This window comes from Lampetra fluviatilis, chromosome 25, assembly GCF_964198595.1.
Source record: "Lampetra fluviatilis chromosome 25, kcLamFluv1.1, whole genome shotgun sequence".
Classification (NCBI taxonomy): domain Eukaryota; kingdom Metazoa; phylum Chordata; class Hyperoartia; order Petromyzontiformes; family Petromyzontidae; genus Lampetra; species Lampetra fluviatilis.
Window position 1 is genome coordinate 7,822,582 of NC_136299.1, and position 72,089 is coordinate 7,894,670.

At 53.9% G+C, this 72,089-nt stretch overlaps 1 protein-coding gene across 2 annotated transcripts; it reads right to left on the bottom strand.

Moving 5' to 3' along the window:
- Window positions 1–12,736: 12,736 nt before the first annotated feature.
- LOC144941758 (mRNA decay activator protein ZFP36L1-like) lies at window positions 12,737–24,965 on the bottom strand. Of its 2 annotated transcripts, none has more exons than XM_078868174.1 (2): window positions 24,562–24,965; window positions 12,737–20,553 (listed from the first exon to the last, which is right to left on the bottom strand). In XM_078868174.1, the coding sequence occupies exons 1-2, from the start codon at window positions 24,613–24,615 to the stop codon at window positions 19,213–19,215; spliced, it is 1,395 nt and encodes a 464-aa protein (XP_078724300.1). In that variant the 5' UTR covers window positions 24,616–24,965; the 3' UTR covers window positions 12,737–19,212. The 2 variants fall into 2 exon arrangements, with proteins under 2 accessions (XP_078724300.1, XP_078724301.1); XM_078868175.1 differs by lacking the exon at window positions 24,562–24,965 and adding an exon at window positions 21,055–22,780.
- Between the last annotated feature and the right edge of the window lie 47,124 nt (window positions 24,966–72,089).

Genomic DNA, 72,089 nt, shown 5'->3' on the forward strand with positions numbered 1-72,089 from the left:
CAACAGTCTCTTACAGGCTATGCTGGGGGGATCTACGTCTTTGTGTGTCACTGTGCATGCCCGTGCGTTTCGTGGCCTCTCCAAATCACAATGCGTTCCCTTCATCCCCGCTCCGTTCCCTTGCATCTCCATGTGTATGGGCTCTTACAGCAGGGGGGGGGTGGGGAGTTTTGTGGGGGAGGAGGAGGGGTGGGGGCTAGGAACATGACAGGAATTGTGAGTTTGAGAAGTTGGGTCACGCTTCGCAGCGTCCGCGCAACTTCACAACCCGAGCCACGAATTCTAAACACTTTCATCATCATCATCAGCAGCAGAACCACGAGTGGAATGCCATCGCAGCATCGTTCATCATCAGCAGTATCAACAACATCATCGTCGTCATCAGCAGAAGCAGCGTGAATAGTAACAGCACCAACAAAATGATAAACATCAGCAGCAGCAACAGCCGCAATAGCATCAAGTGCATTGACATCATCAGCAGCAGCAGCAGTAGTTGCATCAGCAGTAACAGTGGCATGGTAGCACAGGCATCATCACCATCATCAACATCACCATTAACAACAGTAGCAGTAAGTGACATCATCATCAGAAGCAGATTCGGCATGGTGTTAATGAACCGCTCGATACATCAACACCATCATCACCGCCAGCTTCATCGTCATAGTCATCTTTTTTTCCAATGATAACAGCAATCATAAACAATTAATTGCACAAATCTCAACGCAATATTCCACTTCCAAAACTCATTTGCCGGGCGTGTTACGCGATGTATACGAGCGTGGTGAAGTATGGTCAAATGACCCCCCCCGCCACATCCCGCCCCAGCGGATCAGCAATGCATGTGTGGTAGAGCCCCCCCCCCCGCTCCTCATCCAGCAGTGGATCAACAGAGGCGCCTGCTACGCGTCCGTGGACATTCTCGACACGGGCCGACGGCGCCGATACTCGACACCGACCTCCCACGGATCATCTCGAACTGAGCACGTGGCTGGAGCAATGAGGACCCCGGCGGGCAGAGAGAGAGAGAGATATCCGAAGGAGCTGTCGTGTAAAAAAGAATTAAATACAATTATTAATAAATATATATTGATAAATAAAGGCTCAACATCCACTGTGCTCCCTCGCCTGACTCCTGACCTAGTGAGTGGATGGTGATGGTGATGAGAGGATGGTGATGGTGATGAGTGGATGGTGATGGTGATGATGATGAGTGGATGGTGATGATGCTGATGATGAGTGAATGGTGATGATGGTGATGAGTCGATGGTGATGATGAGTGGATGGTGATGGTGATGAGTGGATGGTGATGGTGATGGTGATGATGATGAGTGGATGGTGATGATGATGAGTGGATAGTGATGATGGCGATGATGAGTGGATGGTGATGATGGTGATGAGTGGATGGTGATGATGAGTGGATGGTGTTGGTGATGAGTGGATGGTGATGATGATGAGTGGATGGTGATGATGAGCGGATGGTGATGGTGATGAGTGGATGGTGATGAGTGGTGGTGGTGATTGTGATGAGTGGTGATGAGTGGATGGTGATGATGATGAGCGGATGGTGATGATGATGAGTGGATGATGAGTGGTGGTGAGTGGTGGTGATGGTGATGAGTGGATGGTGATGATGATGAGTGGATGGTGATGATGATGGGTGGTGGTGGTGGTGAGTGGTGGTGGTGGTGATTGAGCGGGTGGTAGCTAAACCGACTCGACCTCAAATGAGTGCCTTTGGTGCGGTGTGTAAAACATCTCCGCTTAGGGAGACAAAGGCGGCCGGGTGTTCGTGTGGTGCTTAGCCACCCACGTCCTCGCGTGCCGTGCCGGCCTTCGTCGGTGGCTGCAACCCAACGGCCAGTTGAGTTGCGACACGTGGGGGCCTTCGTGTTTGGTGAGCGATTGTGGCGACGAGCGAGTGGTGAGCGAGAGCTCGTGAGCTCGTGATCGATCGGCGGTGAGTAAGGGACACGAGGTGGTGAGCGAGTGGTGAGCGAGAGGCGAGAGGTCGTCTTGGATAGTGGTGAGCGCGCGGCGGTGAGCGCGCGGCGGTGAGCGCGCGGCGGTGAGCGCGCGGCGGTGAGCGCGCGGCGGTGAGCGCGCGGCGGTGAGCGCGCGGCGGTGAGCGCGCGGCGGTGAGCGCGCGGCGGTGAGCGCGCGGCGGTGAGCGCGCGGCGGTGAGCGCGCGGCGGTGAGCGCGCGGCGGTGAGCGCGCGGCGGTGAGCGCGCGGCGGTGAGCGCGCGGCGGTGAGCGCGCGGCGGTGAGCGCGCGGCGGTGAGCGCGCGGCGGTGAGCGCGCGGCGGTGAGCGCGCGGCGGTGAGCGCGCGGCGGTGAGCGCGCGGCGGTGAGCGCGCGGCGGTGAGCGCGCGGCGGTGAGCGCGCGGCGGTGAGCGCGCGGCGGTGAGCGCGCGGCGGTGAGCAGGAGTGCCCTACCTCAAACTCGAACACAGCGACCGGCTGCCGCTAAGGGAGTGTAAATGAAACCTCGCCGTTCATTAGAGTCGCCCCCCGTAGCTCGCCTCGCATTCCCTCTCTGCGGGGGGGAGGGGGGTGGAGGGGGGGGGGTTGAGGGGTGGGGCTGTGGAGGGTGAATATTGCCCGTCTCCCCGTGGGTGATTCCGCGCGTGAATGCCCCCCCCTCCCCACTCCAAACCCCGCTCACAGCCCTGACCCCCTAAAACCTGACCCCTAAAACTAACCTCTAACCCCCCCACCCACCCATCACCCCGGCCTCTAACCCCCAGACTCTAACCCCTAATTTGAACCACGGGTATAGACACTGAGCCCAGTTCTAACCCATGGTTCTGGCTCTAACCTCTCACGCTTTCTCTAACTTCTAAGCCCGAACACGGCTCTCTAAGCTCAAGCCCTGGCCCTAAGCCAGCCTCGAACCTTCGACCGTTGACCCCAATCCCAGCCATACTCCTAACTCTTTACCTTAAACATAGCCCTAACTCCTAACCCTAGCTGTAACCCCTAACCTGAACGCAACTCTTAAACCTAGCCTAACCCCTAACCCCACTCACTCTCACTGCAGAACAGGAATAGATCATCCACACATTCACCCACACTCTGTACAGCACGGGGAGATCATGCAAATTCCACTCACTCACTCTGACTGCAGAACAGAGGGAGATCATACAAACTCCACTCACTCACACTCACTCTGCAGAACAGAGGGAGATCATACAAACTCCACTCACTCACACTCACTCTGCAGAACAGAGGGAGATCATACAAACTCCACTCACTCACACTCACTCTGCAGAACAGAGGGAGATCATACAAATTCCACTCACTCACTCTCACTGTAAAATAGAGGGAGATCATACAAACTCCACTCACTCACTCTTACTCTACAGAATAGAGGGAGATCATACAAACTCCACTCACGCACTCTCACGGCAGAACATAGGGAGATCATACAAACTTCACTCACTCATTCTCCCTCCACAAAACAGAGGGAAATCATGCAAACTACACTCATTCTACAGAACAGAGGGAGCTCATACAAACTCCACTCACTCACTCTCACTCCACAAAACAGAGGGAAATCATGCAAACTCCACTCATTCTACAGAACAGAGGGAGCTCATACAAACTCCACTCACTCTCACACTGCAGAACAGAGAGAACACATACAAATATCCCTGCTCACAGAAGCGTGCCCTGGGCTGAAATCAAACCCGGACCCTTCAATCTGCCCGACACACGTGCTACCAATACGCGACTCCTCGTTCGTTGTGCAATCATCCTTCAAGGCCCTCCCTGCTCTACTCGTTCTGTGCAATTTGAACGATTTCTTTTTGTTTTTGTTTTGCTGCTGATGCTACTGCTGAGCTAACGCAGCACCACGGATTTCCCGTGCAAAATAGCCGGGCAACCGGCTAAACGGGACCACCACCATCATCGTCATCGTCGTCGTACGTGCAACGCAAAAAAAAAGATAAACGGAATAACAATTGATATTGTTGTCATTGTCAGCATCAGTTGTTGAAGTTGTTTTTTCTATGGATGATGTTGTTGATGCGTTCTACGCCTCTCCGCGCCCCCCCCCCACCACGCCTACTCCCCCCCCCCCATGCCCCCACACTGCTCGCCCCAATTAGTCCGATATGACCCCTCCAGCAGTGGGTGACCCCCGCGGAGTACGAGGTGGGGTTCACACCCCGTCAATGGGGACCCCTGTTTAGCGAGGAGGACAGCGGGGTTGTGGATAAAGGGTGGTTGGTGGTTGGTGGGGGGGGGGTCCGTGTCCGTGTGTGTCTGCGTGCGAGTCCACGTGTCCCCGTGTGTGTGGGGGGAGCGGTGGCGCGCACTGCCACCCGAGTTCGATTCCCGACCACGGCCAACATCGGCGAGGATGATCTGAATCGGTCCCGGGGCTCTCTCCCGAGAATGGTTTTGCGTGACGCGAAGACGAAGAGACGCCGTGCAGCTTTGAGCAAACTTGTGGGGCAAGTGCGGTTAGCGAGTAGCACCTATGAAAGCGAGTAGTACGGCACGCTCGATTAGGGGGTGGCTAACACCACGCCCGGCCGCCTTTGTCTCCCCAGTGGCGATTTATTTTTGTTGACACACTGCACCAGCTACTCTGAACCCCGGGGTTCAGACAATCGTCACTGGTGTTGGCCGTGAGCGGGAATCGAACTTGGGACGCCCGGGTTACGCAGCGCGGCGCGCTAACCGCCGCGCCACCGCTCGCCCTGACAAAAAAAATACAAAGATCCCCCGTATAGCCTGAACGGACTGTAGGGGCAAGTGCTGTTAGCGAGCACCTATTAAGGCCGCCACGGCACACGAGGGGGTGGGTGGGCCAACACCACGCCCGGCCGGCTTTGTCTCCCCAGTGGTGATGTTTACACATCGCATCAGGTACTCATTTTAGGCTGAGTCGACCTAGGGGAGGCCCAGGACCGGTTCAGATAATCGTCACTGGGGGTTGGCCGTGAGCGAAGATCGAACCCGGGTCGCCAGGTTCGTAGCGCAGCGCGCTAACCACTACACCACCGCTCCCCACGTACTACACACACTCTCACACACGTGTTACACACACACACTCACACACGTGTTACACACACACTCACACACGTGTTACACACACACTCACACACGTGTTACACACACACTCACACACGTGTTACACACACACTCACACACGTACTACACTCACACACGTACTACACTCACACACACACGTGTTACACACACACTCACACACGTGTTACACACACTCACACACACACGTGTTACACGCACACTCACACACGTACTACACTCACACACGTGTCACACACACACGTGTTACACGCACACTCACACACGTACTACACTCACACACGTGTTACACACTCACACACGTGTTACACACTCACACACACACGTGTTACACACTCACACGTGTTACACACACACTCACACACGTGTTACACACACACACACACACACGTGTTACACACACTCACACACACACGTGTTACACACACACTCACACACGTGTTACACACACTCACACACGTGTTACACACACACTCACACACGTGTTACACGCACACTCACACACGTGTTACACACACACACACACACGTGTTACACACACACACGTGTTACACACACACGCTCACACACACTCAGTTAGGCCCATCCATGCGGGCAGGACCCCTGCAGACCCCATTGTGTTCTAAACCTCGCGCACAGAGACGCGGACTTCTGAGCTGCGATTGAAGAGGGGGGAGGGGTGGCGGGTGAGGGGGGGGGCTGTTCGGGGGAGGGGGGTGGGGTCCATGCGATGTGAATGCTATGGTTAGAGATCCATGGTTATGTTAAGTTTAGGGCTCGGGTTATGGGTAAAGTTAGAATTAGAATAGTGTTACGGCTGTAGGGTTTTGGGTTATGGTTATGAGTTATGCTTATGGACTCGGGTTATTGCCAGGGCAGTGATTATGGGTTAGGGTTATGGCTAGGGGTTATGGGCTACGGTTATGGATAGGGCTTACGTAATGTTCATGGGTTAGCGTTATGAATATGGTTAACGTACTAGTTATAGTTTCGGGTTAGGGTTTGAATGAGTTAGGGAATACTTTAAGTTTATGTCCAGTGGTCGAGTGAATATTGCGGTGAGGCTTTTGGACAGAGTTAGTAGGACCGCCTAGGCGTTTGGACAGGATTAGCAGTTCTGCATATAGGGCTTTCGGGTTATGTTCTGCGTGTGATTATGGTTTAGTTCATGGTTCGGCTTCGATTTAGGATTACGTGTAGACTGAAGGTTATTTCTATGGTGAAGGTTATGGTTAGGATTAGAGTTATGAGTGCTTGGGGTTAGAGTTAGGGTGACGATTATGTGCATTAAGATCAGGAATTCGCCAATATTACTAAATACACAAAGTTAAACACACAGACTTACATCCGAATACACATTTAGATCATCACATATCCTCTTAGAAACCATTTCTCCATCCTTGAGCGTGTCAACTCTTATCAATTACAACTTCGATGAGTGCTGTTTGTTGCTGGCCTGTGTTCAGCAAAGTGTGTTGACACATACAATCTACACGCGTATACAGGATGCGCGCATGCACACACAGATACAAACTCACGCCGTCACGTACACATAGCCTCACACACAAAAGGCCCATACATGCACACATCTGCAAAGACAATGACCCCCTGTATAGCCCTGAACAGACTGTTGTGCCTCCCCTAGGTCGACTCAGCCTCAAATTAGTACCTATTGCGGTGTGTAACGCTACTGGGGAGACAAAGGCGGGCGGGCGTGGTGTTGGTCACCCACCCCTCATGTACCGTGCCGGCCTTCAACAGGGTGCTGCACGCTAACAGCACTTGCCCCAACGGTCCGTTACAGGCGATACGGAGGATATTTGTCTTTTTGGACCAGGTCCCACTTACAGCAGAGTTCTCACATGTGTCAGGCAAGCTCCTATTTCGTTTCACCCAGCCGAGAACTCACGGTACCCAGGATGAGTCTCATTCGCGACGGTGACCGCGGTCATGCGTCCGCCAGGAGGGGGCGATGGTTGCTGTGTGGAATCCCAATTGAGTAACGGGGCAGCTCCTTGAGATCCACTTCCGCGGACCGTACTCTCTTAACATTCAGGGGTGGCGCTGCACTGCGGGAGCGTCACACCTCATCGGATCCCTCCAGGATAGATGAAGATTCCGATCGCGACTCTAAAGATCCCCACATTGCGTGTAGAACGTGACGCCGATGGCATTTGCGATGCCCTTGCTCGCGATTTTGAGCGGTGGTGGAGATTCCACATTGCTGTGGCGGGTGCGGGTCCGTCCATCAGACATCGAAGGGGAGGGGTGGGTGGGAGGGGGAGTGGGGTGGGGGGGAGGGGGGCTGACTCGGCATCACGGGATCTTCCTCCAAGATCTGTCTCTTGTATTCTGCACTCAGGTGCACGAAGAACATTCTTGGGATCATCTTCTTAGGTTTTTTCGGTAAAGTCACGTAGAAAGTAAAATAAAATAAAAACAAAAATCACGACGTCTACGTGACTTTACCGAAAAAACCTAAGAAGATGATTCCTTGCAGTCACGAAAGCTTCAAATCTAGAATTAACATTCTTGGGTTGATCGCCCGTGGTGATGATGATGATGGTGATGATGATGATGATGAAGATGATGATGGTGATGATGATGATGGTGATGATGATGATGATGGTGATGATGGTGATGATGATGATGGTGATGATGATGATGATGGTGATGATGATGATGGTGATGATGATGATGATGGTGATGATGATGATGGTGATGATGATGATGGTGATGATGATGATGGTGATGATGATGACGATGATGGTGATGATGATGATGGTGATGATGATGATGGTGATGATGATGATGGTGATGATGATGATGACGATGATGGTGATGATGATGATGATGGTGATGATGGTGATGATGATGGTGATGATGATGATGATGATGGTGATGATGATGATGATGATGGTGATGATGATGGTAATGATGATGATGATGATGGTGATGATGATGATGATGGTGATGATGATGATGGTGATGATGATGATGATGGTGATGATGATGATGATGGTGATGATGATGATGATGATGTGATGATGATGATGATGGTGATGATGATGATGGTGATGATGATGGTGATGATGATGATGGTGATGATGATGATGATGACGACAATCTCGTTGACAATTACCACAGGAACGAAAAGAAAAGCCACAGAATCGGCAGAATATGACCGCGCGAACCGCGCCTTATGTTTTATTTTATAAATATTTATTTTTGCTTTTGCTTTGTTACAAATAAAAAAGAGCCGTGACTGCTCGAGTGAAGCGACGCGTGAACTTCATGGGTGAGGAGACAATGGCGCATTGAGACACGCGCGTGTGTGTAGCGTGTGGTGGTGTGTGGTGTGTAGCGTGTGTGTGTAGCGTGTGGTGGTGTGTGTGGTGTGTGTGTAGCGTGTGTGTGGTGTGTGTGTAGCGTGTGTGTGGTGTGTGTGTGTAGCGTGTGTGTGGCGTGAGTGTGTGTAGCGTGTGTGTGGTGTGTGTGGTGTGTGTGTAGTGTGTGGTGTGTGTGTAGCGTGTGTGTGGTGTGAGTGTATGTAGCGTGTGTGTGGTGTGTGTGTGTGGTGTGTGGTGTGTGTGTAGCGTGTGTGTGGTGTGAGTGTGTGTGTGGTGTGTGATGTGTGTGGTGTGTGTGGTGTGTGTGTGGTGTGAGTGTGTGTAGCGTGTGTGTGGTGTGTGGTGTGTGTGGTGTGTGTGTAGCGTGTGTTTGGTGTGAGTGTGTGTAGCGTGTGTGTGGTTTGTGGTGTGTGTGGTGTGTGTAGCGTGTGTGTGGTGTGTGTGTGTGTGTGGTATGTGTGTGTGTGTCTGCTATGTGTGTGTGTCTGCTATGTGTGTGTGTCTGCTATGTGTGTGTGTCTGGCTGCTATGCGTGTGCGTCTGGCTGCTAGGTAGACTCAGCCTCAAACAATTACGTACATCAGCGAAGGGGAGACAAAGGCGGTCGCGTGTAGTTGGGGTGAGAGGGGTGATCGGGTGAATTGTTCAAAGGGCACCAACATGGGGGGGGGGGGGGGGCTTCGGGGGGGTGAGTGGAGGGGGGTCCCTGATCATAGAGGGATTTGAAACCTCCGTTGCCTGGCAACTGCCCCCCACTCCCTCCCCCCCTCGCGTGCCGGGATTAGCGAGGGAAGTTGACGACACGTGGAGAGAGAAGAAAGAGACGCGAGTTGGGGGAGAGTGCGAGGGAGAGCCGGGGAGTGTGTAGGCGCGAGGGCGGGGGGGGCAAGGAGAGGGGGCAATAGTGAGGAGATAGATGGGGAGAGTGTAGAGAGAGTGGCGGTGGAGTGGGGGGGATAGAGGGAGAAGGGAGAGGCAGGGAGAGGAGGGAGAGAATGAGCAAGCTCCCAGCACGTGGAGCGAAACGTCGGACATTGTGTAGAGAATGAGGAGGGAGGAGGATGAGGGAGGAGGAGAGAGACGAGGGGGCAGCTGGGTTCACTGTTAACTATTTCATTAACTTTGCCAACGTGTTGGGGTGCCGATGATGATCTCTGTTCGCTCATCTTTGCTCACCTGCACGCGCTCACCTGCACGCGCTCACCTGCACGCGCTCACCTGCACGCGCTCACCTGCACGCGCTCACCTGCACGCGCTCACCTGCACGCGCTCACCTGTACGCGCTCACCTGCACGCGCTCACCTGCACGCGCTCACCTGCACGCGCTCACCTGCACGCGCTCACCTGCACGCGCTCACCTGTACGTGCTCACCGGTTCACGCCTGCGTGTGCTCACCTGTTGTTTACCAATGCTCACCTGTGCTCACTGGCTAATCCCCTAAACCACTTGACCCTAACGCGCACTAAATGGCCGTGCAGGAGTAAACCACGCACCTGAGGTCCTCGCCCAATGAAAACGTCAATTCGAGTCATTTACCAGGCGACTAGATCAGTGGCGAGTGATATGTCCGAACCGTTCCTCGGCTCACCCACCACCCCATCCGACACGACCCGCCACCCCAGCCGTCCCTTCGCCAACCGGCACACTGATGAGCCTGGCGAAGTGTGGTCGCGGTCGTTTGCTCGCATCCCATTCGCGATGAAGCTGCCGGCATGTGGAGCGAAAGCCGTTGTGCGGATTCAAGCGAGCCACGTTCTGTTTTAGCCGTGGCCGCGGTGGTCCCGTCAGGGTCGGGATATCCTGTATACCAGGCGAGGTAGTTGACATCTCGCCACCACAGGCACGCTGTTCCATGTGTAGTGACATAGAATTATCTATGTAGCAGCTTAGCGCTGGCTGCTGGCGGGGAAGGGGATCTGCAGCTAGAGCAGCCCTCACGTCAGCAGGCCACGTGATAGACCAGAGCGGGATCTAGGGGAAAGGTCACGGAAGGGGCACATCGAGGAACCCGCGGGTAGGTTCTAGAAAGGGGGCGTGGCCGGGGGCGGAGCCAGGCCACGCTGAGAGTAAAAGAGGGGCCCCTGGAGGGGACCTCGGGGCTGTCGTGTGGAGTGGGGGGATCCCGTTGTGCTGCTGAAGTCTTCACCGTCCTTCTCGTCGTCGTCTTCACCATCTCGAGCGTCACCAGTCAGGCAGGCTAGCAGCTGTCCTGACTGGGCAACGCCGTCGACCATAGCCGGATTTATTTGACGCTTGCCGTCGAACAAAGGCGGCGGTCACCGCATTGCGCGGCGCTTTTGGATGCGCTTCTGCGGCCGTCTGGAACGCTCTCTTAGAAAGCTATCGGAGTTATGTGCACTTTTAGATTATCTCGATTGAATTTATTTTTTTATAACTGCTTGTTGTGTTCAGTCTGTCGTCCTTCCCCCACACCTCCGATTAGCGCGGTTGGCTAGGTACGGTGCAAAAGAAGTTCAACATACACACATACAGCACCTACACTGCGCATTATGCGTTTTTTTTGTGCACAACTCAGAATCAAAATCTCTATTTACCTCGGAGAAATCCGATGAGCTATGAAGCTCTTTTTTTACAGACATTCATACGTATGCTGCTGCCGCTGCACGGAGGAGCGGCGTCTGTTTTCACAGGGGGGCGGGGCGAGGGGGGGTGGCCGGGCACAGGTCACGTGGTTTACGAGAGGCTCGAGCTGATTTTGATTATTATAATTATTATTATTATTCAATTACGGTCTGAGACCTTGGCTGTCAATTTTTACAATGATTTTCATCTCCCTTCCTTTCTTTCTTGGCCGAGTTCATGACCCCTCGTGATCAAAACCTGGAAATGGGGTTTTTTGATTTCCAGCTGGCGTCACTTGGATTAAGTGCGCTGTGCGTGGGGCGATTTGGGGGGGGGAGGGGGGCTAGCACGATTGGGGGGGGGGGGCGGTGGCAGTTGTAGGTTGGGGGCGTAGGGGGGGGGGGGCTTTGTCAATCACGCAACGGGAAACTCCAATAAATATTCTCTCTTGTTGGCTCGTCTCTTTTTCTCTCTCTCGTTCTCTCTCCCTCCCTCTGCTCTCTAATCCTGCCCTGGTATTTATTCGGTTTCAAATAAAATAGCTGAAGGATGTGGCACAGCGGTGGCTGGGTCTGGTGCGTGGTGCCCGGTTAGTGGAGGGGATATGGTGGGATTATAATTTGGTGGGGGGGGGGGGGGTTGGGGGGGCTTTAGGGGGGGGGGCTGTTTAGTTGAGATCGGGTTCCCATGCATTCGCTCACCACGAGTCGACACCGATCACTCAACAAACTTCGCTCACCACTCTCACTCATCCCGCGCACACCACTACCCACAATGCCTTGCTCACCACGACTCACTCACTCGTGAGCCCTCGCTCACGCACCGCACTCTGATCATCGCTCGTTCGCCGTTTAATCGCCGCTATCACTCACCACCGCCGCTCACCTATCGCTTCCTCACCACTCGCTCGCTCACCACTCTCACTCGCCCATAAACACTCGCTCACCACTCGCGCCTTCCCTTGTTGCTCCACTGCTGCAAACAGACGCAGAACAACACTCACCATTGCCAAAGACAAAAATCCCCCGTATAGCCCTAACAGACTGTTGGGGCAAGTGCTGTTAGCGAGTAGCACCTATGAAGGCCGGCACGGCACACGATGGGGTGGGTGACCAGCACCACGCCCGGCCGCCTTTGTGATGATATTTTCCCAAAGCGCCAGGTACTCATTTTAGGCTGAGTTGACTTAGGGGGGGGGCACAGGGACGTTTCGAATAATTTTACCTGATTTTGGCCGTGAGCGGGAATATAACTCGGGTCGCCGGATTCGTAGCGCCGTGTACGAATTGCGATGTCACCACCACCATTACACCACCACCACCACCACCACTCACACCCAGAGAGCCAAATACCAGAGGTGGGACAAAGTCATTGTTATGCAAGTCCAAGTCGAGTCGCAAGTCTTCAAATTCATGACTCGAGTCTGACTCGAGTCCAAGTCACATGACTCGAGTCCACATCTCATAGGTGGGACAAAGTCATTGTTATGCAAGTCCAAGTCGAGTCGCAAGTCATCAAATTCATGACTCGAGTCTGACTCGAGTCCAAGTCACATGACTCGAGTCCACACCTCTGCCAAATACCACCACCATTGACACCATCACCACCACTTACACCCAGAGAGCCAAATACCACCATTGACACCACCACCATTCACCACCAGCAGTCCAAGCAGCACCATCGCGTTAACAAGACCGTGCAAACAAACAACAATAAGAAATGACACAAATACACACGTCACTATTCGTTTGTTTACCTTTGAATTTTTATTGTGTTTTTTTTTGTTATTTTAAATTAAGCCGCGTCTTTTGTTTGTCTGTTCCATTTTAATCGTGTGTGTTGTAAAACATCACCATCATCGTCATTTTACATGAGCCACGTTGTAGCAGTTGTGTTCCAAGGAAAAAAATTCCACGCATCAACCCCCCTCCTCCTCCTCCTCCTCCCCCGTTGGGGTCACGGGGGGTCAAACATCGATGCGAAATACGATCTCCCCCCACCGCAAGCGTGCGCAGCCTATCACAAGATAGAACCTCCCCCATGCGCATCCTATAACGTTAACAACCGCAATCACATAACTTAACACGCTAATCACAATTAATAATAATGAGAGCATAGACAATCTATCGTTTCAACATCACCCCGATAAATATGAACGCAGTTTTTTTTGTTTTGCTGAAACGACCAACAACAATAATAAACGACAACAAGAGAAAAAAATTTTTTGTTTGTAATAAATAATTTAAATAGCGGTTGTGCATTCCATAATAATGATAGTAATAAAACATAATAACGAAGAGTACGAGTTGAGCTCAAATTTCTGATAGAGATGTGACCGATGTGAGTTTCTCTCTCTCTCCTCTGTCTCTTAGCGAAGTCGGCTGTTTACAATTCGATCAGTAGGCCGGTGGAATGAGTAAAATAATAATAAGTCCACTGATTGATTAAAGTATCATGATCAACTTTTTGCGTCGTTAATTATTCTGACCAACATCCTGTTGTCCGCACCCACCCCGATGAAGGTGGGAAACCCCCCGCCACCTCCCCTCCCGTGACGCGGCTGATGATGCCTGTCACCTCCCGTCCAGCGGCACACCACGCACACACGCACGTAGGGAAGAGGCGATACTGTGTTTTCTGACGACTGTTATATTCGTGTAAATACGATTGCGTCTAGTTGATCGTAAATCGTGAATCGATGACTTCAGTGGGTAGCCACAAGATGAGTAACGAGAAGTAATCGGACTACGGCCCCCAGTTCCACGAACGAATGACTGACACGCAGAGGTCGCAAACGGGTTTTGAATCCTTACCCGTACCCGGCCGCACCAGGGTCGCAAACGGGTACCCGTACCCGTACCCGGCCGTACCCGTACCCTACCCGTACCCGGCCGGGTAGGGTACGGGTATCGGGTACCTGATTGCGACCTCTGGGATGAAGCCATGTTGCAGGCGCGGGTGGGTTGATTCTAGGAACTTGAATTGTGAGAAGAGACAAGACGTTGGGAAATGAGTGACAAACGGTTACTCACCAGTGACTCACGGCCTACCCGTACCCGGCCGCACCAGGGTCGCAAACGGGTACCCGTACCCGGCTGGGTACGGGTAGCAGGGTATTGGGTAGGGTACGGGTATCGGGTACCCGGTTACGACCTCTGCTGATACGTTGTGACGCTGGCGGCTGCCGCCTTGAGTTGCCAACTTATTGTCGTCTCCCGCAACTAAGTAACCCGCCAGTTGCGGCCACGTGTTTCCGCAAACCGGGAGCCGAGAAAGAGAAACCACAATCGATAACAAGAGCGATAATAATAATATTATAAATCACAACAGAGGCCCTAATCGAATGAGACAGGACCAAGAACGGAAACGTCACGTGTTGAGGCTGTGTGGAATAATAGCGAGTAAAAAAAAAGACAATAATTAACGGCAGAAAATAATTGTACTCTTATGTGAACCCATACATCATCGTCGTCATCGAATGACAAAACAGTGGAATGAAGATGACGGATTCCGTTTGTCAATGAGTGTAGTTAATGTATTTTAAGGCTCTGTCATTTATAACCGACGGAAGGCATTTGACGGTGTAAGTAGTTCATTAGAAAAACAAAAACGTAAGACAGCACGGAACAGCTCTTTCATGTATGTTGAACTTCTTTTGCACCGTACGTAGCCAACCAATCTTGCAGTTTTGTGTCTTGTGGCCACGTGCTCTTATCATCGTCGCTAATCCCGTCCATCGCCTGACAGCTATTGCCCCCTGACAACGCACCTCGGATCTTGCATCGACAGCTCTCATCTTGTAGCTACGTACAATGCAACTTGTACTCTTACCAAACGAGAAGAACGAAGACGCGTCGCCACTGCGACGAATCACGATTCAAATCCGCGGCGTGACGCCAAGACCACAGCGGCGCTTGAAAGAAAGTCATTTGAAAAAGACCGCCCCCCTATCCCCGCACCCTCCCCGCTCCCCCCGTCCTTCCTTAACCATACTTCACCACGCCGGTAGGTGCGGGTGGTGGCGAGGACGTGGGGAATGAGAGTTACGGTACAACAACGCCACCCCACCACGTTGTCACGCGGCAAAGCCTGTGACACCCATTACGCACTGCGGTTACCAATCAATCAACCAACCAACCAACCACCCCCCCCAAGTATATTTTTTTATCAGCTTTGTAAAAATTCCGCTACTAAAGATGTGCCCTTTATTTTAGTTAAACCCTGTGCGCGAACGTCATTGAGAGGCTCACTCAACCACACGCAACTCATTGAACGAACACAAACTGGGAGTGGGGGAATTTCAACTTGTGGTGTAGGAGGGAGGCAATGCCCCCCCCTGCCCCCCCCCCCCAAGAGGGAAGGGGAGGGAGGGGGGTTCAAGCATCTTTAGGGAATCCGCAGGTGTTATCGGCTCTGGGGGAGCGGTGGGCGATGTCTGCTGCTCATAGCTCAGTGCACATAACCACGCTCGCGACGCCACCGTCATTGTTTCTTTGCCAAGGCACAGCCAATTGTAATGAAATTGCTTTTTTTTCGCAACAACAACAACAATAATAAAGGTTGACCCACGGGCAGTATTATTGAGTTTACAGAGCCCTCTCACCAATCCACTGCTGCATGATAAGGCCTGCTCGCCCCCCGCAACGGGGTTCGTTAGACCATACTTCACCACGCCGGTCATCACTGCTGATGTCGGTCGCGGGGTCGTGAACTGAACTCAGGTTTAGGCGGAGTTCAAAGCGCAGCGCCACCGCTCCCCGCTCAACGACAACCACTTGCACACCCGTGAAATTACGACGCTGTCTACATTGGCCGGATTGTAAGACGCACTTATCCTCCAAACACCGCGGCCCACCCCACACTCCACCCGCACCGCCCCCCCACCTCCCGGTATTTTTAAGCAAAAATTTGTTGGGTGCGTGTTTACTTTCCGGAGCGTCTTATAATCCGGATAATTGTGGCAATTATCGCGATGTTCAAGAAGAGACTCGCATGCTGAGTTAAATAGGAAGGCACTGCAGGTTAATAGTTAATACATTACTAATATCATCACCATCATGATTATAATTACAATCACCCTTATCATCATCATCATCATCACGATTATCAACTGGCAAAATGTAATACAAAAATCACGTTACTATCTCCCATCCAAAGGCAGTTGGAAGTGTGCAATTGGTAAGGCGCGTGGTGATTCTGCGTAAGGCACCGCGTGGGTAAACGTCACGGGCTTACTAATCAAGCCATCAAGACATTTGCTTACAGCATCAATTACAAAACAAAGTTTTCATTACGTGTCTCTCATCTTCGCCCCCTAAATTGTTTTATCCCGATCGTTGCTAGCGGCGGCGTCGCGAGATGACAAGAAAAAAAATCCATTCGGAAATCGAGCGGAGCAGTGAGACGCCCCCCCTCCGTGTGAAGTGAACGGTCCACGGACGCGGATATCACAGAGCCACATCTGAGATTCCTTCTTTTATCGAGTGTCACGCTGTCTGGTCCACACACAAAACGGCCCACGTAAGCGGACATCACAGAACTACCTCTGATATTCCATATTTTATCGAGTGTCACGCTGTCTGGTCCACACACAAAACGGCCCACGTAAGCGGACATCACAGAACTACCTCTGATATTCCATATTTTATCGAGTGTCACGCTGTCTGGTCCACACACAAAACGGCCCACGTAAGCGGATATCACAGAACTACCTCTGAGATTCCATATTTTATCGAGTGTCACGCTGTCTGGTCCACACACAAAACGGCCCACGGAAGCGGACATCACAGAACTACCTCTGATATTCCATCTTTTATCAAGTGTCACGCTGTCTGGTCCACACACAAAACGGCCCACGGAAGCGGACATAACAGAACTACCTCTGAGATCCCTTTTTATTCAAGTGTCAACTCTGTTCTACGCACACAGTAGAGGGCAACACGTCCCCACCCGCTCTGCTACACGAGAACACTGCTGTTCGTCGCACGACAGTCAACCGGATGATTTTAATTCTAAGAGCTGCAACTGAGCCAGATTTAGCGAGATTCAGTGTGCATTGTTTCTTTTTAAAATAAGGCCACCCTATCTGTATAAGTACGATAACAATGATGACCATTAGTGATTGATTCAGAGCCCGTCAGTTATTTTTTTAGTTGAGTGTAAAGTTCCAAAATGGGTTCAAGGTGCAGCGCTGCAAGTGCTCGCTAACGCCACTGCTCATAGAAGGGGTCTCCACTCCTGAAGGCCATTTGGCCCCGCTGAGTATAAAGTGAACGTGGCCCATTCTTCGTGATCAGCTCCGGAGGAAGCCCCAGACTGTGAACCTAAAAACACACGGCCACCTTTGTCTTCCCTACGGCCGAAGGCACCTTTACGTGACGAGAGACGAGAAGACGTTTCAGCACGTGGGCCCTTTTTCAGAGCTGGCAGAGAGATCCACGGAGTCATTTCACAGTGTGTGGGGGGGGGGGTGATTAATTGTTTTTTTGAGACGTTACATTCCCAAATAAATGCAGCCCCTGAAATAATTTGAACAAGTCACAGTCTCCCTGCCTGTCGATTCTCTCTCCGCCCTAAAGAAGGCCCATTGCCCGAAATGTTAGTGTGTATTACAGGACCTATGCAGCTGGTACATTAATCGTTAATGAGCAGAGCCCCGTACGATTAAGTCAATTCTGAGAATTAATCTACGAACGATTAAAAGTGAATGTTTTTTGGCGGTTGGTTAGTCGCGCTGGTGACCAACCCCCAAATCATGTCTTGTGAAGGCTGGAAACCCCCACTTATATGCATGTCATCCGAATAGTCGATTAATGGAACCGATGATCGGTAGAGCAATCGATCGCTTTGGCTATCGGTTGACAGCCCGGCTCTAAACGATGACTTGAATCAGATCTGGGTGGCTCGTAAAACTCGTTCAGACATCGGCCAAACATCCCAGTGCAGGGTCCTCTTTACTACGCGCCATAGGACTCATCGGATAAATAAATGCATATCATTATTATAATAATTATTAAAACGAATATCATCAACATGTATTTGTAATATCAACACCGTCACGATCAGCATTATAGTTATTGTACATGTTTAATGTAAGGCGGTGTAGTTTTTGTTCCGCTATAAGTCAGAGGGCTTCCAGTTCAGAGTAAGATACATTTACTCTCTCCAATAAAGAATCTCCATCATCAGTCATGCTCTACCCACTGCTGGATGAAGGCCTCATGCGACAGAAGAACGTTGCACCCGGTCAATCCGGACATGCCTTTTATCTCTTTCTCTCATTCATCATAACGGGTGGCAGTACAGCAAGTGGGTGGGTTTTGCGAACCCGCATGCAAAGGGGAGTGTTAAGTGGCGTCACATCCTCGTGCACACACACACACGCAGCGTGGTCGTGGGGTTTCTCCGGTGTTGTTTTGGTTGTCTCTCCAAAAAAGCAACACCAGACGCACACGAAAAGCCAAACTCTCGATCATTATTTGAAGAAAATAAAAAAAAGTTGGAATTCATGGCCAAACGTAGCAGGACCCTCCTGAAAGAGAGTCTTGAGGCTTGAATGAGGCTTTCCTGAACAATGAATTACGATTTTTTGTTTACGATTTGTTCCCATCATCATCAATTAATAATATTAATATTTAAAATAATAATAGAATTACTTTTTTAAAGTCAACTCTGAAACCCCAATGGATGTGGAATGCGAGTTGGAGGTTCGGTTGCAAATTAAAGCCACGTGGAGATCGCTCGGATCAATCAATTAATTACTCGATCAATGTATTTATTTATGAATAGAAACCCTCATTAATCGATCAATGAATCGATAGAGACCCATCGACTCACATCGATCACCGGCACAAATGCGACGATCAAAACGGCGAGGCGAAAATGAAATTTCATTGATCCTTGAATCTTCCTGCGATCCGCCAACCCGTGAAAATCCCTAGAATTAATCACTGATGGGCGGTGGGTGGTTTGGGGGGGCTTGTTGTCGGGGGGAAGGTGGGGGGCTTTGAGGTGAGAAGAGGTGAGGGTGAAAGTCACGGTGGGGGGGGGGGCGGTCGGATTATTTTCATCCCGATTGCTGAGCACAGTCCCAAGCCCCCAAAGCCAACCCCCCCACCTACCCCCACCTACCCCCACCTACCCAAACAACACAAAAAAACCGCCGAGCGTCCAGAAACAAACGGCACACCTCCCCTTCTCCGCGGCGGCGGCGGCGGCCCTCAGTCGTCGGTGATGGAGAGGCGGCTGAATATTGGCAGCCGCCGATTGGGGTCCATGACGGGCGACTCGGAGCCGCTGAGGCTGCCCGAGGAGCTCATGGACGACGAGCAGCTGTCGTGGTCCGAGAAGGAGGAGCCCTGGGGGCTCGGAGGCGGCTCCGACACGGGGGACGGCGCGGAGCCCCCGGGGCGCCTCTGCTCGCAGCCCGCGGGGCAAGTCGGCGGAGAGGCGCCACCTACCGGAGCTGGCTGCTGATGATTCTGCTGATGATTCTGCTGCAACTGATGCTGCAGCAGCTGTTGCTGATGCTGCTGCTGTTGGATTGGACGTGGAATGGCAAAGGGTGCGAACATGTTGGCGAGCTCTTGGTGAGAGAAGGTGAATGCGTTGTTGGCGTAGCCCCCCGCCGAGTAGCCCGACGAGGAGGACGACGAGGGCGGTGGCGTCGACGACGACGCCGACGAGGAGACGGAGGAGGACGACGAGGAGGCAGCGGCCGCCGCAGCGGAGCCGACGGGGGCCAGGAGGGCCGCGTCGATCTCCGCGTAGAGGCCCGGGGGCGGCGGCGGCGGTGGCGGGGTGAGCGACAGGGGGCTGTGTAGGCGCGGCGGCGAGTCCAAGCCGAGCATCGCGGGCGTGGAGAAGCCGGAGAAGCTCAAGCTGTGCTGGAGCCTGGGGCGGTGGTCTCCGCCGCCACCGCCGCCGCCTCGGCCACCGTGGGCGGACCTCTTCTCCTCGGCGTTGTGGATGAAGTGGCAGCGCGGGCCATAGGGGCAGAAGCCGATGGTGTGGAAGGTGCGGCACAGCTCGGTCTTGTACTTGGGGTGGCGCACCAGCGTGCGCAGCTCGTAGGCTCCGTGCGCGAACTGGCACTTGTCGCCGTACTTGCACGCGCCGCTCTCCTCGAAGGGGCGGCACAGCTCCGTCTTGTAGCGGCTCGAGCTGCTGCTCTGGGCGCCGAGGCCGCCGCACGGGATGGTGGCGCTGCCGGCGCTGGCGACCCGGTGAAGAGCGGGCCGCTCCCCGCCCTCGCTGTACGATCTGTCGCGGAATTTGCCCTCCTTCGGGAAGATGTGCGGCTGCTGCTGCTGTTGATTGTGCTGCTGCTGCTGTTGATTGTGCTGCTGCTGCTGCTGATTATGCTGCTGCTGCTGATTATGCTGCTGCTGCTGCTGTTGATTATGCTGCTGCAAAGTTGGTTCCGCTTTGAAGCAGAATTCTTGGAACTTTGGGGAGCGGTGGCGTCGATCGGAGAAGATGAAGTTGCCCGCGGGCGCAGCGCTCGCCGGCTGTTGTCGCTTGTCCAGGATCCCCATGCCCAGGCCTCTGCTGGAGTTACTCTGTGAAGGAGGAGGAGACAGGGAGAGGGGGGGAGAGGGACGCGAGGCAGACTTTTAAACCACTTTTATTGCTTCCAGCAGCAACAGCTCTGGAGCCGATTTCGAGACGAAAGGCAAAGTCACCTGCAACAAATAACACGAAACACAAATTTATATTTTAAAAAGCCACGTGGTCGTGGTCGCCATTCACGCCGGTAGAGAGGGGCTTTTCCGCCCCCACCCCCCTCCCACAGAGGTGAGGGGTGGTGGCGAGAGATATAAGTGGTGGAGAGATAAGCGGCGAGAGGTGGGAGAGGTAGAGGTGGAAGAAAGCGGTGGGAGAGAGAGATGAAATAGAGAGAAAGGAGAGAGGTGGGAGAATGGTGGGAGAGGGATATGGTGGAGTAAGAAGTGGGAGAGATACAGGTGGGAAATAGCGAAGAGAGACGTGAGAGAGATGGGGGAGAGGGAGATGGGAGAGATAAGTGGGAGAGAGAGAGTGGTCAGCATGTCGGTTGCCACCTGTCCCGGATTCCCCAGGACCGTCCTCTTGTTGAGGAGGAGGTGGTAGCTGCAGCCCCCCCCCTCGACCGCCGAGATCCCCGCAGGGTTCCGCGGGACGTGAGGGGTCCCGGGGAACCCTGCCCGGAGCGGCTACGCACCGCTCCACGCAACGACCCATCCCTCTTCCTCTTCCTCCGGCAAAACAAGGCACACGCGCAGCCCCTGCAAGTGCCAGTTCGCGCTACTGTTGGCGGATAGGCGCATCCGCCGGAGGGAGCTCCATAGAGCCTCCCTCCATCCCTGGAGGGCACTTGGCCTACTCTTCCACGGTAGTGCTCGTCGATGGTACGCAATGGTGGGTAGCCACCCACACTTTACCCCACCGCGCCGATCGACTGACGCTGAACCCATTGACGCTGCTGGGTGGACAGAGACGGGGCGGGTGATGGGACGGTAAGAAACTCGGCCCCCCCGTTCTTGCTACTGCCGCGCCGGGCGATCGAATCGAGCCGGCGACCTCTGGGTGACAAAGTCCAGCGCGTCCGCTGACCATCGCGCTGAGAACGATGTAATTATTATTTATTAATGACACGAAGGCGAGCTCGCCGGAGCTGCACGACAGTTCACGTAATTTGGGATCTTAGTAGCACTCGAGCTGTGCGTGCACGAGGTGCGGCTGCCTCCGCGGGGCTAGTGACCGTGTGAGTGTGGATGTGTGTCCGTGTATCACGTGATGCTGCTGCGTGCCTGCGTGTGTGAGGGATGTGTGTGTGTGAGGCTGTGTGAGTCCATGTGTGTGTGTGAACCTGTGTGTATGTATTAGTGGGGAGCGGTGGTGTAGTGGTTAGCGCGCTGCGCTAAGAACCCGGCGACCCGGGTTTGATTCCCGCTCACGGCCAACACCAGTGACGATTATCTGAACCGGTCCTGGGCCTCCCCTAGGTCGACTCAGCCTCAAATGAGTACCTGGTTCGGTGTGTAAACATCGCCACTGGGGAGACAAAGGCGGTCGGGTGTGGTGCTGGCCACCCACCACCTCTTGTACCGTTCTGGCCTTCATAGGTGCTCGCTAACAGCACTTGCCCCTACAGTCTGTTAAGGCTATATGGGAGATCTTTATCTTTGTCTTTTTGTGTGGCTGTGCGAGGCTGTGTGTGAGACCGCGTGCCCGTGTGTGTGAGGCTGTGTGTTTAAGTGAGGCTGTGTGTCTGTGTGTTTGAGTGATGCTGTGTGTCTCTGTGTTATGCTGTGTGCCTATGCGTGTGAGATTGTGTCTGTGTGAGACTTTGTGTCTGTGTGAGGCTATGTGAGTCTGTGCATGTTTTAGGCGATGTGTCTGTGCGAGGCTGTGCCTGTGAGAGCATCTGTGTGCGGTTGCACGTCTGTGTGTGTGTGAGGCTGTGTGCGAGTCCATGTGTGTGTGCGAGGCTGTGTGTGAGTCCATGTGTGTGTGTGAGCCTGTGTGTATGTATTAGTGGGGAGCGGTAGTGTAGCGGTTAGCGCGCTGCACTATGAATCTGGCGACCCGGGTTCGATTCCCGCTCACGGCCAACACCAGTGACGATTATTTGAACCGGTCCGGGGCCTCCCCTAGGTTTACTCAACCTCAAATGAGTACCTGGTGCGGTGTGTAGTAAACATCGCTACTGGGGAGACAAAGGCGGCCGGGCGTGGTGCTGGCCACCCACCCCCTCGTGTGCCGTGCTGGCCTTCATAGGTGCTCGCTAACAGCACTTGCCCCTACAGTCTGCTAAAACTACACGGGGGATCTTTGTCTTTTTTTTGGTCGTGTTTGCGAGGCTATTCCGTGCGCCTACGCGTGTGTGTGAAGCTATGCACGTCTGGGTGTGTGTATACCATATCGAGGCTTTGTGTGTCTGCGTGAGTGCCTGTGTTTGCGTATATGCGAGACTACGTCTGTGTGCAAGCCGCTGGCTGCGTGTGTGCGTCTCTCCGTGTGCACGTGGGTGTTGCCGTGTGAGTGAGTGTGTGTGTGTCTCGTGTGGACACCGCGTGACGCTCCGGCCCTCATAGGTGCCACTCGCTAACGGCACTTGCCCCAACAGCCTGTGCAGGCTATACGGGGGATCTTTTTATTTTCTATTTATGTGCCCATGTGTTTGTGCCTGGTTTTGTTTGTTTCCGTGTGCTCGCGTCTGTCTGTGTATGACTCTGCCCTTGTCCCCGCCCACGGCCAACACCGGTGACGATTATCTGAACCGGTCCTGGGACTCCCCTAGGTCGACTCGGCCTCAAATGAGCACCTGGAGCGGTGTGTCAACATCTAGGGAGACGAAGGCGGTCGGGCGTGGTGTTGGCCATCCACGCCCTCGTGTGCCGTGCCGGCCTTCACAGGTGTTACTCGCTAACAGCACTTGCCCCAACAGTCTGTCGAGGCTATGCGGGGGATCTTTGTCTTTGTTTGTATGTATGGGTGTGTCTCTATGTGTGTCTGAGTGTTTCTATATTTGCGTGTAATGTTCTGCAAAAGCTTGTTCAATTAAAGTGGACAAAGTTACCCTATGTCATATACTATAGGGGCAAGTGTTGTTAGCGAGCACCTATTAAACCCGACAGGGTGTACAAGGGAGTGACGTCACCAACACCACGGCCGCGTTTGTATCCCCATAAACACACCACACCAGGTACTCATTCCAGGCTGAGTCGACCTAGTGGAGGCCCAGGACCGGGATCGGCTCAGACAGACGCGTCACTGATGTTGGCCGTGAGCGGGAATCGATTTCGGTTGACCGCGTGCATATCGCAGTGCGCTAACCACCGCGCCACCGCTCCCCACACGTGTAAACATTCCCCGTGTAGCCTTAACAGACTGTTGGGGCAAGTGCTGTTAGCGAGCACCTATGAAGGCCGGCACGGCTACACGAGGGGGTGACTGGCCGACACCACGCCCTAGCCGCCTTTGTCTCCCCAGTGCCGATGTCAACTGCACCGTTTACACGTGTATACAAATGCTGCATGGTATAACACTATAACGCATTGATTGTATCAAGTATAATGTTATAAGTTTAGACTCACGCGCGCTAAATAGTCGCTCACACACACCCAGTCGACATTGCAGCGCAGTACGCTGCACACAAAGACAAAGATCCCCCGTATAGCCTCAACAGATTGTTGAGGCCAAGTGCTCGGAACGAGTGAGCATCTATGAAGGCCGGCACGGCACGCGATGGGGTGGGTGGCCGATACCACGCCCGGCCGCCTTTGTCTCCCCAGTTGCTGATGCGTTTTCACACCGCACCAGGCACACACTCATTAAGGTCCGAGGCGACCTAGGGGAGGCACAGGACCGGTTCAGAATTTTTTGTCACTTTGCGGGCCGGGTCCGTAGCGCAGTGTGCCTAACCACTGCGCCACCGCTCTCCAACCACACACACGCAAAGACCCCCCCCCCCCACTTATAGCGTCAACAGACTGTTGGGGCAAGTGCTGTTAGCGATCACACACACACATGCGCGCGCGTGCATTATAGACTGTATGTGTGTGTATACTGCAGTGAAGATTTACCTTATAGACACAATCGCCCACGTCAAAGAGTCCCGCGAGTAGAGCTGTAGACATTATCGGGGGGGAGGGGGGGGGCGCTTGAAGGCCAGAAGTTCTCCAAGCCACAGAAATTTAAAGTTTTACCCACCCCCCCACCCCCCTCCGCCCCCCAGCAACATCCACTGCCAAATGCGACGAGAAGCAGAGCAGAGGTAGAGAGAGAGAGAGAGGTGATGATGATGATGGCGTGGGTTGGGGAGAGCGCAAAGAAGAGACAGAGGAGTCCGACAGAGAGACACGGGCAGAGGAGGGACACGGAGAGAGAGAGAGAGACCTCCGTTTTGCACGGACTGCATCACAAGCCTCAACTTCAAGAGTTTATCCGAGCGGCGAAGTTTGGAGTCGTGGTCGGACGGAGGCGGAGTCTACCCCCCCCCACTCTCGTCCTCTTCCACCCCCCCCACCCCCCACCACTCTTTCTTATTTTCTTTAAAACTTTATTTTTTTTCTTACACGAGAGGAGAGAGGGTGTGACGGAATGTTGGGGGGTGGGGCGGGCGGGGGGGTCAGAGCAGATGGGGGGTGTGGATGGGTGGGTGAGTGGGCGGGAGAGAGGGAGATGGAGAGAGAAGGGATGGGTGGGGAGGGGGAGGGAGCGACAAGGAGGGGAGGGGGAGACGGAGGGGGTGGTGGTCTGGGGTTAGACGGGGGGGGGGGGTGTCGAGGGAGAACGGGGGGAGTTGGCGGGGTGGGAGAGAAGTGAAGGGGGAGGGGGGGAATGGGGGAGAATGGAGGAGGGAGAGAGGTGGAGAGGGTGGAGCGAGAGGAGAGGGCGTGGTGGAGAGGTTTGAGGGGAGCTGAGCTGCGGAGATAGTTTCGTTGTGGCTGGTGATGGTGGTTGTGATGGTGCTGGCCACCCACCCCCTCGTGTGCCGTGCCGGCCTTTATAGGTGCTACTCGCTAACAGCACTTGCCCCTACAGCGTGTTCAGGCGACGCGGGGAGGATCTTTGAGGTTGTGGTGATGGTGTGGGGAGCGGTGGTGCAGCGGTCAGCGCGCTGCGCTACGAACCCGGCGACCCGAGTTCGATTTCCGCTCACGGTCAACACCACCGGTGACGATTAATCCGAACGCGGTCCCGGGGCCTCTCCTAGGTCGACTCAGCCTCAAATGAGTACCCGGTGCGGTGTGTAAACATCGCCACTCGGGGAGACAAAAGGCGACAGGGCGTGGTGGTGGTTGTTGTTGTTGTTGATACACAACTACTTCCTGCGCTGTACCGATCTTAATAGGCGCTCGCTAATGGCCCTTGCCCGCGGCGGCCTGCGTGTCTACACGGGGGATCTTTGCCTTTCTTCCATGGTGGCTGGCGATGCTTAAGCTGGGACTGCGGGGGTGGTGGTGATGATGGTGGTGATGGTGATGATGGTGGTGGTAAATGTGTGGTTGTTGACGTTGTGGGCGATGGCTGGTGGCCGCATTTTATCATCGGAGGGAAGTTGCGGCACTGCCTCCACCACAAGCCGAGCGTGCGGTTTGTGGCACTGGCGGCGTTGGAGAGAGTGGGGAGAGCGGAGGGGGGGAGGGGTGGGGGTGGGGGAGGGAGAGAGTGGGGAGGGGGAGAGTGGGTTGGTGGGAGAGAGAGGAGAGGGAGTGCGGGGGGAGTGGGTGGGAGAGAGTTTGGAGAGAGGGAAGAGGAGGGGTGGGGGGGTTAGAGAGAGAGGAGGGGAGAGGGGGGAGAGTTGCGGGACTGGAGTGATAGAGAGAGGGAGATGCGGGGGTGGAGGGGGTAGAGAGAGGGGGGGGAGACAATTTGGGAAGGAGTTGGAGAGAGGCAGGGGAGTGTGTGGGAGGGAGAGTGTGTGGGAGGGAGAGTGTGTGGGAGGGAGAGTGTGTGGCGAGAGAGACAAAGACGGTGGCGTGGCTATCGAGTGCGCAGGCGGTGCAACTGCGCCGTGGCCGGGCTAAAAGATGGGAGGGGGTGGGGGGGGTCAGAGGGGGGAGGGGTGACATTTAATTCCTTGCACCAGGGCTCATGCCAACCACGACACACACTCCTGAAGACTTTTTGACTTTTAAACAGCTTTTATTGCCGCCAGCAGCAACAGCACTGGAGGCGATTTCGATATGAAATACACAAAGTCACCAGCGAACAAATGAAAATAATCGCTACAAATCCACGCGCTGTGGCGCTAAAAGCACCGCGCACAACACGAAAGAAAAGTCACGTGGTGGTGGTGGTCGTGGTCATCGCGCACGCCACGGTGACGAGCGAGCGCTTCAGAAGGTGAACACCACGAGGGTGCCGTCCACGCTGGTGCAGAGAGGGGCTTGTCCGGCTCCCCAGCGTTCGAAGAAGCCGCGCTGCACATCACCGACATGTGTGTGGTACGCGTGCTCCAGCCGGAGCCGCGCCTCAAGAGAGAGAGAGAGTGTGGGGGGGAGGGGAGAGAGAGTTGGGGATGGTGGTTTAATTTCAAACTGGGTCTGTCCGGGACCGCGCCCGGCACACCACATCCAGGTCACCGCGACCGCTTTAGCTCCCAACTCCACAAGGAGTAGGAGGCGGCAGTCTGTCACCCACGCGCTAAGCAGCATCGACGCCGCTGAGGTTCTCAGATCCGTGCGTGTGTTCAACTTCTTTCGCGCCGTACGTGGCCAGCCGCGCTCATCGGAGGTGCATTCGGGCTGACTTGGTCGTCAGCAAGAACAACCAACAACAACAACAGACAACAACAACCAAGAACTAAAATCACCGCCCACTCACATTTTCACGCTTCCGCTACCCATCAAGATGACGTCACAATGGACTTAACTGTCCATGTCCAATTCGGTCGTTGATTAGTCCGTTGGCGAGAGTGCGTTCATTCCGTTCCGTCGGACTTCGTGATCAAAGCCCCCCTTCTACCCCCCCCCCACTGCCTGCCCCCCACTAACTTATAGCGTGAGGCGGTGGTGCCGGCCATCTCCGTGGAGAATCAATCACCCCAATTAAGCTTCGCTCAGGGCGCTCGTGACAGCCACTAATTGCCTCTCTCCGTGAGTTGTGGGTGTTTGTGTTTTAAGGTTTTGGGGGTGCGGTGAGAGGGGGGGGGGGTTGGAAGGAAAGTGGGGGGGGGGGGCAGGGGGGGGTTAAGGGTGGACGAGGGTGGACAGAGCGGGCGGCCGAGTTGAATGCGGGTCACTGGACGGGCCACTGGACGGGCCACTGGACGGCAGTATCGGTTAGAGACGAGGGTCAGGGAGAAATAGTCCGTGAGAGTGTGTGTGGGTACGCGGGGGAGGGGGGCACGTGGTTATATAATTCTTGAGCTCCACAGACTCGCGTTGGGTCTGATAATTTGTCTGGAGGAGACTTTCGTTTGGGTCTCGTTTGATTATCTCGCCTCGCGTGCGAATCGATGATCGAGGCGATGCGATGCGACGCGGCCGGCCCCCCACTCTGCCCTCCCACCCAGCACACACCCCCCCCCACCCCCCACAAAATTGATACCAAATGTAGACGAGGTCCAGTTACGGGCGTGATTTTCACTCCTACACACAAACACACGGCTCGTGTCATAAATAATAATCATGATCTCATATGAAGAAGCTAATTATTTCAGTGATGCCGTGTAAAAAAAAATCAACACATTCATCAAAAAACGCTGTATGTGGTCGTAAGAAGTACAATTCTAATAATCGGCGACGTTTCAGGCAATGGTCCTTCATTGCACTGTGAATATGTATATTTTTTTATTCTATGTATATTTTTACGTATATTTTTCAAGCAACGTTATTCTAGGATAATAATAGTAATACAATGTTTTTTATTTTCGCGTGATGAAGTGTAATTTCACAAAACGTCGCCTGTATATTTTCTGTTGGGGCTACACTGTTTCTTTTAACCCATCCCATCAGCACATCGGCCTTTTTAACAACAACAACAAAAAACGTCCAAAAAATGACACACTTAACGCTCCTCCCTCCCGCACAACATTGACACAGAACCATAACAACCACCACCACAACAACCACCACCACCACAACCGCCGCCGCCACAACCACAATCACCACAATCACCACCACCACCAGCAGCACCAATGAATGGAGGCGTCTGTTTGTCCCCCACCAGATTACGAGTGACCCTCCAGATACGATGACCCCTGCGTTAAGATGAAGGGGTCACAGTTCAAAAGCTCGTGAACCAGAGATGCTCTGCAGGCAATGACGGCTGCGTGAAACTCAAGCTGAGATGAGGGGGGCGGGTGTGGTGGTGGGGGGGGAAGGTGGGGGGAGGTGGTGGATGGGGGGGGGTATAATCGGTGGAGACCCTGGGTGTGTGGGCAACTGCAATCCCGGGGCTGTAGGGGAATGTACCAGGGCATCGAGGCAACTCCCACCCATCACGTTTCTCTCTCTCTCTCCCTTCACGTATGAATGTACTTTCTCTACTGAAATACTGACAATAGCAATTATTTTGTTTTGATTTAAAGCTTTCGTGACTGCAGGGATTCATATTATTTGTTCTTTCGGTAAAGTCACGTAGAAGGGAAATAATAAAATAATAAAATAACAATAAATAATACAAATATAAAACACTTGTTTTATATTTTCTTATTTCCCTTCTACGTGACTTTACCGAAAGAACCAAGAATATAATTATTTTGTTGTTGTTGTTGCTGCTGTGTATATATTCTGCACCAGAGTTTACCGGTTAGATTGGACCTGCCGACGCTGTAGTTTAAACAATGGCCAAGTTTCTTGACTCACTCTACCTCCCGTCTGCACAGACGTGTCTATGGGCACGTGAAGTGCTCATCGTATGGCGGGTCGAGTGCGGTGGGGAAAAGTGTGGGTGTTCCCAACTCCTCCAATTTGCCCGGCCAGCTTGGAAGAGTAGGCCAAATACCCTTTAGAGAGGTGGAGGCCCTTCCACCAGCAGTGGTGAGAGCGGGCAGTTGCAGGGGCTGCGCTTTTGTCATTTTTTAAAATGTATTGTGATCGACTTGTTTTTGGGTTGTACCGCGTGTTGTTCGGCACGATGTCCGACGTTTCGCTGCGCACGCTGGAAGCGTCTTCAGCAGCTGAATGGAAACGAACACACACGGCAGAGCTAATTATACAGCCCGACCGCGACAACCTATGGGGGGTCAATCATTGTTTCCATATTAATCACAGCCAGTTTGTCAATCCACTGCTGCATGAAAGCTTCCCCACGCTCTGCGCGAGTCGTGGAGGTTACGTGACCATACTTCACCCCGATGGTCATCGGTGCGGATTGGTGGAGATAGAGGGTCGGCCCAGGACCGGTTCGGGAACCTTTAGTCACTGAGGCTAGGCCGTGGTGATGATGATAATGATTGTCTGAATTCTACTGCTGCTGCTGATGATGTCTTCCAGATTGTGATCACTGTGAAATTCGCGAGTATGATGATGATGGCGATGATTAGTTCTACGAATAGTCATGCCGCTGCTATAAATTACGTGATCACTATAAAAAATCCGAGATGATTGTGATGATGATGATGATTTGAACAACGCTACGGCAAGCTGCTGATTGCAGTGAGATTGTGATCAATACGAAATCTTCAGGATGACGACGACGATGATGATGATGACGGCGATACGATCACCACTGAGACATGATGATGATTATGACGTTGATAATAACACGTATGACGACCACGATGATGATGGTGACAATAGGCGAACACGTGCTGTCAAAACTCTAGAAATCTGACGTTCCCAGACCTCACAACGCTCCAAGTGGTTTATTATGAATTCCAGAAAACCAGTGGGGGCATTCGAGGACTTACCGGCGGTGGGGGGGGGGGGTAGAGGGGGGGTGTAGGGGGGGATGTAGGGGGGGTAGAGGGGGGGGGGTGTAAGGAGGATGTAGAGGGTGGGAGGACGGGTGCGGAGGGGGGGTTTAGAGAGGGGGTGTAGAGAGTGGGGGGCGGGGGTAGAGGGGTGTAGAGGGGGGGGGGTGTCGCGGGGGGGGTGGGGTGTAGAGGGGGAGTAAAGGGGGGGGGGGAGAAATGTAGAAGGGGGAGGGATGTGGGGGAGGGGGGGGGGTGTAGGGAGAGGGGGGTACACAACCGAACAGACTTTTTTCCGTTTTAAAAATATATATAATACAACAAAATTACGACAAATAACAGGGGTGGCGTTGATGGTGTGTGGGGGGCGGCGGGGCGGGGGAGGGTGTTAGGCCCGATGGCGAACATAAACCCGCAAGGAAAGACACATTCTTTATATATATTTGTGTGTGTGTATAAAAAAAACATCTCCACCGAAAAAAAGTGAGAGAGGGGAGCTATTCTCTCCGACGAGCTCTGAATCAAACCAGTTGAATCTAGTTTTAGTCTTCTCAGCTACCAGTCCCCTCCACCACCACCACCACAGTTCCCTTGCACATGCACACCCAGCACAACCACATGCACACCCAGCACAACCACATGCACACCCAGCACAAGCACATGCACACCCAGCACAACCACATGCACACCCAGCACAACCACATGCACACCCAGCACAACCACATGCACACCCAGCACAACCACATGCGCACCCAGCACAACCACATGCACACCCAGCACAACCACATGCACACCCAGCACAAGCACATGCACACCCAGCACAACCACATGCGCACCCAGCACAACCACATGCACACCCAGCACAACCACATGCGCACCCAGCACAAGCACATGCACACCCAGCACAACCACATGCACACCCAGCACAACCACATGCACACCCAGCACAAGCACATGCACACCCAGCACAACCACATGCACACCCAGCACAACCACATGCACACCCAGCACAACCACATGCACACCCAGCACAACCACATGCGCACCCAGCACAACCACATGCACACCCAGCACAACCACATGCACACCCAGCACAAGCACATGCACACCCAGCACAACCACATGCGCACCCAGCACAACCACATGCACACCCAGCACAACCACATGCGCACCCAGCACAAGCACATGCACACCCAGCACAACCACATGCGCACCCAGCACAAGCACATGCACACCCAGCACAACCACATGCACACCCAGCACAACCACATGCACACCCAGCACAACCACATGCACACCCAGCACAAGCACATGCACACCCAGCACAACCACATGCACACCCAGCACAACCACATGCACACCCAGCACAACCAAACAGCTCACGCGGTACAGCAGCCGCAGCCTTGCACCACCCCCACCACCACCAACAACAACAACCACGACGACGACTTCTCCTCGCTAACTCTCTGCGTCTTCTGCTTCTTGATTCGCGCCGTTCTGCAATGGAATTCAGCTCTCCCATCGTCATCATCATCATCATCGCCGCCTCCATCATCATCGTCATCATCGCCGCCTCCATCGTCATCATCATGGCCTCCATCATCGTCATCGTCATCATCGCCTCCATCATCATCATCATCATCGCCGCCTCCATCATCATCGTCATCATCGCCGCCTCCATCGTCATCATCATCATCGTCGCCTTTATCATCGTCATCATCATCGTCGCCTCCATCATCATCGTCATCACCATCGTCGTCCTCGTCTTTCTTCCCACGTTGTTATTATGTAGATTCTAATTTATTGACTTAAAGTTTTCGCGACTGCAGGAATTCATATTCTTTGGGTCTTTCTTTGGTAAAGTCACGCAGATAGGTTCAAAGCTGATGTTAATCCACTGCTGGATGAAGGCCTCTCCCGACACCGTATGTGTTGGTCGTGGGTTGTTTGACCATACTTCACCGCCCACTCACATTTTCACGCTTCCGCTACCCATCAAGATGACGTCACAATGGACTTAACTGTCCATGTCCAATTCGGTCGTTGATTAGTCCGTTGGCGAGGGTTGTTTGACCATACTTCACCACGCTGGTCTGTGTTGGTTTGTGAAGGGAGAGTGGATGGTGGGGGGGGTGGGGGAGTTACAAAGCACCGGTCCAGATATCACTCGCCACTGATGTTAACCGACGTCAGGAATCCTGCACAAAGTAAAAATAAACGAAATAGATTCTAAATCTCAACGTTGTTTACACTGCTCCACACACAGCTGCAGCGGGGGGCGGGGCGGCGGGCGGGGCGGGTGGGAGCAGTCCATGCAGAGTGGTGAATGTGACGTTGGATGGCATCACTCAGGGGCCCCGTTCCTAGAACACGTGGGCAACGCAGCGGGCGATTTGTTCGATCGGTCTTCTTGGTTCTTTCGGTAAAGTCACGTAGAAGGGAAATAAAAAAATAAAAATAAAACAATAAAATAATTCTCACGACGTTTCGGCCACAACGCAAGCAGCCGTCCTCAGGTGAAGACCAGACGCTGTCTCCCCGACAGACCTGGTCTTCACCTGAGGACGGCTGCTTGCGTTGTGGCCGAAACGTCGTGAGAATTGTATTTTATTATGTTTTATTTGTATTATTTTATTATTTCCCTTCTACGTGACTTTACCGAAAGAACCAAGAAGATGAATCCCTGCAGTCACGAAAGCTTTAAAAATAAATATTTAATAATGTTTTATTTTTATTATTTTATTATTTCCCTTATACGTGACTTTACCGAAAGAACCAAGAAGATGAATCCCTGCAGTCACGAAATAAGCTTTAAATATAAATATTGAATTATGTTTTATTTTTATTATTTTATTATTTCCCTTCTACGTGACTTTACCGAAATAACCTAGAAGATGAATCCCTGCAGTCACGAAAGAAGCTTTAAATCGAAATTGTTCGATCGGCTCACGACAAACCGCCGCTGACGAGGCTCGGAGAAGCTGAAGCTGGTCCCGGGGCATGTGGTCTTTAACGTGGAGCCTCGCGTGAGCGGTGTGCAAGGGAGAGACAGAGAGAGAGAGAGCCCGCGTGTTTATCCGCGACGCTCGGAGCAGTGTCCGAACTTCAGAATCCACCGTGCCCATGTCAGTGAAACCAAATCACACCTATTGCACAGCAGGTTCGTTTACCGATATTGTATTATTCCAGTTTTAAACAGGCTCTCGTCTATAATTGTAAGACAATTGCAGCTCTTTAGCAACTTCGAGAAAATCGTGAGAATTTTGCACAACTTGGTAAGGGTCGTATGTTTTGTATGAGTGTATGGCGAACTTCTTTTGCACCGTATGTAGCCAACCGTGATACAACGGATGTGCAGGGGAAGGACAACAAACCAAACACACACAAAAGCAGTTGGATGCATGTATTTGGGTAAAACACGCTAAAAATGTTCGAGATTGTTTGTGTATTTTGGCGTGTGTGTACACCCTTGTGAGTAAACGCGTGTACAATGGCCGGTGGTCGAGGCTAAGGACGGAATGGTAGGCAAAGGAGGGAACCACACGACGCCCAAGTGAGAGATGGGCAATGCCTTGCGGAGTGGAATTCATCCAGCAGCGGATTGACCCTGGCTGATGATGACCATCATCATCATCAAGGACAAGGTTTTTGATGTACGTGTATATTCTAGATTTAAAGTTTTCGTGACTGCAAGGATCCATACTCTTTGTTTTTTTCGGTAAAGTCACGTAGGTAAAATAAATAAATAAATCACGACGTTTCGGAGGCAACACAAGCCACCGTCTTCAGGTGCTAATTTTGCTGTGACGGTGCCACCTGAAGACGGAAGCTTGTGTTGCCTCCGAAACGTCGTGATTTAATTAATTTTTTGTTTTATTTTTTACCTACGTGACTTTACCGAAAAAAACAAAGAGTATGTACGTGTATATGTCTGAGATGGCTTCGCTTCTTCTCACGTGGATAGACCCTGCCTGCTGCTGATGATGGTGATGATTATATCAGTGCAATGTTACGCCCTAGTATGTACTGTGCAATATGCTGACGGCTAAAGTTGCCGCTAAATAGCAGTTCAATCAGTCAGCTGCCCGTATCTTTTTTTTGAGTCCGTCGCGTGAGATGGTAGGGCCGGGTTGGTGTTGGAGTATCACCGCGTTGCCAGCTCCACACCTCCTCGCCTCGCTCACGACGTCAGATCGCGGCAGCTGCTTCCATAGCAGCAGCTCGCGCCGAGACAACATCGCACCGACACAGACATGAAGACACCCCCCCCTCCCACCGTGTCGCCTGGAGCACAGACTGTTGGGGAAAGCGGCTGTTCGCGAGTGTGCCACCTATGAAGGCCGCTACGGCACACGAGGGAGGGGGTGGGTGCCTGGTGCAAATGTTTAGACACCCGCGTGCTCGTTTTAAGGCTGAGTCGACCTAGGGGGAGGCCCAGGACCGCTTCAGATAATCGGCAACGGTGTTGGCCGTGAGCGGGAATCGAACCCGGGTCGCCGGGTTCGTAGCGCAGGGCGCTGACCGCTACGCCACCGCTCCCCACACACACACAGACAAAGGTTCCCCGCGTAGCCTGCGCAGACGGTTGGGGCAAGTGCTGCTCGCGAGCAACACCGACTCAGGCAGGCACGGCGTGGGGGCGGAGGCCTTCATCCAGCAGTGGATTGACAAAGGGCTGCGAATTAAAAAAAAACACGATCAAACGTGGACGGGTGGATTAGCGTGTTCACGGTGGCTGTGTCAGGGACACTGAACAGCTGCCCCACGGCTCCACCGGACCTGGGGGTGGTGGGGGGGGTGTTGGGGAGGGGGGATATGGGGAGGGGGTGGAGTTGACAGCCAATCATCCTTCTTGGGTGGGGGGGTGGGTCGCTAAAATCCGTTCGTAGATCGACAAACGGGATATGGCTGTATACCTTTCCGCTGCAGGAAAACACGATGTTCGCGATTGCATTTTTTGTGTTTACGCGCAGATTTATACTTTGGTGGTGGTGGTGTGGGGGGGTTATTTTTGTGCGCGTCATGCGTTTGGCCCCCCTTTTTCAGTGGCACGGCTCGCTCCTGCGAACGAGTCCCCCACACGCTGCCCTCTCTCGGGTTCTCAGCCGCTCCAACAGAATCACCGCGAGACTTGAAACCACCCGGTGCTTTGCCTGGCAGTCTATAGAAAATGTACGCAGTCTCTCTTTTTTTTACGATCAGTGGAAACAAGAAGATGCTCAGTGTATTCGGCACTTTGCTTCGTTCATCATTTCGTAATTTATTTTTTAACTAGCTTTATGTAAAACCCCCACCTCTCGCTCACTCTCTTACGCAGTCTCTCATTCACTCATCTCGCGGTGTCGTAAGAGGAACGATAGGGGTGGGGGTCGGCTCGGGGGTGGGGGGAGAGATATGGGGGGGGGGGGAGGAGGGGAAAGGTTGGGCGGTGAGGGTAGTAAGGGTGGTGAGGGAGGTGAGGGGTTGAAAGAGCGGTTCCACGCAAACACAGCAGGATAGGGGTTCCGATTGAATGGGGGAGAGGGGGGAGGGTGGGAGTGACGGGGTTGGCGGTGAGGTGGGAGATAGGGGGAGGGTGTTGGGGTTGACGTGGGAGATAGGGGACGGGAGGGGAGGAGATAGGGTCGAGGGACGGGTTCAAGACAGGTTGGAACGTAAACATTCGGTGTGTACGGGCGCGTGTGTTTGTGCGTGTGTGTACGTGTGTGTGTGTGCGTGTGTGTGTGTACGTGTGTGTGCGTGTGTGTGTACGCGTGTGTGTGTGTGTGCGTGTGTGTGTGTGCGTGTGTGTGTGTACGTGTGTGTGTGTACGTGTGTGTGTGTGTGCGTGTGTGTGCGTGTGTGTGTACGGGCGCGTGTGTGTGCGTGTGTGCGTGTACGGGCGTGTGTGTGTGTGCGTGTGTGTGTGTACGGGCACGTGTGTGTGTACGGGCGTGTGTGTGTGTTCGTGTGTGTGTGTGTACGGGCGTGTGTGTGTGTGCCTGTGTGTGTGTACGTGTGTGTGTGCGTGTGTGCGCGTGTGTGTACGTGTGTGTGTACGTGTGTGTGTGCGTGTGTGTGTGTACGGGCGTGCGTGTGTTTGTACGGGCGCGTATGTGTGCGTGTGTGTGTGTACGGGCGTGTGTGTGTACGGGCGTGTGTGTGTGTGTGTGTACGGGCGTGTGTGCATGTGTGTGCGCGTGTGTGTGTACGGGCGTGTTTGTGTGTGCGTGTGTACGGGCGTGTTTGTGTGTGCGTGTGTACGGGCGTATGTGTCCGTGTGTGTGCCTGTGTGTGTGTACGTGTGTGTGCGTGTGTGTGTGTATGTGTGTGTGTGCGCGTGTGTGTACGTGTGTGTGTACGTGTGTGTGTGCGTGTGTGTGTGTACGGGCGTGTGTGTGTGTACGGGCGTGTGTGTGTGTGTGTGTACGGGCGTGTGTGCATGTGTGTGCGCGTGTGTGTGTACGGGCGTGTGTGCATGTGTGTGCGCGTGTGTGTGTACGGGCGTGTGTGTGTGTGTGTGTACGGGCGTGTGTGTACGGGCGTGTGTGTACGGGCGTGTGTGCATGTGTGTGCGCGTGTGTGTGTACGGGCGTGTGTGTGTGTGTGTGTACGGGCGTGTGTGCATGTGTGTGCGCGTGTGTGTGTACGGGCGTGTGTGTGTGTGCGGGCGTGTGTGTGTGTGTACGGGCGTATGTGCGTGTGTACGGGCGTATGTGTCCGTGTGTGTACGGGCGTGTGCGTGTGTGTATGCGTGTGTGTGTACGGGCGTGTGTGTGCGTGTGTGCGTGTGTTTGTGTGCGTGTGTGTGTATACGGGCGTGTATGCTGGTGTGTGGGGTAGTGTAGCGGTTTGCGCGCTGCGCTACGAATCCGGCGACCCGAGTTCAATTCCCCCTCACGACAACCAGTAACGACTATCTGAACCGGTCCTGGGCCTCCCTTAGGTCCACTGAGGCTAAAATGAGTACCTGGTGCGGTGTGTAAAAATCATCGCCACTGGAGAGACAAAGGCGGCCGGGCGTGGTGCTGATCACTCACCCCCCTCGTGTACCATGCCGGCCTTCATATGTGCTCGCTAACAGCACTTGCCCCAACAGTCTGTTACAGGCTATACGGGGGATCTTTGTCTTTGAGTGTGTGCGGTGAGCTCGGCGACTCGAGTTCGATTCCCGCTCACGGCCAACACCAACGACGATTATCTGAACCGGTCCTGGGGCTCCTCTAGCCCGCGTGTCGCCGCTTTGTTGTTGCAAAGGTTCCCGGTTCGAAATCAGCGGCCGCCCTGCGCATTACTGCCGCTTTAAGAACCCGCGTCAGCACTTCGAGTGCGCGTTCGAGATCCCGCGACGCGTTTCACAAGAGTTGGCCACTGCGTGACATGGGCCACCACTTCTTTTTGTTTTGCCAACATATAGAAGAAACAATACCACCTCGCGTATACACAATACAATGGCCGCCCCCGCAGCGTCGTCGTAGTGGAGGTTTCCCAGCCCTCTCCGATCTTACATTTACATGCAAATGCGTTCACTAGCGCCGCCCACTTCGCTTATGACCCGTGGGCTACACCCATCTGAAACCTTTATCACATATCCTGTCTCAGCAGCTCTCTCGCAATTGTTTCACCTGATGACGATTGCTTGCGTTGCGATCGAAACGTCGTGATATTTGTATTATTGTTATTTTTTCTATCTACGTGGTTTTACCGAAAGACCCAAACATTATATATAAACAATGTTTACGTAGGCGAATTACTCAATGAGGCAGAAATCCTCTGCCGGCCGCTCACTGATGCCAACACCTTGGCAGGAACACTCCTGCAAAACGAGCATCGGGCCTCCGTGAGGCTTCCCTGCAACGGCTAAAGCAAAGGGTCTTCCTCTGAACCGCCCGATGGGGATGTTTGGCCATGAATTCAAACCATCACGCGAGCTCTTAGTCATCGCAGCGGCGGCGTTTGGCTGACCAACGGACGAAGACGGTCACCGCATCACGCGGCGCTTTCAGGCGCGCTTCTGCGGGCCGTCTGGAACGCTCCTCTTTCCGTTACTAGGAAGCCACTGGAGCTACGCACTTTTAAATGCTCGCCTAGATTGAAAAAACACATTTCTGTAGAGCTGGTTTTTGTGTTTAGTTTGTTGTCACAATTAGCGCGGTTGGTAACATACGGTGTGAAAGAAGTTCAACATCCATACATGCACACACACATATGTGATGAGAGTTTGGAGACCCAAGAGAAAGCCCAGGCCCTGAGTGAGGATGAGACACTCAGCACTGTCACCTCCTAGCTGCGTCCCGCGGCACCACGACTACAACACCTGGCAAGCCCTGGCACAATAAAGAAGGGCCCTTGCCCGAAACGTCGCCTATTATATACTCGTTTCCTTTAAGGCCACTGTGTTGTTGACGAATGTTTGGGGATTTTGCGTTGCTCACGGCAATTTTTTTTGTGCATTATTCTGATGCAATTCTTCAAAAATTCCCGTTGATCTTCTTGGTTCTTTCAGTAAAGTCACGTAGAAGGGAAATAATAAAATAAAATAAATAAAACATAATAAAATAATTCTCACGACGTTTCGGCCACAACGCAAGCAGCCGTCCTCACCTGAGGACGGCTGCTTGCGTTGTGGCTGCTTGCGTTGTGGCCGAAACGTCGTGAGAATTATTTTATTATGTTTTATTTTTATTATTTTATTATTTCCCTTCTACGTGACTTTACCGAAAGAACCAAGAAGATGAATCGCTGCAGTCACGAAAGCTTTAAATCGAAATTCCCATTGCTTTGTTTCTGCCACGTCCCGCTGATGATGAGAGACACTCATCATTATCCACGACCTGTCCACTGCTGCACGAAAGCCTCCACATTCCTCCGCCACGCTTGTCGCGATCCTACGCCTTCCGTTCAACCGTCGACTTCGTAGCCTCGTGTGTGTGTATATTAAACACACACAAAACCAACAAATACATCTTAAAGAAAGCATCTGCTTCATTCCATCAGCCTATCGGCTTTGCCAGATAAACACTTTCCGGCAACAGCTGTTTAAGCAAGCAAACCGCTGGACCGGTTTTGGCCCTTCTGGGTCTCATCAGCAGCGGCAGGGTCGGGCTTGTCAAACCGATGAATGGCTGCTGGATTTAGCAGATGCGTTATTGGCAAGAGGGCACCACCTAAACTATGGATGAATAAGACCGGGGGGGGGGCGGGGGTGGTGGCTTTTCAAGGCAATCCTCGAAGTGTGTGAGTTTGTGTCGTAAAAATGTACAGTACACTTGCCCAGTGACTTGACGGCTGAGTTGCCCTCAAGGCGACTAAGCCGCTCAACTGCGTCTGACCGCGGGCAATGACCTCTTCCCCCCCCCACCCCGCAAGAGAGAGCGGGGGGTGGGGGGGTGCATGGAAGGGGAGGAAGGGTTGGAGTTGTGGCACCATCCTCCCTGACTCGTCTGGCTACGTAGGATGAAGAGTGATAAATGATGATGCCATTCATCATCCCTTTTCCTAGGGAGACAAAGGCGGGTGGGGGCGCGTGGATGGGGTGGGGAGACAAGGAGACGAGGGGGGGGGACAAAGCGAGTGGTGGTAGGAGCGGTGGCGCAGTCGTTAGCGCACTGTGCTATGAACCCGGCGACCCGAGTTCGATTCCCGGCCACGGCTAAAATCAGCGGAGAGTGCTCCGGAATTCCTCCCCTTCCCCCCCCGCCAACTCTCCTCGCTTCTCCCCCCTGGCAATCGTGGTGAAGTATGGTCAAACAACTTCGACGACCTCCAAGCCGTGGAAGAGACTTGCATCCAGCAGTGGATTGAGAAAGGTGCTGTAAATACATCACAAAATAATGCACGAGAGAGAGAGGGCGAGGCAAAGCTGATGGTCACGTGTAACAGCTGGGATTCGTCAGCTGTTCACAATGTCCACGTAGTATCGATAATAAATTGTTAATGGAATTAATGTTAAATCTGCAATTTTATTGAGGGACTTTGTGTTGTCTTGGTGTTGTCTGGGATTTTTTTGCTGTTTTACTGCCTGTCCAAGCTTGGAAATGGACGTACTTATGTAATTTTAACTCATTAACGTTGTTTTTTTAAACTAATTTATTTTAGTGACTTGCATACTTTCCTATACATTTCTCTCCAATCGTTTTTTAAAATATTGTTGTTGTAACTTACTGACCCGCCCCTACTGGACATCTGTAGAAAAGAAAAGTTTCATAGCTCATCGGATTTCTCCAGGGTGAACACTTTCCTGCGGAGGGAGCTGGTAGGAACGTTGGGTTGCTCGGTCAATGGCCAGGGTCAACGGCGGCGTGGTGTATTCCGCAAATATGCCCGACTGTGAGGGCGGGCACAAGCCGGCGTGAGTAGGTTAAACGTTGAGTTTTATAAGGGCACCACGGGGTGACCAGCCCCTCCCCACCCAGCCCCACCCCTCCCACCCCCCCACCCTGCCCCACCCTCCTCACCCAGCCCCTCCCCACCCTCCCCACCCGGCCCCTCCCCACCCTCCCCACACAGCCCCTCCCCACCCTCCCCTCCCCACCCAGCCCCACCCTCCCCACCCAGCCCCTCCCCACCCTCCCCACCCAGCCCCTCCCCACCCTCCCCACACAGCCCCTCCCCACCCTCCCCTTTCCACCCAGCCCCTCCCTGCACGACGGACACAATAACCCCCTGTGGGCTGGTGTAACCAGGAGGTTCCTACCAGTAATAGAGATTCTGATTCTGAGTTGTGCACAAAAAACACGTATAATGCCCAATGCAGTTGCTGTACGTGTGTATGTTGAACTTCTTTCGCACCGCACGTAGCCAACCGCGCTAATCGGATGTGCGGGCGAAGGACAACAATGCAAACACAACGAGCAGTTCTAAACAAAAGAGTTTTGCAATCTCGATTTAAGAGTGCACATCATGTGCACGATCTCTATCCTCGTCTGCAGGGTGGCCGAAGAGTCGGGGCACGTTGGGTTGTTGAATTTATGTTAACGTTGGCTTGAAAACATTTGAATTTGTTTTTATTTGAGTTAATAGTTTATCCCCTGTGCTATCAGCACTCATATCTGCGTCTTATTCCTTTTCAGACGGCGTTTAAAAGTGGAAAAAACTCTGACTGAAGACGAACGAGTTCATTATGCCACATTGTGCAGCTTTAATCTTCAAAGATAATTAATGCATCGTGCATGAACGTTAATGGTAGTCAGTTGCAAGTATGTCTGCATACAAAATGAAAAAAGCCGATGTGATTTGTTAAAATAAACATGAGGATGAGACTATTTATTTAGATCGCAAGATGGAATCCGATGAACTATAAAGCTCTTTCTCACACATGTCCAGCAGGGCCGGGTCAACAAGTTACAACAACAAACAGCGCATTCTTGGTTCTTTCGGTAAAGTCACGTAGAAGGGAAAAAATAAAATAATAAAAATATAAAACAATACAAATTCTCACGACGTTTCGACTGCAACACAAGCAATCATCATCAGGTGTGAAATCAACAGCAAGAACATTTTGTGTTGCAGTCGAAACGTCGTGAGAATTTTTATTGTTTCATATTTTTTTATTTAATTATTTCCCTTCTACGTGACTTTACCGAAATAACCAATAATATGAATCCCTGCAGTCACGAAAGCTTTAAATAAAAAAAACAGTGTATAAAGCATACGATAGGAATACACATAAATAAACAAAAATTTGAATTCAAATGTTAAAATGAATGAAACAACCCCCCCACGTGTCCTGACTTTTGAGGCCACCCTGTAGCTAAGAGATCGCGCACATCACTGAAAGTGCCCACAGTCTATGGCACGAGAACATCCGACTATAACCCCGATTCTAGATTTGGAGCTTTCGTGACTGCTGGAGCTTTCGTGACTGCAAGGATTCATATTCTTAAGTTTTTTCGGTAAAGTCACGTAGGTAATTTTTTTAAATAAAATTTTATAAAAGTAAAATAAAAATAAAAATTACGACGTTTCGTCTTCAGGAGGAACCGTCACAGCCCGACAGCTGTATCAAGTAAACTTGATACCGTCACAATCCGACAGCTGTATCAAGTTTACTTGATACAGCTGTTCCACCTGAAGACGGAAGCTTGTGTTGCCTCCGAAACGTCGTGATTTTTATTTTACTTTTATTAATTTTAATTTTTTACCTACGTGACTTTTACCGAAAAAAACCTAAGAATATAACCCCGATGTTGTCGTGACTCTTGGGCCACGCTGTGGAGCCGCGTCCAGTCCGGGGCCTCTCCACCCCGCTCGTCGCTGGGACCGTCGTAGACTGGTCGGTCCGGTCGAGCCTGACGGTCTCGCCGTCTGCGGTCGAGGGGGGTGGGGGGATGGGGGGATGGGGGGGGGGTCCTTGTAGACGGACGGGGATGTCTGCCCGCAGCTCGCGCGGCAAATAAAAGCGCGCATTTACAGCGCTGATCCGGGTGGGGGGGGGGCTCGTAAATCGAGGAGGTGCCCCCGTAAAACAAAAAAAAGCCAACCTCTGGAGTCACTGAACGTCTGGCCTTGATTTCAAAAAGTGTGTTGTCCCCCCACCCCCCTTTCTCCGACTGTTTGATTATTTCAAATAACTTTAAACATTCTTGACGAGAAAGTTTAACGTTAAGGTGTGGTGCGCTGTGTGTGTGTGGTGCGCTGTGTGTGTGTGTGGTGCTCTGTGTGTGTGTGGTGCGCTGTGTGTGTTTGTGTGTGTGGTGCGCTGTGTGTGTGTGGTGCGCTGTGTGTGTTTGTGTGTGTGGTGCTCTGTGTGTGTGTGGTGCGCTGTGTGTGTTTGTGTGTGTGGTGCTCTGTGTGTGTGTGGTGCGCTGTGTGTGTTTGTGTGTGTGGTGCGCTGTGTGTGTGTGGTGCGCTGTGTGTGTTTGTGTGTGTGGTGCGCTGTGTGTGTGTGTGTTGCTCTGTGTGTGTTTGTGTGTGTGGTGCGCTGTGTGTGTGTGTGGTGCGCTGTGTGTGTGTGTGGTGCGCTGTGTGTGTGTGTGGTGCGCTGTGTGTGTTTGTGTGTGTGGTGCGCTGTGTGTGTTTGTGTGTGTGGTGCGCTGTGTGTGTTTGTGTGTGTGGTGCGCTGTGTGTGTGTGGTGCGCTGTGTGTGTGTGGTGCGCTGTGTGTGTGTGTGGTGCGCTGTGTGTGTGTGTGGTGCGCTGTGTGTGTGTGGTGCGCTGTGTGTGTTTGTGTGTGTGGTGCGCTGTGTGTGTGTGGTGCGCTGTGTGTGTGTGGTGCGCTGTGTGTGTGTGTGGTGCGCTGTGTGTGTGTGTGGTGCGCTGTGTGTGTGTGGTGCGCTGTGTGTGTGTGGTGCGCTGTGTGTGTTTGTGTGTGTGGTGCGCTGTGTGTGTGTGGTGCGCTGTGTGTGTGTGTGGTGCGCTGTGTGTGTGTGTGGTGCGCTGTGTGTGTGTGGTGCGCTGTGTGTGTTTGTGTGTGTGGTGCGCTGTGTGTGTGTGGTGCGCTGTGTGTGTGTGGTGCGCTGTGTGTGTGTGGTGCGCTGTGTGTGTTTGTGTGTGTGGTGCGCTGTGTGTGTGTGTGGTGCGCTGTGTGTGTGTGGTGCGCTGTGTGTGTGTGGTGCGCTGTGTGTGTGTGGTGCGCTGTGTGTGTGTGTGTGGTGCGCTGTGTGTGTGTGGTGCGCTGTGTGTGTGTGGTGCGCTGTGTGTGTGTGGTGCGCTGTGTGTGTGTGGTGCGCTGTGTGTGTTTGTGTGTGTGGTGCGCTGTGTGTGTGTGGTGCGCTGTGTGTGTGTGGTGCGCTGTGTGTGTGTGTGGTGCGCTGTGTGTGTTTGTGTATGTGGTGCGCTGTGTGTGTGTGGTGCGCTGTGTGTGTTTGTGTGTGTGGTGCTCTGTGTGTGTGTGGTGCGCTGTGTGTGTTTGTGTGTGTGGTGCTCTGTGTGTGTGTGGTGCGCTGTGTGTGTTTGTGTGTGTGGTGCGCTGTGTGTGTGTGGTGCGCTGTGTGTGTGTGTGGTGCGCTGTGTGTGTTTGTGTGTGTGGTGCTCTGTGTGTGTGTGGTGCGCTGTGTGTGTTTGTGTGTGTGGTGCGCTGTGTGTGTGTGGTGCGCTGTGTGTGTGTGTGGTGCGCTGTGTGTGTGTGTGGTGCGCTGTGTGTGTGTGTGGTGCGCTGTGTGTGTTTGTGTGTGTGGTGCGCTGTGTGTGTTTGTGTGCGTGGTGCGCTGTGTGTGTGTGGTGCGCTGTGTGTGTGTGGTGCGCTGTGTGTGTGTGTGGTGCGCTGTGTGTGTGTGTGGTGCGCTGTGTGTGTGTGGTGCGCTGTGTGTGTGTGGTGCGCTGTGTGTGTGTGGTGCGCTGTGTGTGTTTGTGTGTGTGGTGCGCTGTGTGTGTGTGGTGCGCTGTGTGTGTGTGGTGCGCTGTGTGTGTGTGGTGCGCTGTGTGTGTGTGGTGCGCTGTGTGTGTGTGGTGCGCTGTGTGTGTGTGGTGCGCTGTGTGTGTGTGGTGCGCTGTGTGTGTGTGTGGTGCGCTGTGTGTGTTTGTGTGTGTGGTGCGCTGTGTGTGTGTGGTGCGCTGTGTGTGTGTGGTGCGCTGTGTGTGTGTGGTGCGCTGTGTGTGTGTGTGGTGCGCTGTGTGTGTGTGGTGCGCTGTGTGTGTGTGGTGCGCTGTGTGTGTGTGGTGCGCTGTGTGTGTGTGTGGTGCGCTGTGTGTGTTTGTGTGTGTGGTGCGCTGTGTGTGTGTGGTGCGCTGTGTGTGTGTGTGTGTGTGCGCTGTGTGTGTTTGTGTGTGTGGTGCGCTGTGTGTGTGTGGTGCGCTGTGTGTGTGTGTGGTGCGCTGTGTGTGTGTGTGGTGCGCTGTGTGTGTTTGTGTGTGTGGTGCGCTGTGTGTGTGTGGTGCGCTGTGTGTGTTTGTGTGTGTGGTGCGCTGTGTGTGTGTGTGGTGCGCTGTGTGTGTGTGGTGCGCTGTGTGTGTGTGTGGTGCGCTGTGTGTGTTTGTGTGTGTGGTGCGCTGTGTGTGTGTGGTGCGCTGTGTGTGTTTGTGTGTGTGGTGCGCTGTGTGTGTGTGTGTTGCTCTGTGTGTGTTTGTGTGTGTGGTGCGCTGTGTGTGTGTGGTGCGCTGTGTGTGTGTGTGGTGCGCTGTGTGTGTTTGTGTGTGTGGTGCGCTGTGTGTGTGTGGTGCGCTGTGTGTGTGTGGTGCGCTGTGTGTGTGTGGTGCGCTGTGTGTGTGTGTGGTGCGCTGTGTGTGTGTGTGTGTGGTGCGCTGTGTGTGTTTGTGTGTGTGGTGCTCTGTGTGTGTGTGGTGCGCTGTGTGTGTGTGTGTGGTGCGCTGTGTGTGTGTGTGTGTGGTGCGCTGTGTGTGTTTGTGTGTGTGGTGCGCTGTGTGTGTGTGGTGCGCTGTGTGTGTGTGGTGCGCTGTGTGTGTGTGTGGTGCGCTGTGTGTGTGTGGTGCGCTGTGTGTGTGTGTGGTGCGCTGTGTGTCTGTGTGCGCTGTGTGTGTGCGGGGTGCGCTGTGTGTGCGCTGTGTTTGTGTGTGTGTTTGTGTGTGTGTGTGTGTTTGTGTGTGTGTTTGTGTGTGTGTTTGTGTGTGTGTTTGTGTGTGTGTTTGTGTGTGTGTGTGTGTTTGTGTGTGTGTTTGTGTGTGTGTTTGTGTGTGTGTTTGTGTGTGTGTTTGTGTGTGTGTTTGTGTGTGTGGCGCGCTGTGTGTGTGCGCTGTGTGTGTGTGGTGCGCTCTGTGTGTGTGCGGTGTGTGTGTGGTGCGCTGTGTGTGTGCGGTGTGTGTGTGGTGCGCTGTGTGTGTGTGGTGTGTGTGTGTGGTGCGCTGTGTGTGTGCGTGCGCGTGTTTGTGTGGAGCGGTGGTGTAGTGGTTAGCGCGCTGCGCTGCGAACCCGGCGACCCGAGTTCGATTCCCGCTCACGACTAATACGAGTGGCGAATATTTGAATCGGTTTTGGGGCCTTCCCTCGGTCGACTCAGCCCCAAATGAGAAGCTGGTGCGGTGGTGTATACATCGCCACTAGGGAGACAAAAGCGGTCGGGCATTATGTCGACAACATCACCCACCCCCCACCGTGTGACCGTGCCGACCTCCGTAGGTGCTCGCTAACAGCACTTGCCCCAACAGTCTGTTAAAGGCTATACGGGAGATCGTTGCCTTTGTGTACACAAATAAAACAGTGTTTGTGGAACGCGCGGTTCAAGAGCGAGCGAGAGAACGTTCACCGTGGGAGACGGAGCAATGAAATCGGCTCGTGCACAGGAGCCGGGTGGGGGATCAAAGGCGTGGCCACCGCGTGGGACGTGGAGGTTGCTCCCCCAGCCTTGTCGAGACCACCAACAACTCCTCGACGGCTGTCGAGCATGGCCTTCCCCGGGTCGGATCGTCGCATCGCGTGGCGACAGCTTTCGAGGGGAGTGAGGGCCTTCGTCCAGCGGTTGATAGAGCGTGGCTGCAGCTGCTGCTGATGATGTTGTTGCCGGGGGACGCAAGGTGACATCAATCGCTCGTGAATTCTATTCTAAAACACATACACAGATTTTCACGATAGCTTCAGCTCCTAACATCCGCTCCGCTAGTTAACAATCTGCGCGCTAAGAATAGCACAAGATGAAAATCGCTCAATCATCATCATCAGCAACAGCAGCGATGGGCAGTCCACTGCTAGATGAAGTCACAAAACGCGTGTTGAGGAAGAGAAGAGTGAACACCACGAGACGCTGATGGGGGGGGGGGGACGGAAATAATCGGCGCGGTCACGTGGTCGAGCGGGAGCCGCGTGTGCGAGGTTATAACCCGCGACGGCCGCCCTGCTAAATGCTGCGGGTGGTTGTATGAACCATTAAGAACAACCCGACGTGACTTTGTTCGACAAGAGAGTGTAGTAGCAGCTAATTGTGTGGCCCGCGCCATTGGGCCCAATATTTGGTACATTTGAAAAAATATATATAATCACCACCACCACGACCACCACCATAACCACCAAAACCATCACAACGACCACCACGGCCACCACGATCACCACTACCACAACCACCAACACGACCACTACCACAACTACCACGACCACCATGATCACAACCACCACGGCCACCACCACAACCACCACGACCACCACCATCACCACCACCACAACGACCACCACGACCAACACGACCACCACCACAACTATCACGACCACCATGATCACAACCACCACGGCCACCACCACAACCACCACCACGACCACCACGGCCACCACCACCATCACGACCACCGCCGCTAAGAGCTGCAAAGGAATTGCAAATTGCGTTTGCGTGGCTATTTTAAGTCACAAACTGCTGCGAACGCTAAACTCAGTCTCTCTTAATAATGAACCCTAATTGGAAAATTACCCACGGAATTAGCCGCCCCCCCCCCCAACAACTCTCCCCCCCCCCTCCTTTCCCCCCTCTAACCCCAACCCAGTCTATAATTGTACACGTGCACGCGCCGGCTCTTTCTGGATGAAGGCATCACCGTCCGCCCACAGGGGTTGCATGGACAACCTGGAAGGTTGCAGGGTCAATCTGAAGGTGGCAGGGACGATCTGGAAGGTTGGAGGGACAATCTGAGATGACGTCGGAGAGCTTCAGGGGTCGACAACCAGAATAACAAGAGGAACCGTTTTTTTATATCGAATTCGGTCCAAAAAAAACCAACAGTGAATATTTCAAGAGCAGCGATGCACTGTGGTCCATCACTGTTACGAAGCAGTCGTTAAAGAGCCGCACGCGACTCCTGAGTCGCAAGGTTTGCTGACCCCCCTGGCTTAGAAGTTGCAGTGCAGCAGGCGGCCGTCTGCTCCCCACGAAACGTAGCAACCGCAGCGGTTGCATTCAAGGCCGAGTGGATCTAAAGGAGGCGCGCGAACGGTGAAGATCCCACGTGACGCATCGCCCCACGAATCGCGCGCACGTGGAACCCTGAACAAAGACAAAGATCCCCCCCACCCTGCGTAGCCTGCACGGACTGTTTGGGGCAAGTGCTGTTCGCGAGCGCCTATGAATGCTGGCACGGTACACGAGGGGGTGGGTGGTTGGCACCACGCCCGGCCGCCTTTGTCTCCCCGAGTGCTGATGTTTACACATTGCACCAGGTACTAATTTTCAGGCTGAGTCGACACGCACACACACAGGCACGCACATACAACACTCCCTCCCCTACACACACGCGACACACACGCGCCCCCATACCAGCACCGTCTCTACCACACGGGGGAAACGGTTTGGTAATCTTTGGCAATCTTCGGGCTTCAGAGGAATACACACGCACACACACACAGTCTCACTCGTAAATACACACACACAGACCCGCACACAGTCTCATGTACGCACACGTTCACACACACACATATATATACAAACAAAGACAAATATCTAACGTATAGCCTCAACAGACTGTTGGGGCAAGTGCTGTTGGCGAGCACCAATGAAGGCCGGCATGGCAGGGCACACGAGGGTGTAGGTGGCCAGCACTACGCCCGGCCGCCTTTGTCTTCCCATCGCTGATATTTGCGCACCGTACCAGGTACTCATTTATGGCTGAGTCGATGTAGGGGAGGCCCAGGACTGGTTCAGACTTTCGTCACCGATGTTGTTTTTGTGCCATGAACAAGACTTCTGGTCGCCGGGCTCGTATCGCGGCGCCCCTCACCACTACACGACCGCTTCCCACTGCGATATCGAGTATTAAAATTGCACACACAAAGACAAAGATTCCCCGTATAGCCTTCACATACTGTTGGGGCAAGTGCTATTGGCGAGCACCTATGTGGGCCGGCACGGCACACGTGGGGATGGGTGGCCAGCACCACGCCCGGCCGCCTTTGTCTCCCCAGTGGCGATGTTTTACACATCGCACCAGGTACCCATTTGAGGCCCAGGACCGGTTCAAATAATCGTCACCGGTGTTGGCCGCGAGCGGGAATCGAAACCGGGTGGCCAGGTCCGTAGCGCAGCGTAGCGCTAACCGCTACACTCCCGCTCCACATACACAGAGAGAGAGAGACACTCACACTCACAGAGACTAACAGACACAGACAGATACACGATCTCACTCAGAGGAAGTTGCCTACTTATCAGCCAACAATCTCAGTCCCAAGCCACTTCATGCACACACTGCAAACACGACACTGCACACGCACAAAGATCACCCCGCGTCGCCTTAGTAGACTGTTGGGAGGCAAGTGCTGTTAGCTATGAAGGCCGGCACGGCGCACGAGGTGGTGAGGTGGCCAACCAACACCACGGCCGGCCGCCTTTGTCTCCCCAGTCCTGATGTTTACACACCGAACCAGCTATTCGGTATTTGAGGCCGAATCGACCTGTGGGCTTCACAGTGCTATGATCGAACGCGTTGAGTTATATTTGATCAAGGTCGACGTGTCCATGCCTGGCCTGGCCACCTTTGTATCTCTTGTACTCATTTAAGGCTGAGTCGATCTAGAGAGGCGGGGGGGGGAATCTATAGGATTGACAACAGCTGAAGGAGGGAGCTTTTCACGCAGCAGTGGATTGACCATGGCTGCTGCTGGTTAAGTTGGTGATTTATTACCGCACGTTTTCCCCCACTGTCTCCTAACCTTTCGAATACAGCAATACCCCGATTTACGCATTCCACTTTTCACGCCGTTTCGCACACACACACATATATATGTATATGTACGTATACGTCGTCACTTTATTATCAACACCCACCCGACTTGAGTCACCTCAACCCCACACTTGCGTCGCTGACAGCATGGTCCGTCCCTTCTCGATATCCGTCGCCTCGCAGCCTTCCGCCACCACCACCACCAGCACCACCCACCACCACCACCCACCAGCACCACCAGCACCATCACCACCACCCACTGTTCTCGCTGCTGACAAACCACGAATCTCAGTGGTGGGGGGGAGAGAGACTTGGTGAGCCTTGCTGCACCGTGCCTCCAGTGAGGCTCGGCAGACATTCCTCGCATAATTAATGGAAAATTGTATTACAACACAACCACCCATGTTTGTACAGCTGGGCTCAGGATTTTTTTGTGTGTGGGGGGGGGGTTGACTTTTTATTTTTAAATGAAGTACTTTATTTTTTTGGAAGGTGAGTAAAAAACGATTTTTGTTCTCTCTTTTTTGTTGTCGCCCCGAATCGTTACTGAAAAAAAAACGAATTAAATGTCGCCCCAGGCTAGAATTAAACACAAATACACGTAGAGCTCCCTCGTTATTCGCGAGCTTGCTATCCGCGGTTTTAGCTATCCGCGAATGGCATCTGGAACTCTCGACGACTGACTGCATCGAGAGAGAATGTGATGAGATCATCGCCACTGAAAATTTGTACTGGGCAGTATCATCATCATCATCATTTAAGGTAAGTTCAATTAGAATCTATTATTTTACACTTTCATAGTTATTTTTTATTCACTTCATGTTCATTATCACACATTTTATTGTTGTGTTATTATGATAATGTTCATGTATTTAACGTTTTGTTCATGTATTCATTTAAGGTAATTCGTTAAAATGCTAATATCAGTATCCGCGAAATTATCTATTCACGAGCATCTTAAGAAATATATGTACAGTATGTTCAACTTCTTTCACACCGTACAAATCAAACCGTCATATTTGGAGGGGCGGGGAAAGGATAATAAACTATGGGTCTATGTGTGAGTCTATGGAACTCTGTGTGAGTCTATGCATGTTGAACTTCTTTCGCACCGTACAAATCAAACCGTGATATTTGGAGGGGTGGGGGAAGGATAATGAACTATGGGTCTATGTGTGAGTCTATGGAACTCTGTGTGAGTCTATGCATGTTGAACTTCTTTAGCACCGTACATAGCCAACCGTGTTAATCGGAGGTGCGGGAGAAGGACAAGAAACTAGACACAAAAATATTTTCTAAATAAATTAGTGCGTCAACCTAGGTGATTTAAAAGTGCATAGCTCCAGCGGCTTCCTAATATCGGAAGGAAGAGCGTTCCAGACGGCTGTGGAAGCGCATCTGAAAGATCGCGATGCGGTTTGTAAGTTCATGGGTCTCTGTGTGATGAGTCTACGGTTTATTGTGTTAGTCTATGGGTCTGTGTGAGTCTACAGGTCTCTGTGTGAGTTTAAGGGTCTCTGTGTGAGTCTAAGGGTCTCTATGTGAGTCTATGGGTCTCTGTGTGAGTGTATGGCTCTCTGTGTGAGTGTATGGGTCTCTGTGTGAGTCTAAGGGTCTCTGTGTTAGTCTATAGATCTCTGTGTGAGTATATGGGTCTCTGTGTGAGTCGATGGGTCTCTGTGTTAGTCTATAGATCTCTGTGTGAGTCTATGGGTCTCTGTGTGAGTCGATGGGTCTCTGTGTGAGTCTAAGGGTCTCTGTGTTAGTCTATAGATCTCTGTGTGAGTCTAAGGGTCTCTGTGTGAGTCGATGGGTCTCTGTGTGAGTCTAAGGGTCTCTGTGTTAGTCTATAGATCTCTGTGTGAGTCTATGGGTCTCTGTGTGAGTCTATGTATGTTGAACTTCTTTCGCACCGTACTTAGCCACCGTGCTATTCGGAGGTGCGTCGAGGAGATGCCATTCACTGGCTCTGGCAATAGAAGGCGCTTCAGCGACTGTGGACTAATCCCCATCTGTCCCGTCTGTGGGTTTTTCTCCGGGTGCTCTGGTTTTCGTCCCACACGTGTCGGCAATCTATTCATGTATCCCATAACATCTTCATATGTAGAGGGCCGCAGAGCTTCGGCAATTGTTGGTGGCGCTGGCCTCGTCACCTGCTGCTATTTACCGCCATCCCCCCTCCTCGTCTGTGGTTCCTCCTCTTTGTGCCTCTCTCTTCCGAGAGCGAGCAGATAACCCTGCGATACAAGTTGACACTATGATTACTGCTGCTGCTGCCTACAGCACTTGATTTTGATCCCAGTCCGCCTTCAATAACCGTCCGAGCCAACAACAACAACAACAACCCCATACAGAGCAGTTGGCCAAACGACATCAATTCACAGCAGTTTGGCCATCAAGAGAGCGGGATCGGAGTACTCATTTTCAAGGGTGGCCTGGGTCACCAAAATGACGAAAAGCAAAAAAAAACGATGTTATTAAAGTACAGCAATTAAGCAAATAGAAAAGCAGGGCCAAGGCAAACCCAACCGTGTCCCATGAACGTACTTCACCACGATGATCAGTGCGGATTGATGACGGAGGGAGCCCAAAACAGGGTTCGGACATCAATGATGGTAGCCGTGGCCGGGAATTTAAGTCACGCAAAGACACAGACGTCGATCCCCCGCGTCGCCTTCACAGACTGTTGTTAGCGAGCACCTATGAAGGCACACGAGGGGGTGGGTGGTCAGCACCACGCCCGGCCGCCTTTGTCTCCAGAGTGACGACGTTCACACATCGCACCGGATACTCATTTGAGGCTGAGTCGACCTAGACCGGTTCAGATAATCGTCACTGGTGGGAGAGGGAATCGAACTCGGGTCTCCGGGTTCGTGGCGCAGCGCGCTAACCGCTGCACTATCGCTCCCCACACATTCACAGACACACACAAAGACAAAGCCAAAGACCCCCGTATAGCCTACCCAGGCTTTTGGGGTAAGTGCTGCTCGCCAGCGAGCACTTTCGCAGACACCCACACACACACATGAAGACATACGCACAGGCACACGCGTCCCACCGCCGTCTCAGCCACACAGAGGAAACCGTTTGGTAATGATTTGGCAATCTCAAAGTCTCTGCACACACATCCACACGCACGCGCGCATGCACGAACGCCTACAACTACAAAAGATCCCCGTATAGCGCTAACAGACTGTTGGGCCAAGTGCTGTTAGCGAGCAACTATGAACACCAACCGGCACGGCACAGCAGGGGGTGGGTGGCAATGGTCACGCCCGGCCGCTTTTGTTTCCAAAATACCGATTGTTATATATCGCACCAGGTACTCATTTAAGGCTGAGTTGACATAGGGGGGGTAGGAGGCAGGACCGGTTCAGATATTCATCACCGGTGTTGGAAGCCGTGAGCGGGAATCGAACTCGGGTCACCGGGTTCGTAGCTTAGAGCGCTAACTCAGGACCTCTCCATACACAGCACACGTACATTAACAACAACAACAGCCGCTGTTCGCGACTTAGTAGCGGTGACGTTACCACAGCGCTTGTGCCAGGCTAGGTGCACGTTGAGGCCGTCACGTGAAGTGGGAAAGGCTCGCCTGTTGGCAGGTCACGGGACAGACCCAGGCGGTATGGTTTGACCCCTGTGCCAGGCTAGTTGCAAGAGGTCACGGGACAGACCCAGACGGTATGGGTTGACCGCTGTGCTAGGCTAAGTGCAAGAGGTCACGGGACAGACCCATGCGTTATGGGTTGACCCCTGAGCCAGGCTAGGAGCAAGGGGTCAAGGGACAGACCCATGCGTTATGGGTTGACCCCTGTGCCAGGCTAGGTGCAAGAGGTCACGGGACAGACCCATGCGTTATGGGTTGACCCCTGAGCAAGGCTAGGAGCAAGGGGTCACGTGACAGACCCAGGCGGTACGAGTTGACTGCTGTGCCATGCTAGGTGCAAGAGGTCACGGGACAGACTCATGCGTTATGGGTTGACCCCTGTGCCAGGCTAGGAGCAAGGGGTCACGGGACAGATCCAGGCTGTACAAGTTGCCTGCTGTGCCAGGCTAGGTGCAAGAGGTCACGGGACAGACCCAGGCCTTGTGGGTTGCCTGGCTGAGAGATGGAACCACCCGTGCCCCCCACTGTGCCAACTCGCCTCGTTGTATCCGTCCGGCGTCGCGTACATACGCATGGATGGGCCCGTGTACACATCTGCACCGTGTGTGTGTGTGTGTACACGTAGACACGTGTACACACACACACAAAGGCGGCCGGGCGTGGTGCTGGCCACCCACCCCCTCGTGTACCGTTTCGGCCTTCCTAGGTTCTCGCTAACAGCACTTGCCTCTACAGTCTGTTAAGGCTATAAAGGGGATCTTTGTCTTTTTTTGTAGACACGTGTACGTGTGTGTACGCGCTCATCTCAGTCAGACGACCCATGGCACCACCTGGATCTGCCCCGTGACCTCCTGCCAGCGGGCGATCGACACTTCGCGTGGCCTCAACGTGCACCTCGCCTGGCACAAACGCCGTGGCGACGTCACCGCCACTTAGTGGCGAACGGCGGTTGTTGTTGGTGTTGTTGTACGCGCTCAGGACGACAAGACGGGCTGTGTGAAGAGGGTGCAGATAAGATTTCTCATTCGCCTCCCATCCCCTCCCTCTGGCAGAAGCAGCCAGATTCACATCACCCCCCAGCCCCTCCCCCCGCCCCCCGCCCCCCCCGCCTCCCCTATCTTATCTGTGTCCAAAACGATAACAGCAACAACACAACACTGGCATGCAGACACACACAAAGAAGACAAAGATCTCCCGTATAGCCTTTCCCAGACTGCCGGGGCAAGTGCTGTTTGCGAATTGCAGCTATTGAGGGGGAGCGGTACGGTGCACGAGGGGGCGGGTGGGTCAACACCACGCCCGGCCGCCTTTGTGTCTCCCCAGGGCCGATGTTTGCGCGCCGAACCAGGTACTCGTTTAAGGCTGAGTTAACTTAGGGCTGGATGCTCACGACCCGTTTCAGGCATCCGCCACTACGCCGCCGCGTCCCCCACACGTGCCCACAACAATCACACGGTGGTGGTCACGTCGCCACGGCGTTTGTGCCAGGCTGGGTGCACCTCGTGGCCACCGTGAAGTGTCCAAGGCACGCTGCCAGGAGGTCACTGGGTAGACCCAGGTGGTGCCATGGATTGAGTCGACCTCGGTGAGTCCCCAGGAACGGTTCAAATGTTCGCCACCCAATCGAACTCGGGTCGCCGGGTTCGTAGCTTAGAGCGCTAACCACGACCTCCCCATACACAGCAGACGCACAACTACAACAGCCGCTGTTCGCGACTTAATGGCGGTGACGTTACCACAGCGCTTGTGCCAGGCTAGGTGCACTTTGAGGCCATCACGTGAAGTGTGAAAGGCTCGCCTGTTGGCAGGTCACGGGAGAGTCCCGGGTGTTATGGGTTGACTGCTGTGCCAGGCTAGGTGCAAGAGGTCACGAGACAGATCCAGGCGGTATGGGTTGACGGCTGTGCCAGGCTAGGTGCAAGAGGTCACGGGACAGAGCCAGGCGTTATGGGTTGACTGCTGTGCCATGCTAGGTGCAAGAGGTCACGGGACAGAGCTAGGCGGTATGGGTTGACCGCTGTACCAGGCTAGGTGCAAGAGGTCACGGGACAGACCCAGGCGGTATGGGATGACCGCTGTGCCAGGCGTAGCGCGATGCGCTAACCGTTGTCCCACCACTCTCCCGCGCACACACACACACGCAGAAACACACAAAGACACACACACACGCAGACATACACACACGCAGACACATACCCGCGCGCTCACGGCGAGCCCAGCTGCGCCCTGTTCGAAACAAAACATCGGCTCACACACAACAGTGGCATGCCCGCATTTTCTCCCACCTCCACACACACGCGCGCACGCGCACAAAGGCAAACTGCGCCTGCATGTACTTCACAGGGCGTCTGGGCAAGTGCTGTTAGCGCGCACCTTTGCAGAACACAAGCAAGGAGCATGAGTGGACGTCGTGGCCAGAACCACGCCCGGCCGCATTTGTCTCCCCAGTGGCGGTGTTCTTATGTACGCCGCGCCAGGTAATTATTTGAGGCTGACTCGACCTAGAGGAAGCCCTGGACGGGTTCAGATAGTCGTCACTGTTGTCGCTTACGTTGAACACACGAACTCATTTAAGGCTGAGTCGACCTCGGGGGTGGCGCAGCATCCTGTTGAACACACGCGCAGCGTACGCGCAGACCAACATACTGCGTGGTGTGGTGTACGTTGCAGTGTAGAATACTCGTGTGACGTGTGGGTGTGTGTGTGTGGTGTGTGTGTATTGTGCGTGTATGGTGTGTGTATGGTGTGTGTGTGTATGCTGGCACAGTAGGGGGCATAGGTGATGCATCGGCCAGTCATCTCAGGCAGACGACCCATGACACCTGATGGGTCTGCCCCGTGACCTCCTGCTGCCAGCGGGCGTTCGACGCTTCACGTGGCCTCGACGTGCACCTAGCCTGGCACACGCGCCGTGGTGACATCACCGCCGCTTAGTGGCGAATGGTGGTTGTTGTTGTTGTTGTGCATGCTATGCGTGTACGTGCAAGTTGTGCGGTGTGTATAGTTTCGTGACGTGTGGATGTGTGTTGGCGAGTACAGACAGTCCTCGTTTAACGCGGCTGAAAAGTGCCGCGTAAAGCGAAAAACGCGTTCGGCGGAAAGTTTTTCCCCATAAATAATATAACGATGGAGTTTGACGAGATACGATGGACTACTACGGCTACTACTACGCACACACACACAGTGAGATGACGGGACAAATAACTGAGGGTACGCCGCCGCGTCACTGTATCATTCCGCGTATTGTATCACTCCGCTTGGTTCAAGAAAGTAGGTCGTCGTTGACTGCTCAGAAACCGCGTTATAACGGGAAACGCGTTTCGCGTTATAACGGGCACGTTCCGCGTTGTGCGAAAGGTGTTCCCGAGTGGAAGAACCGCGTTAAAGCGCAAAACGCGTCACAGCGTGAACACCACGCGTTAAACTGTGACTTACCGTACAGTCTATAAGGCACCTCCGATTAGCACGGCTGGCTACGTGCTGTGTGAAAGATGTTCAGCGTATATATACGGCGTACATGATTTGTCCCGGTCGATCCACCACAGGGAAAGGGGAGTAGCGTCGCGGATATAATGCAACGACGAGAGAGAAAGACGAGAGAGAGACGGGAAAGAGAAGGAGAGCGAATGGGAAATCAGAGGATGTCGAAGGAAGGGAGGAACGGGGGATGAGGAGAGGCTGGAGCGAGAGGTTGCATCAGGCCCCCAACGCTGCTGCTGCTGCATGGAGTCTGTTTTCAGAGTGGGCGGGGAGAGCGATTCACAGTTCGGGGGGTTGGCCACGCCCACAAGTCACGTGGTGTACGGGAGGCTTGTAGTGTTTCGTGTGGTGTATGTATGCCATGGCTGTATGGTGTTGGGTACGATGTGCTGTGTATATGGAGTGGTGTTTCATATGGTATTGGGCACAGTATATCGTACTGCCTATGGTGTGTTAGTGGCACGTGTGTAGCGTGTGTGTGTGTGGGGGGGTGTTTGTATATTGTGGTCTGTATATGGTATGTACATCAAGCGTAGTGTGTACATGCGCGTGCGCGCGCGCGCGTGTGTGTGTGGTGCGGATTTGTTATGTGCAGCCAGGGTCCTTGTGGGCTTGCTGCGGCCTCGTGTTGTTCCAGGTGAGCTCCGTGTGACCACCCCTCCTCCTCCTCCTCCCACGCTCCCCGCACCACTCCCACGACAAGTCCATCCGCGAGGTTCAGTGGAGGAGCAACAAACTGGCGGGGTGGGGAACGAAAATAAAAACAACCCCCGCCACGCGCGCAACACCCAGCGCTCCGCACAGATGGATTTAATAATCCAATGCTTTGACACTTGCCGTCTCCGCATGCCCCAAGCCCACAACGCCCCGGCCACATCCCCCTCCACCCCAATCCCAACTCACCATCGCCAGGCTCAACCCCTGCTGAGCTTCCGAGCTCTGGAACGAGCTGCGGCAGGGCGCGCGTGCCTGGTGAGGAGGCCCTGGTGGCGAAGATGTTTATAGCCGCAAGTTCTGGCCCGCATCTGCTTTTAATAAGTCGCGAGAGGAGCAGCCTCGGGCCCTCCAGACCTCAATTAATCGTGGTGATGTATGGCCCACGGGGGCTCCGTTTACGCCGACCCACCCCCACTCCCACGCAAGGCAGCGAAGGCCCCCCCCCCGCGCGCTGTTGCATACCTCCCCATTCTGTCCACCCCCCTTACCTCCCACCCCCCTACCCCCTACCCCCTACCACCACCACCACCCGACATCCACTCCCGCGTCAACAACTCCACATGCAGACCCTCCCCACCGCCACCACCATCTATACCCCCACAACAAAGGCTGCCCGTATAGCCTTTAACAGACTTTTGGGGGCAAGTGCTGTTAGCGAGCAGCACCACCACCTATGAGGGGGGGGGACTGCACAACGCCCGGCCGCCTTTGTGTCCCCCCCGTGGCGATGTTCTACACACCGCACCAGGTACTCATTTGAGGCTGAGTCGACCTAGGGGATTCCCAGCACGGGTTCAGATAATCGTCATCAGTTTTGGCCGTGAGCGGGAATCGACCTCGGGTGTTTGCCGGGTTCGTGGCACAACGCGCTAACCGCTGTGCCACCGCTCCCCCGCCCCACACCCCACCACACACACACACGTGTCCCTCCCCCCACATCACCCACAATCTCCCCCACCCCGCACAGCCCCCCCCCACCCTAGTTCTTAAAACCACCGCACAGCCGAACAAATGATCGCTAAGCCCCAAGCACACATCATACACACCGTGCCCACTTTACCCGCACACACTCACATCACGCACACTCACATCACGCACACTCACATCACGCACACACTCACATCACGCACACTCACATCACGCACACTCACATCACGCACACTCACGCATCTCTTCCCATCGTTCACACAGCGCAACGCATCACTCACGCGGCATCCCTACACATCACTTCCGATTAGCACGGTTGGCGACGTACGGTGCGAACGAAGTTCACCATACACACACGACTCACATCATAGGCACTCATCATCCCATCTCCCACACCAGCGCACGACGGGTTCAGATAACAATTGTCACTGATGTTTGGTCGTGCGACAGAATCGAACTCGGGTCGCACGGTGGCTCGCCAACGCCCTAACCACTGCAGCCGTAATGCCGCTGTGGACTTGTGTTGTGTACCACGTGTCTCGCTGGGAGACTCGATCACGTGTCTCGCTGTGAGGCTCAACCACGTGGCGAGTGCACGGAGCTCCGTGAGGTCGACGCGAGCATGTGGAGGTGGTGTGTGTAGTCGTGGTGTGTGATGTGTGTGGTGTGTGTGGTTATGATGTGTGTGGTGTGTGTGTGTAGTTGTGATATGTGTGTGTGTGGTTGTGATGTGTGTGGTGTGTGTAGTTGTGATGTGTGTGTGTGTGGTTGTGATATGTGTGGTGTGTGTGTGTAGTTGTGATGTGTGTGTGTGGTTGTGATGTGTGTGGTGTGTGTGTGTGGTTGTGATGTGTGTGTGTGGTTGTGATGTGTGTGTGGTGTGTGTGTGGTTGTGATGTGTGTAGTTGGTGTGTGTGTGGTTGTGATGTGTGTAGTTGGCAGTGGCGGCTCCTGCAAAATCTCTCAGGGGGGGCAAATGTCTGGATGATTGATAAGGATAAGGTCCACCCATGCAATGGATAAATTAACAGCTTAAGCATGTAAAGGCAACTTCACTTCTTTAATATTAATGAAAAATAAAGTGACTCTTACAATACATCTTGTTTGTTTCTATACTCACTATTAAAACAAACCACTCAAGTTTCTTTTATTAAAGATTCCACTAGGTGGCGACAAATTATATTGTTGGATGAAACGTGCTTACGTATGATGACGTAAGCACGTATGATGACGTAAGCACGTTAGGGCGAGCCCTCCCGGAAGCCATAGAGAATGCATTGCAGCGCCCCCGTTCGAAAAAAAACATCTTTGAATGTAAGTCTATGGGACCACTCGGGGCGATTCTCAGCTGGAGGGAAATCGCCCAAAAAGAGGCGGTACTCCACAGAACGTAGCATGACGCTGATTGGACTATATCCAGAGGCACAGTGACGGCTAGCGTGACTCTGTGGTTGAATGACATTGGTGGTGCGTCGCCCAATCGCCCTAATGAAGAAACCGCCCCTGGTAGTTGGTGTGTGTGGTTGTGTGTGTGGTATGTGTGCGTCTGTGATTTTGTCTGTGGTTTGTGTGTGTAATTGTGATGTGCTGGTGTCTGAGACGGTGTGTGTGTGTATGGTTATGTTGACGATCTAGTGGTGGCGGTGTGGTCGTGGTGGTGAGGTAGTAGTGGTGGTGATATGGTTATGTTGGAGATGTGGTGCTTGTGTGGTTACGTTAGAGCGGTGGTGATGGCTGAGTGGCTGTGTTGGAGAGGTGAGTTTAGCCGATCTGTGTGTTTACGCTGTGGGGGTGGCGGTGGTGGTGGTGATGTTGGGGTGAGTGGCTGTGGGGAGGAAGGAGGAGGTGGTGGTGGTTTCGGGCTGTGTGTGTGTCTTAGGGAGGTAACTGTGGTATTGAAATCCTGCCAAGCATTAAAAGCGGTGGGGGGAGTGGCGGGGGTGGAATAGAACGGGGAGAGTGGGGGAAGGCGACGCGAGTCCATGGTTCATTGCGAAGTGGGAGCTGAGCGGGTACTGAAGTTTGGGATTAGAGAGAGATACATTTACCACACTTCACCGCGCCGGTGAAGTACGGTAAGGAGGGGTGCATTGAAGTACGGTACAACAATGGATCTCGCTGCGCTGCCAAACACCACGTGGCCCCGCAGAAGCCTACGTGCATGACAATCACCCATGCACAGGTACTGTACTCATTTGAGGCTGAGTCGACCTAGGGGAGGTCCACGACCGGTTCAGACATCACACTCCGCTGACGTTAGCCGTGGCCTGGGATCGAACCTAGGCCGGGTGGCCCGGCTTCCCAGTGCAGTGCGCTAACAACTTGCCCCATTTCCACCACTTGACAAAGGTTCCCCGTGTAGCCCACACAGTGCTGTTGGGGCAAGTGCTGTTAGCGAGTAGCGGCGCACGGGCAAGAGGAGGTGATGCGGTCGGCACCATCGGCCACCTTTGTCTCCCCTGTACCGATTGTTTACATAAGGGCACCAGGTACTAATTTAATGCTGAGTCGACCTAGGCGAGGCCAAGGACCGGTTCACGTATTTGTCACCGGGTCGCCGGGTTCGTAGTCCGTAACACCACACATTCGCAGCACAAAGACAAAGATCCCCCGTATAACCTTAACATACTGTTGGGGCAAGTGTTATTAGCGAGCACCTATGAAGGCCGGCACGGCACACGAGGGGGTGGGTGGCACAGCACCACGCCCGGCCGCCTTTGTCTCCCCAGTGGCGATGTTCACACACCGCACCAGGTACTCATTTGAGCCTGAGTCGACCTAGGGGAGGCCCAGGATCGGTTCAAACAATCGTCACTGGCGTTGGCCGTGAGCAGGAATTGAACTCGGGTCGCCGGGTTGATAGCGCAGCGCGCTAACCACTATACACAGACACACACACAGACACACACACACAGACACACACACAGAGACACAACAACAACCGCCATTCGCCACTAAGTGGCGGTGACGTCACCACGACGCTTGTACCAGGCCATGTGCACCTTGAGGCCACGTGAAGTGTTCACGCCCGCTGGCAGGAGGTCACGGGGCAGACCCAGGTGCCACGGGTCGACTGACTGAGATGACTGAGATGACTACACTAGCACTCCCCCCCCACCACACACACACGTACAGGTGTCCAGGAGATGGCAGTAGATCACTGGATTATTGAATCCATTTGTGCGGAGCTTTGATCGCTCTACCCTCGTATGCCTGGTGGGTTTTCTCCGCTTTCATGTCAGGGACCCTCCTGGAAGAAAAAAACCCAACAAACATTTACTGAGTCTGGAGATTCAGTGAGACGTTATTAGATACGTAAGGGACCCAGGCGTACACATTTAAACACATGCACGTGATGCATGAATACGGTCACGGAGGACTGACGTAATTCTATATGACGTCACAGTAATCCTATGAAGCTTGAACGTGGCCTAAGTGCAGTCCAGTAATTTACGACGACCAGAACAATATAAACGCCACACTCGAGCCCCGAAACTCCACGCTTCCTATATCGACCGAAAATTTAAATTTTACAAACTCAACAAGTTCGTCAATAACACGATGTGGTCGCTATCGGGACACAAAATATATATATAACAGGCGACGTTTCGGGCAATGTCCCTTCTTCATAGCACATCATATTACCATGAAGAATAGGCAATGCCTCGACGTTTTCTGGCTGGCTGCTGGCTGGGCTCCTGTCCGCCAGCCCAACGATAAACTCTGCGGCTAGTGGCTGCTGCGAACCGTTGCCACCGAAGCTAGCTGGGTAACTGGCTGCACGGAATTTTCCGTGTGACTGACAAACATTGAATTGCAACTGAAGACGTTCGGGAGACATGTAATCACAATGATAACAGAGGCACCGAATACAAAAGACTGACCATGGTGCATTTAAAATCGGTCCAACTTTTAAATCTGTCATTCTTTCGCCAGAAAATTCTTTCAGTCCTAAAGTTATATATATGAACACAGCTCACAACACATATCATCTCGGCACTCACAGGGTCGTGAGAAGAGCATGATTATGACAGACGGTTCTTATTTCCAACATTTGACACACACCGACTCCACGGGGCGTTACACGTGGAGGTCACCAAGGGTCACGGCTAACATCAGTGGCGAGTGATATCTGACGTCTGAATTTGACCAGGAGTCTATCAAAGACAAAGACAACCCCCCCCCTCACCCCGCATAGTCGAGAGAGACTTTTGGGGCAAGTGCTGTCTGCGAAGACCGGCACGGCACGCGGATATGTGTGTGGCCAGCACCGCGCCCGACCGCCTTTGTCTTCCTAGTGGCCATGTTTTCCAGGTACTCATTTTGAGGCTGAGTCGACATAGTGGGGTAAGCCGTGAGCGAAGTCGAACTCGGGTCGCCGGACTCGAATCGCAAGTGTCGGTGTAACAGCTGCGACACTGAACCCCCCCCCCTCCTCCTCGCGCTCCCCACTGAACGTTGCAAGGCAGTCAGCGTCGACGACTCGCTGGCCCGCCCACGCTGCGCATCGGCGAGAAAGGAAAGAGCTTCACGGCTCATCGGATTCCTCCTCCAGTTTTAAAATAAGATGTTGGTTGTGAGCATCATTGGCCTTTTTTTATTCAGTCGTGCTGGATAGGAGAATTCCCTCTTCACGATGGTAATTTGATTTCGATTTAAAGCTTTCGTGACTGCAGGGATTCATCTTCTTGGTTCTTTCGGTAAAGTCACGTAGAAGGGAAATAATAAGAAGACTTCAAATCTAGATTAACACTTCCTGTTTGATTGCCAGAATGGGTAAACGCCTATTCTTATTCTTCATATATGAAGGCGTTATCGGCCAATTAACAACGAGTGTTTATTGTGCGCGCCTGGAGAAAAGCCCACGCGTGCGAGGGTGCAACGCTCTATCCCACACAGATGGAACAGCTCACGATGTTTCAGCAGCCGCCTTCAATCTGAAGAGCCGGGGGGGTGGGGGGGTCTACGCCTCCTCCTTCTCCTCCTGCTCCTCCACGACGCCCACTCGCGGACAGGAAGGGAGTTTCACACCATCCGCGTGTGATCCAGCACCACCTCGCGCTGGCTTGCCGGCAGCCACGTGCAGCAGCAGCGGCAGCAGCAGTAGCAGCAGCAGCAACAGCAGTAGCAGCGGCTGCAGCAGCAGCGGCAGCAGCAGTAGCAGCAGCTGTAGCTGCTGCTGCTGATACTGCTGCTACTCCTGCTGCTGCTACTGCTGCTGCTACTAATGCTGTTGCTGCTGCTACTGCTGCTGCTACTACTGCTGCTGCTACTGCTGCTGCTACTGCTGCTGCTGCTACTGCTGCTGCTACTGCTACTGCTGCTACTACTGCTGCTGCTGCTACTGCTGCTGCTGCTACTACTGCTGCTGCTACTGCTGCTGCTTCTGCTCTGCTGCTGCTGCTACTGCTGCTGCTGCTACTACTGCTGCTGCTACTGTTGCAAGTTCTGTGGAGGAGCGTGACGCCGCGCACGCCGCCACGCAGCGTCACCAAGGGCCACGTGGCCGTTTCTCTCTCTTATTTTTACGATCGGAGGAAACAAGAAGATGCTCGGTGTAGTCGGCACTTTGCTTCGTTCATCGTTTAGTTTTTTTTAGTTTTTAATGCTTTGCTTTATGTAACCCCGCCCCCCCCTTTTTAAGTGAACGATTTCACGATAGATTTCACGCTCTGCTCTCATTACAGTGTCTCTCTCTCTCGCGCATTGATGAGTTTTTGGGGCTATTTAATAACCGGTGTGCGCATTCTGTGGGTCTTTCGGTAAAGTCACGTAGATAGGTTTAAAGAAAAATAACAAATAAAACTACGACGTTTCGATGGCAACAGCGGTCAGGATGACGATCGCTCGCGTCGCGATCGAAACGTCGGAGTTTTTTGTTTGTTATTTTTTTTTTAACCTATCTCCGTGACTTTACCGAAAGACCCACAGAATATAAATTCCTGCAGTCACGAAAGCTTTACGTCAAGATATAAGCAGTATACGCTTTGTGTTTTGTGTATACATGAACACAACACAAGTGGGGGAGCGGTGGTGCAGCGGTTAGCGCTACGCTGCGCTACGAACCCGGCGCCCCGAGTTCGATTCCCGCTCACGGCCAACACCGGTGACGATGATCTGAACCGGCCCTGGACCTCCCCTAGGTCTACTCAACCTCAAATGAGTACCTGGTGCGGTGTGTAAACATCGTCACTGGTGAGACAAAGGCGGCCGGGCTTGACGCTGGCCACCCACCCCTTCGTGTGCCGTGCCGGCCTTCATAGGGGGCTCGCTAACAGCACTTGCCCCTACAGTCTGTTAAGACTATACGGGGGATCTTTGTCTTTTGTTATACCACTCGGACTTTCCGTCATACCACGAAGAATCCGGCTTCGAGGAGTTTCCCGGCGGCTTCCTAAAGACTCTCGCACGGGACACGCAAACAGCAGCTGCGTCTTCCTCGCCAGTAGACACACTCGCCTCTCTTCCCCGCTCCCACCCTTTCTTCTCCGCTCTCCCCACTCTCTCTCCCCGCCCTCACCGCACCCTCCCCTCCCTCCCCGCCCCTACTCCCTCACCCGAGAGCGCCTCGTGTTGTCGTTAAAGGCGGCATCAGAGGAACAAAGCGCGTCTCTGTGCGCTCCGCGTTCACCCGACTCAACCCCAGCGCTCCTCCTCCTGCTGCCGCTGCTGCTGCAGCTCCTCGGGCATAGCCACAACTCTGCCCCTCCCCCCCCACCCCCTTCAGATCTCCCCTCTCGCTCTCCACCGCCTCACCCCACTCCCTCCCTCCCACTCTCCATCCTTGCTCCCCTCTCGCTCTCTCTGTCTCCCTCTCTCCACCGCCTCACCCCACTCCCTCCCTCCCTCCCACTCTCCATCCTTGCTCCCCTCTCGCTCTCTCTGTCTCCCTCTCTCCACCGCCTCACCCCACTCCCTCCCTCCCTCCCACTCTCCATCCTTGCATCCCCTACCCCCATCCTCCACGCCAATCCCGCCCTAACCCCCTCAACATCTTGTTGAGCGAGAGACAGGGGAAGAGCGGACATTGAAAGGTCGCACTCATTACACCCAAAGCGCTCGCCACGAATGAACCACAGTACTGTACCTCTGCCGATCTCGTCAAGGGGCATAAACCATCTTCACGCGAAGTCCGCTTAAACCTCGCGGCAGCAGCGGGCTTTTGGATGACCGTCGAACAAAGGTGGCGGCCACCGCATCGCGCGGCGCTTTCGAATGCGCTTCAGCGGCCGTCTGGAACGCTCTCTTCCTGCCATTGTTAGGAAGCCACTGGAGCTGGGCACTATCAAATTTCGATTGAAAACGTTTTGTTTTTTAGAACTGCTTGTTGCGTGTTAGTTTGTGGTCCTTCCCCCCCCCGCACCTCCGATGAGCACGGTTGACTACGTACGGTGCGAAAGAAGTTTAACGTAGAAACATACAGAGAGGACACGGGGAGCGAGAGATATGGTGGGAGAGACACGGGGAGACGCGGGGAGGGAGACACGCGAAGTGACAGACGCAGAGAAAGAGCATTAAAAAAACCGAAATGATGAACGAAGCAAAGTGCCGACTACACCGAGCATCTTCTTGATTCCTCTGATCGTAAAACAAAGAGAGAGAGACACGGACAGAGAGACGAGCGGAGACACAGAGACGGACACTGAGACACAAAGACGTAAAGAGAAACGAAGCGAGACACGTGGAAACCAAGAGACACAGCTACATAGAGACAGACGGCACTGGGGAGATAAAGGTGGCCGGGCGTGCAGCTGGCCACACCAAAGACAAAGACTCCCCGTATAGCCTTAACAGACTGTTGGGGCAAGTGCTGTTAGCGAGCACTTATAAAGGCCGGTAGGTGGCCAGCACCACGCCCGACCGCCTTTGTCTTCCCAGTGACGATGCTTATCTACGGTGCTCATTTGAGACTGAGTCGATCTCGAGGAGGCCCAGGACCGGTTCAGATAGTTGTCACTGGTGTGGGCCGTGAGCGGGAATCGAACTCGGGTCGCCTCACCGTATTTATCACGTGCCAGATCGGCCTTCCGAAGGCCCTCGCTAAAAGCACTTGCCCGAGCAACTTGTTAAAGCCTATACAGGTGCTCTTTATCTTTGTGTGTGAATATGTACAAGGGTGTGAATGTGGGTTTGTGTGTGCGTGTGAAAGTTTTTGCACTTGCGCGCTTGAGTGAGTGAGTGGAGTTTGTGTGATCTCCCCCTGTTCTGCAGAGTGAGTGTGAGAGAGTGGGGTTTGTATGATCTCCGCCTGTTCTGCAGAGTGAGTGTGAGAGAGTGGGGTTTGTATGATCTCCCCCTGTTCTGCAGTGAGAGTGAGTGAGTGGAGTTTGTATGATCTCCCACTGTTCTGCAGAGTCAGTGTGAGTGAGTGGAGTTTGTGTGATCTCCCCCTGTTCTGCAGAGTGAGTATGAGTGAGTGGAGTTTGTATGATCTCCCTGTGTTCTGCAGAGTGAGTGTGAGTGAGTGGAGTTTGTATGATCTCCCTGTGTTCTGCAGAGTGAGTGTGAGTGAGTCGACTTTGTGTGTCCTCCCCGTGTTCTGCAGAGTGAGAGTGAGTGAGTGGAGTTTGTGTGATCTCCCCCTGTTCTGCAGAGTGAGAGTGAGTGGCGTTTGTGTGTTCTCTCTCTCCTCGTGTTCTGCAGAGTGAGTGTGAGTGAGTCGACTTTGTGTGATCTCCCCCTGTTCTGCAGAGTGAGTGTGAGTGAGTCGACTTTGTGTGTCCTCCCCGTGTTCTGCAGAGTGAGTGAGAGTGAGTGGAGTTTGTGTGATCTCCCCCTGTTCTGCAGAGTGAGAGTGAGTGGCGTTTGTGTGTTCTCTCTCTCCCCCTGTTCTGCAGAGTGAGTGAGAGTGAGTCGAGTTTGTGTGATCTCCCCCTGTTCTGCAGAGTGAGAGTGAGTGGCGTTTGTGTGTTCTCTCTCTCCCCCTGTTCTGCAGAGTGAGAGTGAGTAAGTCGAGTTTGTGTGATCTCCCCCTGTTCTGCAGAGTGAGAGTGAGTGGCGTTTGTGTGTTCTCTCTCTCCCCCTGTTCTGCAGAGTGAGTGAGAGTGAGTCGAGTTTGTGTGATCTCCCCCTGTTCTGCAGAGTGAGTGTGAGTGAGTCGACTTTGTGTGTTCTCTCTCTCCCCGTGTTCTGCATGGTGCTTCCTCCGGGTTCTCCGGTTTCCTACCATCGCGAAAACAAACACACACGCGATGTGACTGGTAATGACTGACATTCCGACGCTCACAAAATTACAGCAATTGCCCAGCAGCAGCCTGTGGCAAGTAATGCCAGCGAGGCTATACGGGAGATCTTTGTCTTTGTTCGGGAATATGTCTGTGCGCCTTTGTCTATGGGTGCACCTACGTGCGTGAGTGGGTGTCGGCGGTGGTGTAGCGGTGAGCGCTACGCTGCGCTACGAACCCGGCCACCCGAGTTCATTTCTCGCTCACGGCCAACACCGGTGACGATTATCTGAACCGGTCCTGGGCCTCCCCTAGGTCGACTCAACCTCAAATGAGTACTCAGTGCGATGTGTAAACATCGCCACTGGGGAGACAAAGGCGGCCGGGCGTGGTGTTGGCCACCCACCCCCTCGTGTGCCGTGCCAGGCCTTCGTAGGTGCTACTCCTCTTACAGAACACTTGCTCCAACAGTCTGTTCAGGCTGCACGGCAGAGATCGCAACCGTGTACCCGATACCCGTACCCTACTCGATACCCGGCTACCCGTACACGGCCGGGTACGGGTACGGGTACCCGTTTGCGACCCTGGTGCGGCCGGGTACGGGTACGGTAGGCCGTGAGTCACTGGTGAGTCACCGTTTGTCACTCATTTCCCAACGTCTTGTCTTTTCTCACAATTCAAGTTCCTAGAATCAACCCGCCCGCGCCTGCAACATGGCTTCATCCCAGAGGTCTGGGTTGCCATCCCATCCCCTGTCGAGGGCCTGCGTGTCGTAGGTGCCACCCCGCTCGCAGCACTCGCCCCCGGGCAGACTGCCGAGGCTATACGGGGTAGCGGTGGAGCCTTTGTCTTTGTGGGTCCGCGTGACAGCCCAGACAGGTTGATGACCCCCGCAGCGCAGCGTAATCCCGGGGAAGCAGCTCTCAAGGCCGTCACCATGGCGACTTGGTCCGTTGTTGATCAACAACGACTCGGTCCACTGTTGATTAAGAACGCCGGGTGACTTGGTCCGCTGTTGACCAACAACGCCGGGCGGTGTGGGGGAGGGGCCCCGGGAGGTGGCGCCTTTCCAGTGTTCCACTTTGCTCCTCAACAGTCGCACAGTCACTCAACACTCGGCAGCCTCCAACAGCAACTTGGCTGAGACGGTCTGAACAAACAAATACACCCAGCACCCCCCCCCAGCACCACCCCCCCCCCCAGCACCACCCCCAGCACCACCCCCCCCAGCACCACCCCCAGCACCACCCCAGCACCATCCCCCCCAGCACCACCCCCAGCACCATCCCCCAGCACCACCCCCCAGCACCACCCCCAGCACCATCCCCCCCCCAGCACCACCCCCAGCACCACCCCCAGCACCATCCCCCAGCGCCACCCCCAGCACCACCCCCCAGCACCACCCCCAGCACCATCCCCCCCCAGCACCACCCCCAGCACCACCCCCCAGCACCACCCCCAGCACCACCCCCAGCACCACCCCCAGCACCACCCCCAGCGCCACCCCCCAGCACCATCCCCCCCCAGCACCACCCCCAGCACCACCCCCAGCGCCACCCCCAGCACCATCCCCCCCCAGCACCACCCCCAGCACCACCCCCAGCACCACCCCCAGCACCACCCCCCAGCACCACCCCCAGCACCACCCCCAGCACCACCCCCAGCACCCCCCCCAGCACCACCCCCCAGCACCCCCCCCCAGCACCACCCCCCCCAGCGCCACCCCCAGCGCCACCCCCAGCACCACCCCCAGCACCCCCCCCAGCACCCCCCCCCAGCACCCCCCCCCCCAGCACCCCCCCCAGCGCCACCCCCAGCACCCCAGAGCCTTTGTCGGTCGTGCAGACTGCTTGGCCATACTTCACCACGCTGGTCAGGAACGGTGTCCTGATGACGAAGGGGGTGGTTCAGATTTCACATGACAGCCGTGGTCTGTAGAATTGAAGTCACATGGCGCAGTTCATTTAGCGCAGTGCGCTAACCACTGCGCCACCGCTCCCCCCACCCCACCTCATTGAGCAGTGACCCCCACGTAGACACACACGCGGTGACATTAGCAACAAAGCAATGTGTCTCAGGAGAAAGGTATTTTTAATCAATCACTCCATACACACGACAAAGACCCCCGTGTAGCATTAACAGACTGTCGGGTGAGGCGCTGTTAGCGAGCACCTGTGAAGGCTGGCACGGCGCACCTATAAAGATGGTGGTGTGAAAAGTACCGCGCCCGGCCGCCTTTGTCTCCCCGGTACCAGGTGTGCGTTTAAAGGCTGAATCGACCGAGGGGGAGACCTCGGATCGGTTGAGACATTCGCCGCTGATGTCAAGCAAGCCCCAGCCGGGAGATCGAACTCGGGTTCGTATTGCGCGAGGCACTAACCACTGTCCCCCCACAGACCCCCACCCCCCCTCCCCCATTGGGCAGTGACCCCCCCCCCCCGTAAAAAGTCGCGTTTGACGTAACGCGTCGCGATCGGGCCGCGTCAGGCGACGTGACCTCTCACCTCCGTCTCTGCGTAGGGGTCGTTACGGCAAATAATGATTTCCTGTCATTTCACATTTCCTAGAGGCCCCCCTTCCCCCCCCCTGGAGCTCTTTATCCCCTATCGTGGGGTGGGGGGGGGGGGTGAAGGATGGGGAAGGATGAGGATGGGGGAGTTAGGAGGATTGTGGGATGGAGGAGGAGGATGGGGGGTTTAAGAGGAAGATTGGTGGATGGAGGAGGAGGATGGGGGAGTTGAGAGGAGGATTGGGGGATGGAGGAGGAGGATGGGGGAGTTGAGAGGAGGATTGGGGGATGGAGGAGGAGGATGGGGGAGTTGAGAGGAGGATTGGGGGATGGAGGAGGAGGATGGGGAGTTAGAGGAGGATGGGGGATGGAGGAGGAGGATGGGGGAGTTAAGAGGAGGATTGGGAGATGGAGGAGGAGGATGGGGAGTTAAGAGGATGATTGGGGGATAGAGGAGGAGGATGGGGTAGTTAAGAGGATGATTGGGGAATGGAGGAGGAGGATGGGGGAGTTAAGAGGAGGATTGGGAGATGGAGGAGGAGGATGGGGAGTTAAGAGGATGATTGGGGGATGGAGGAGGAGGATGGGGGAGTTAAGAGGAGGATGGGGGGATGGAGAAGGAGGATGGGGGAGTTGAGAGGAGGATTGGGGATGCTTGAAAGAAAGAGAAGAATGGAGGAGGGAGATGGAGGAGGGTGGGGGGATGAAAGGGAAGGAGGATGGAGGAGGATGGAGAAGAGTGATGGAGGATGGAGGAGGATGGAGGAGAGTGATGGAGGATGGAGGAGGATGGAGGAGAGTGATGGAGGATGGAGGAGGGTGATGGAGGATGGCGATGTAGGAGGATGGGATCGGAGGTGGGATGAGGGTCACGCGTGTATTGTGAGATCGTCTCAATGCAGAGCGACACAAAACTAAAAACAAAACTCGTCAATAACATTGCCCTCAACAAAATATGGGTGACGTTTCTGGCAATGACCCAACCCAAAGCAGCCGTGCTCCGCCTCTGGCTGTGGGGTACAATGTTCACGTACGAGTGTGCGGTGTGTGAAGATCGCCAATTGGGGGAGACAAAGGCGGCCGGGGGTTGGTGCTCGCCGCCCACTTCCGCGTGTTTCCCCAGTGTCGGTGTTTACGCATCGCACCAGGTACTCATTTGAGGCTGAGTCGACCTATGGGAGCCCCAGGACCGGTTCAGATAATCGTCACTGGTGTTGGCCGTGAGCGGGAATCGAACTCGGCTCGCCGGGTTCGGAGCGCAGCGCGCTCCACACGCACATTCAATAAAGCCGCCCGAAGCTGGCATGGACCCATCAATCACGACCGTTTTATGGCTCTGAAACGTTCGTGAAAAACCTCGATGCCTCCACCCCCAACGTCTAACACCCACCCACCAACCCCTTCTCCCTGCACCCACACGCGGCCAATAACCCCCTTAGCACCCCCCCTAACACCACCTACCCCTCCACCCCCTAACACCACCTACCCCTCCACCCCCCCCTAACACCACCTACCCCTCCACCCCCCTAACACCACCTACCCCTCCACCCCCCTAACACCACCTACCCCTCCACCCCCCCTAACACCACCTACCCCTCCACCCCCCCTAACACCACCTACCCCTCCACCCCCCTAACACCACCTACCCCTCCACCCCCCTAACACCACCTACCCCTCCACCCCACCCCCCTAACACCACCTACCCCTCCACCCCCCTAACACCACCTACCCCTCCACCCCCCTAACACCACCCACCCCTCCACCCCCCTAACACCACCTACCCCTCCACCCCCCTAACACCACCCACCCCTCCACCCCCCTAACACCACCTACCCC

Coding starts and splice junctions, on each gene's coding strand:
- LOC144941758 (XM_078868174.1), bottom strand. CDS start 24,615: ATGTCTACAGCTCTACTCGCGGGACTCTTTGACGTGGGCGATTGTGTC. Junction 20,554..24,561: donor TGGGCGATTGTGTCTATAAG/GTAAATCTTCAC, acceptor CCTCCTTCACAG/AGTAACTCCAGCAGAGGCCT.